Source organism: Lampetra fluviatilis, chromosome 8 (genome assembly GCF_964198595.1).
Source record: "Lampetra fluviatilis chromosome 8, kcLamFluv1.1, whole genome shotgun sequence".
NCBI lineage: Eukaryota > Metazoa > Chordata > Hyperoartia > Petromyzontiformes > Petromyzontidae > Lampetra > Lampetra fluviatilis.
The window spans coordinates 9,270,006-9,327,790 of NC_136282.1; the positions used below are offsets into that span (position 1 = coordinate 9,270,006).

The 57,785-nt window shown below is 50.1% G+C and overlaps 1 protein-coding gene across 2 annotated transcripts; it reads left to right on the plus strand.

Moving 5' to 3' along the window:
- The first annotated feature begins 9,164 nt into the window (after positions 1-9,164).
- On the plus strand, positions 9,165-51,324 carry LOC144933840 (dual specificity protein phosphatase 8-like). 2 transcript variants are annotated; one of them, XM_078859039.1, is made up of 5 exons: positions 9,165-9,762; positions 40,923-41,095; positions 44,558-44,717; positions 45,501-45,624; positions 47,870-51,324. In XM_078859039.1, the coding sequence occupies exons 1-5, from the start codon at positions 9,630-9,632 to the stop codon at positions 48,939-48,941; spliced, it is 1,662 nt and encodes a 553-aa protein (XP_078715165.1). In that variant the 5' UTR covers positions 9,165-9,629; the 3' UTR covers positions 48,942-51,324. The 2 variants fall into 2 exon arrangements, with proteins under 2 accessions (XP_078715165.1, XP_078715166.1); XM_078859040.1 differs by lacking the exon at positions 9,165-9,762 and adding an exon at positions 27,582-27,884.
- Positions 51,325-57,785: the final 6,461 nt, after the last annotated feature.

Here is a 57,785-nt window from a genome sequence, read left to right on the forward strand (position 1 = left end):
AAAACTTTCGTGACTGCAGCAATTCATATTCTATGGTTCTTTCGGTAAAGTCACGTAGGTAGAATAAAAAATAATAAAGTGATTACAAATATCACGACGTTTCGATTGCTTGTTTTGCGATCAAAACGTCGTGATATTTGAATCACTTTATTTTTCATTTTTTCTATCTACGTGACTTTACCAAAATAACCATAGAATGTGTTTGAAATTGTTCGAGCACACAGCGTGTTTAGCAATGTCCCCCCCTCGCCCCGGAGGCTCCTGACAACATTAGCAAGGCCCACGCAACCAGTTTGAGTTCACTAAAAACGGGGCCTGTGCATTTAATTAACTGAGGTCAACGCCTATGTTTAACGTGTACGAATTTACGTGGCAAATCAGCTACATGTATTTGTATGTCTCTTCGGCAACACACTCCTGGATTAAGACCTCCACACGCCGTGTCGCGGTTATAGGTTGTTGTTGTTATTGTTGTTGTTTCAATATACTTAAAAGTTTACCCTTGGCGGAATGGGAGGTGCAGGACCTGTTAAGGTATCAAACTCGCCAAAGGTGTTATGAGCACAGCCCGGTCGCGGCCTGTGTCACATTACTGCCACCGACTGCCACCATATCGTGGCGAGGAATGATCAAATAATCGCCACGTAGTTAGGAGTGGTGGTGGGAGGTGGTGCAGATGAACTGAGGCTCTCTCTGTGCCGGAGTGGCCCAGACGCCGAGCTACGAAGAGAGAGGAAATTGGGCCACAAGCCACCCCCCATTTGCATTCTTTGCGACAGGGCCCAATGCCAAACATGCACACAAGACACAGCGATTTCCATAGAGACCCCACACATAGAGACCCAAAGACTTACAAGGAGAGACCCATACATAGAGACCCACGTATCCACGCGGACACCCGTACATAGCGACTCACAGATGTACATGCAGTCCCATACCCTGAGAGACTTAGAGGCTTACACAGAGACCCATACAAAGAGACCCGCAGACTTACACAGTGGTGTATAGCTATCGAGCGTACAGGGGGTGCAAATGCACCAGGTCCGCATGAAAAGGAGGGAGCCAGGCGCCTAACAGCAACCTCGACCCTTCACCGCCACAACCCAAAAGGTTTGGTGAGGCCCTCATCCAGCGAAAAAAAGTGTCTGTACATGTGCAAACATATAAAACAACACAGTGAGATATGTACGTATGGCAAAGATGTTGTTATCCACGAGCTAACACAAACAAGGAGGGGGGAGTCTCCTGTGACAGACGGGCGGCTCAATGCAGCAGTAGCAGCAGCTGCTGCTCTAAGAACCACAACAATGCGAGTCCTCGTGTACAACACGCAACGCGGCCACGTTCTGCACGCGCTAACGACGTCCCATCGCCAACGTGATGAACGCTCTCTTTCCTCCTCTGTGCGTTTTTCCTCCGTGACGCATTCAACGGCGTGTGCGTCCGGGCCTCTCTCCATTTATCACGTTGTCCTTATTCGTACTTTCTATTGCGACTATACAATAAATACAACACAAGCGCCGTTCCATACGAGTGGAAGCGCGTGCGCGCGCGCGTGTGTGCGTGTGCGTGCGCGCGCATTTTGTGCACGGCTGCAGGCTTAATGTGAACTTAAAAGCGACGTGGAAAGCCTTTTATTGTGGGCCTTTTCAGCCGAGCAGAAGCGAGCGCTCTTTTCAACAGCTACACGCGGGCCCTGCAACTCTCCACGCCTCCCCGTGCCGGGACCCCCTTTTTGGTATTCCATCTGTGAGCAGATGCAAGCATCAACGTACAGAAGAACACCATCTCCACGTATAAAGACACTTGCTTTTTTAAAGCATCAGCCAGCTCGTGGCTTTCCAGACCAATACTACAAAAGCAAAATGTGTTTGGGAAACATATGCCATCGAAGTAAAGAGCATCTCCACCAATAAAATAAATATTAGACGAACTCCTGGTGCATTTGTTTATCCGAGCAGCTGGGGCATGTTAAAAAAATGCTGCTGAATTACCTGATGTTTTGCCAAGAGTACTCCGTATAAACTATGGGTCTCCGTTAAACGCAACAGGCAGTTACTTACATTAATGATTGTGTTGATCCGTTCCATGGTGTCGCAAAATCGTAGATGGCAAAATTTGTCCTAAAAAGTTGAACGAGGGTGGGGGGGCTGGTCAAATATGATGTGAGTACTCAGTAAACAGACAAGGGGTTATCTGTCCCACCACGTGAACAAAGAAAGAGCATATTAGTCAATCATCCCCCTTCTCGAGCAGTGCTTTTAAGCAACATTTATTTTAAATGTATAGCCTTTTGTCAGTGCACTGCTGGATGAAGGCCGTCCTCCTCAAGTCGGGTCGGATGTGGGTTTGTCTGTATGTATATACAGTACGTTGACCTTCTTTCGCACCGTACGTAACCGACCGTGCGAATTGATGATGCGGGGGAAGGACAATAAACTAACACACAAAAAGCAATTTTTTTGTATGACCATTCTTGACCACGTTGGTCAGTCTGGGTTGCTGAAGACGAGGAACATCGACATGGCAGCAATGCATTTCAGTGCGAGGGAGTTGGCTGCAACGTCCCTCTGTTGCCCCAAAACGTCGCCCCGCAGTCTATAGCGCCTGTTATGTACAATGGACGCCCACCCAAGAACTATCCAGCCTCAACTCTGATTCGCGAGTGTGTGTGCTTAGTTCGTTGTCCTTTCGCCGCACCTCCGATTAGCACGGTTGGCTACGTACGGTGCGAAAGAAGTTCAACATACATCCAACTCTGTTCAGCTTCTGAAATCATTCCGGGTGATGTGGCTGTAGGCACTGGAGCAGTTTCAGCATGGACACATGGAACACTTGTCGAAGTCTTGAGAACCCGTGGGAACGTTTTCAATCACACGATCTGCACCAACGCCTTGAGACGATGGAAATGTCCACCGGGAGTTCTCGCAGCCACCTTGAGTCAGAACAGTCGAAGACGATGTAGCCACGTAACTCTTTCCTGAATTCTCTTCAATTGGCCTCGATACCTTGACCTATACACCTTCCGAATAGGGGGGTTGCGTTGCACAATCGGCTCGGGCTGGGACCATCAACCCTCTACACTTGAGGACTCAGTTGAACCACGGGCTTCTGAAACCAACATTGCTGGTCGAGGGTCCGCAAAAGGCAAAAAATATCTCGCTCGCGACACTTCTGGCAGAAGGGCTTCCGCACTCAAGTTCAAGTTAATTTATTAGGTGTAGCCCTGTGAGCCATTCGGCCCTTGAATCGGGTGCAACCGCAACAGACAAAAAACAAAAACATGAACAAGAAAACATCTTAAAGTGACTATGTGCAAACAGAAAATCCAAGAAAAGACAGTAAAATATTGCAGAAAAAACACCGTACATCAACGCTGTGTGCAAAAATCCCAGTGGGATGCAAGTCAAACAACAACAACCACAAAACAACTTAGATTAAGGCCATCAGTCTTACTCCGTACTACAACAAACAAACATGGCCAAACCAGTAAACTTTTCGAAATCATGAGTCACTCCACTCGTGGGAGCTCGAGAGAGAGCGCCGCCTAATAGTGCCTCCAGAGGAGACTTTGGCCTACTCTTCCACACTGGCCGAACCGTCTTGGAAGAGGAGAGAGTTGCCCACACTTTACACCCACCATAGGCGACCGGCCGATCGACTGCGATTTTCCCATTTATACTGCTGGGTGGACAGAGGCAGAATGATGTCAACTGCCGCTCCGGGGAATCGAATCGAACCGGCAGCCTCTGCATTGCAAGTTCAGCGCGTGCCATCCATTACTCCATGGCAGCACCGAGAAATGGATAGTTCCTTGAGCGACTGGGATGCTGCCAGTTTCACAGCATTGGTTTAAGAAGGCCTGGCTGCTGGCGATACACCGAATGTAGAAGTCCGTCTTTTTTTGAGCCAATGGTACTGAAATTATGCACTTACAGAAAGTCGAGTGGTTAAAAGAATATGTAAAAATAAAATTGTGTTTTTTTACTAGGAACTTTTTTTTTGGCTCATAGGATGTGTAAAATACTTTCTTAATGTCGATCACCGGTTATTGTGTGATTATTTTGACGTTGTTACTCGTATTCTCCACAATGACGCTCGTCGCGATGATTTTGCGTCTGCGTCCAGTTCGCGTTGGGTTTCCAGGAGGGCGTCAGATCCTCGCCAAGTACCAAAAATAGACCTGAGGCGATCGCAGGAAATGAGACCTGAAAGCGATTTTTCTAAACAGCTCGTAAAATGCACGCGAACGAAAGCCCGTCTTTATGGACACGCCACGGGGAGGGAGATATGTTTAAAACAAAGGAGGCCCCACAATATCGCTCAGCGTGGGTTGGGGTGGCCACCTCACCCCCGACAGTCACACCTCAGTGGTGCCACCACCCACCCCAGGCCGCATCAATGTGGCCTATTCTCTTACCCCCACCCTGCCCACCGGGTGTTTTAGAAGCCACGCGGCCACGTAATTATTTATTTGACGGGGAGATTTAAATGAATGATGTAACGCTTGCCGCTGCAGCGATGAATGACGAAAGGGTGTTTAACATAATGACTCGTGTGTTTCGCGAGCGTCATGCTAACAGCGTGTGGCAGCAGGGGGTAAGGTAAAGGGTGTGTCACGTGCAAGCGAGGTGCCGTGTATCCGCAGGCAACACTATCGATGTTTGTGAAACACTTTACCGTTGATCAAACGCGTGCTTGGAATTACATTGAGAGACAGAAAAAAGGGGAGGGGGGACGCGTGGAGAAGCGTACGCAGATTAATTACGTGTTGCCTACGAATTTAGTTTGTTACTAATTAAGGGGTCCCTTGTTATAACACCCAGCTTTGTTTTAACGAGTCACGGCGCACAACTCAGTAGTTAATTCAAGATTTGAAGTTTTCTTCGTGACTGCAAGGATCCATACTTTTTTGGGTTTTTTTCGGTAAAGTCACGTAGGTAAAAAAATAAAATAAATTAAAACAACTAAATTAAATCACGACGTTTCGGAAGCAACACAAGCTTCCGTCTTCAGGTGGAACCGTAGTTCATATCGGTACCGTATTTCACTGCGTTTTAATTTGGGATTTGTCCGTTAGAATCGAGTCAATCTCATTCCCTGCATTCTCCATACGGACTTCGCTACAACTGTTTCCCATAGCATTTGTTTAATTAAAGCCATTAAGTTACTTTCATGTATTTTTCTAGACAAATTGGCCAATCATCTTCTCGCCGCTACACTTTTGGTGCATATACTCTGCATTTAAGTCACTCATTACGATGTTGCAATGCGCGTTGCTCCAATTTACCAGTTGGGTAATGTCGTCATACATTTAGTCTGCTGCGTATATCATCGTGGTAGTGTATTGATGTCGATGGCTCAATTGTCGGGAGTGTACGACTGGATATGTAAACAGTCAATACTTGGGCCACCATGTCTGTTCCTTGAAAACACCAGGATCTGTCCTGCTAACACACACGTGGGCGCGATGTCTGTTTCGCGTTAATCAGATACAGTATTTGCAATTGGCGAGGTTTCTATGCTCGAAATTAAACCTATGCACTTTTAGTGATATTTACGTTTTAGTTTAGGATTATCTTTTTTTCATTGACCAGATGAGAACTCAAGAGGCCAGGATATTATCGTCTCATTGGCAAGAACTGACCTGGATCATCAAAATGGCAAACGCAATCAAATACAAACAAGTACAAGAATGTCGTCATTATAAAAACGTCGTCAACCGGTGAAGGGATATTTCATTCAAACAAAAATATACATTTCAAATCTGTACTTTCATTATATTTGAAATAATAAAGCAAACACACACGCACAAAAGACTCCCGATATGCAAATAACCCGTACGTGACGCATTGTCTGAATGCATATGAAACGAAGCATGGCCGCATCCCGGCTTATTTTGCATGCCCTTGGGCTCTTGTTCGGTAGGAGCAAGGGGGAGGGATGAGTGGAGACGCGGGGAGGAGGAGGAGGGGGGGTGCTGAATGGAGGGGTGGCCGAGGATGCATAGCCTACTGTGACTCCCTCCCGTGGCGGATAAAGCGATGATGTCATGGATGTGAGCGCATCTGTGCACAGTTAATCACGCCGCCGGTCAAGCGACCCCTAAACGGTAGCGGGGAAGCGTCGCACATTCTAATGCATCGAATTGCAAATTCTCCACTTTCTACGGCGCCCAACACGCGCGGCGTATAGACTGCGGTCCGTAGCTGTGTGTTTGTTGTGCACGCGCTGCATATACGGTACACACACTACGAATTGCACCGTTCATAATCTGTCTACAGTGCGGAAACGATGTCAAATCTAAGGTACGTCCGATGTGGGTTATGCATGCATGTGAATGGGCGTTAATAGCCGCGGTCGTCTAGAGTGTATAGTTTTTCACAACGTAAACAAATTCAATTGTTTCTCTAGATTCAGCAAGAATTATTCAAATCAGTGCAGCGTTGTGCTGTGCACGCACAATGATGTAATGCTTACTACGTCATCCATCCCTCCCACCAAATTTCCCCCACCACCACCAACGATTCTATTGTAATGACGATGCGTCTTGTTTCAAATATCGATTCCTTTTTTATCTAGTCGTATGCACGCGACGCATACATCAAATAATGTGTCAGAATCTAGGTTTTTTTTTCCAATCGTATACGTCGTAAGTAAATGAGTTAACAATCACCCCTGCAGCCACGGGCGGCGCACACGAATAGAGACATTAACACACCAATTCTGATGCACCTACCCTGAGTCAGCAGGGTTTGAAGTCAAAGCTACGCGTCCCTAATATGAATGGCACGCTCAGGCTTAGTTATAATAATGATGAGTAAATGTTGTTATTTAGCACTTGCCGCCGATGTTAGCCGTGTGTCCGGTAATCGAATGAATCAGGTCGCTTGGAACTAAACGCGCTTAATTGGATGCGCGTCGTTCCCAGCGGGTCTGCGCCCCGGTCTGCATTACGCAGTCCCGTGTCCTGATTTACAACAACAAAAAAGCCCTGGCATGCACAACTTAAAACAGCGCTTTCTTAAACTTTTTATCAAAGCTGCTGCAACAACAACAACAAAACACCGCATCGTGCAACGTCTTGGTATTAACGGACGCTTCATTTTAATGGATAACCAAGGTGAGCAAATTAAATTAGATCGTGTGGAGGCGTTCGGTGGATTTGTACATCGCAGGATCGCGAGAGGTGATGGCGGTTTGGGGAGGCTATTCATCCTACAGTGTATTGAACGTGGCTGCTGAAAATGATGATGATGACGACGACGCGATGTGGAGAGCCCATCCCAAGGTAGACAATCAGACAAAATGTTACATCAACAAAGGTTGAAAAGGAGGCAATCGCACAGCGATGGTAAGTAAATGTAAAAACGAGAACATCACGTCAAGCCGGCATCAATCGTCCTCGGCCATGCTACGGATCCATTGCTGGGTGAAGGCCTCCCTGCCCATCTCGTGATCCTGCGGTGCTACAATCCACCCGGCAACGACAAGACACGCTGACGTCATCCCAATAAAAAGTCCAAATTGTCAGCAAAATTAAGAGAACAAAACGGTAAACGGGAGGGAGCGCATCTCAATGCGAGCTCGTGTACACGCCAAACCATCTGCCAGGGGAAGGGAGAGGGGGGGGGCGGTGTCCCGACACACACACAGCACATCTCAACGGCAGACCCTACATCAACATGTACCTCCCATTAGCACCGTGGGCTACGCACGGTGCGAAAGAAGTTCAACATGCGAGCGTGTGGCCAGTGAACGTGTGAACACAATGAATGTATAGAGAGCGAGAGAACGAGCGAGAGCTTCGTCAAGTCACTGCTGCGTGACAAGCACTCTTCCACGCCGCCGCGCATGTAATTGGGGGCTGTTGGACCATACTTCAAGCGCGCTGGTCGGTGCGGGATCGTGAATGGGCGGGTCTGGATCAGGGTGCACCTGGGCCCCGAGTTTCGCGTTTGCATTCGTGCGTCGCCTAACCGTGACCGGGAATACAACTTTGGCTTCGTAGCGACGCGGTAGTGCCCTTATTCGCTGCGCCACCGCTTCCCGTCCCTGTGTGTGTGCGTGTGTGTGCGCGTGTGTGTGTGTGCGCGTGTGTGTGTCTGTATGTGCGTGTGTGTGTGTGCGTGCGCGTGTGTGTGTGTGCGTGTGTGTGTGTCTGTATGTGCGTGTGTGTGTGTGCGTGCGCGTGTGTGTGTGTGCGCGTGTGTGTGTCTGTATGTGCGTGTGTGTGTGTGCGTGCGCGTGTGTGTGTGTGCGTGTGTGTGTGTCTGTATGTGCGTGTGTGTGTGTGTGTGCGCGTGTGTGTGTGCGCGTGTGTGTGTCTGTATGTGCGTGTGTGTGTGTGCGTGCGCGTGTGTGTGTGTGCGTGTGTGTGCGCGTGTGTGTGTCTGTATGTGCGTGTGTGTGTGTCTGTATGTGCGTGTGTGTGTGTGTGCGTGCGCGTGTGTGTGTGTGCGTGTGTGTGCGTGTGTGTGTGTGCGTGTGTGTGCGTTTGTGTGTGTGTGCGGTAGTGTAGCGGTTAGTGCGCTGCACTACGAACCTAGCAAACCGGGTTCGATTCCCGCCCACGACCAACACCGGTGACGATTATCTGAACCGGTCCTGGACCTCCCCTAGGTCGACTCAGCCTAAAATGAGTACCTGGTGCGGTGTGTAAACATCGCCACTAGGGAGACAAAGGCGGCCGGGCGTGGTGTTGGCCACCCACCCCCTCGTGTGCCGTGCCGGCCTTTATAGGTGCTCGCTAACAGCACTTGCCCCTACAGTCTGTTAAGGCTATACGGGGAGTCTTTGTCTTGTGGGGAGCGGTGGTGTAGCGGTTAGCGCGCCGCGCTACGGCTCACGGCCAACACCACGGTGACGTATTATCCGAACCGGTCCTGCTCCTGTCCCTAAGTCGACTCAGCCTCGAACGAGTACCTGGCGCGGTGGGCTTAACATCATCACTGGGGGAGACAAAGGCGGCCGGGTGTGGTTGCTCTCCAACCCCAACCCCGCCGTGCGCCTTCAAAGGCGCGCATCTAAACACCCCCCCCCCTGCCCGCCGCTAACCGTCTGCCGAGGGCTACACGGGGGACCTTTGCCTTTGTCACAGGCCACCAATGACCTTATTAGCGGCCAGAGGTGACATCATCGCCTGCCTGCCCGGGTCGCTCCACGCCCCCCTCCTCCCCGCCCGTGGCTGATCCTCGCTAAGTCGACCCCTGCTGCCCAATGGGCTCCGCCGCAGCCCGCCCCGAATGACATCATGGATGAAGCGGCGGTGATGTAATGGCTCCGCCAGCTGGGATGGTTTCACCCCCCCCACCACCACGACCACCACTGAACCCACTCGGCTCACCACGACTCCGCACAGCCCGTCCCCTGCGTCGAGACGTCGGCTCCGTCCGCACACGCGCGCGGCTCCACTGCGCGCGCAACGAGAAGGAGCAGGCCATTGTTGTTGTTGTTGGGGCTGTTTCTAGATAGGCGTTGGTAGCCCACAGCTAAGATAGACGGGCAGTCTGAGAGAGAGAGTGTGCGCGTGTTGTATTATCCATAGACAAGTCGGTCGTAGACTCGCCCAGCATCACACCTGCAAGAGACAGAGAGAGTGAGTGAGTGAGAGATTAGTGAGGATCTGGATGCAGTCAGATGCGGGTAGCGTGCTTGGCTCGCCCAGGAGAATGGTCAACTGCGGTGAGGGTCAGAGCAGCGTTCCGGTGAGGAGCATGTCTTGTTCGGCCAAGAGGAAGAAAGGTCTCAAGCTGTGTGCAGGTACGACCGTGATGATGATGATGGAGTCGGTGTGTGATGGTCGTGGTTGGTTGCAGCGTGCCGACCGAGGACGCTGGCCACACGTGTACTCTCGACACTTCGCGGACGGTCACACGCATTCGCACATTCGCACGCGCACTCCAGGACGGCCACATTCACGAACGCAGCCGCACAAACCCACGGCGTTCACGCCGCACGCACGCACACGCGGGCTGCACACAGGCGCGTGCCTCTTCACATCCACACGGCGAGGAAACTCGCGTTGACACACGAACAGCATTCGCACGCACACACGGAGTCACACGCAACGCTCTTTTCTCACTCTCTTTTCCCAAGTTGGTGTGTTAATGTCGCTGTGTTGAACGAACCGTGTTTAACTCTTGTCGAGGACACCGTCGGTCGTGCTGTTTGTTGCTCGCCGCTCGGGGATTTCTCGACCTCTGTGCTTGCGCTCAACGACGATGATTTCAATACAAAGATCCCCCGTGTTGTAGGGAAGTGCTGCTAGCGAGTAGCAGCACCTTTGAAGGCCGGCACGGCACACGGAGGGGGTGAAGGTGGACAGCACCACGCCCGGCCGCCTTTGTCTCCCCAGTGGCGATGTTTACACATCGCACAGGTTGCACTCAGATGAGGCTGAGTCGTCCTAAAAAAAACACGATTTAAGACACACACAGCCACACACAAACGCACATAGCCACGGACAAACACCCACGCACGTACTTGCACCCCCATCAGCTGAAGTCACCAGTGTCACCGCTGTTTTACAACAACAACAACCACTTTGTAAACACCCTCTTACCCGCGTCTCAGAGTGCTCCACAAGTGTAAGGAGTCGCGGCTAATCGCCACGCTCGCGTGCATAATTTCACTCGCACCCCGATGAAATCCGCCGGGATTCTGACATACGGAGTGCAATGAATGTGGCCCTTTCTCCGCAGCCACTCTCAATGGGTGCGTAACTCCACGCACGGATTCGTCCTGTGGGCAGGACCGCCATGCGGTGTTGCTAATTCCCAATCCTAAAACGTCTGGCCGGCGTGTGAGCGTGGGTCACACACACAATCACTCACTCACTCTCAGAGACCCCATTGAGCTTTCTCCCGAGTGGAGGCGCTTCCGTCAGCAGTGGCGGGAGCAGGCAATTGCACGACTGCGCCTTCACCCACGCGGGCAGACTTAATGTACGACGTGAGCTTAATGGGCCCAATGTAGGCCGTTTTACGTTGTATATTCGTACAATTATCAGCTGTAGCCGTTGTCACTCTACTGCTGGATGGAGTGGATCTCGCTCATGCACAGTAATGTAGTAGTAGTAGTATTATAATTGCCCGGTGTGCTTTAAATATCTGCGAAATCCTACACGGTTGTACTTTAGACCGTGGCCACGTGCTTGTGCATCTAACGCATTACCCATTACCGTCGCAATATTCCACGACTCGAATACCGCACTATGCTGCCGAACTTACACACAAACCGACTGACGATGTTGCGGTCAATTAACCCCGGCGAACGGCGCGTCGCGGCAGATTGACACGGGAAGACCATACACGTGCGTGTACACATGCAACATGAATTTCGATTTAAAGCTTTCGTGACTGCAGGGATTCATCTTCTTGGTTCTTTCGGTAAAGTCACATAGAAGGGAAATAATAAAATAATAAAAATAAAACATTGTATTTTATTATGTTTAATTTTATTATTTCCCTTCTACGTGACTTTACCGAAAGAACCAAGAAGATGAATCCCTGCAGTCACGAAAGCTTTAAATCGGGATTTGTTCTCCTTCGGTAAACCGCTGCGGACGTCCGCTTCTTTGTGTTGTTTATTGCAGCTGAGTGATGGGCCCTCGTCACCTCTGCCCATTGACGTCACTCATGTTTCAGCTCTGCAGGTTAATTGATCGCGAACTCGCGGACTGGGTCTCAACGTTGCCACTGGCATCTGGCAGAGAGCACTGCTGATGAGACTCAGAAGGAGTCGAAACCCGATACGGAGTGTTTTGTGGTTGCCATGCCTTGGACAGACGCTGCTTTGAAAAGCGTCGGTGCCAACTCCGATGTGGCCAATAGGCTGATGGGCTACTGTGTAGTCAATCCACCGCTGGGTGAAGGCCTTGCCATGCCCCCCCCCCATCTGACGATCCCACACGATGCAAACATCCACCTTAGCTCGCTCCATCTCCTTTCGCTGTGTGTACTTTTGTGTTTGTGGCGGTGATGTTTATTCTTTTTAGGGCCCCTTTGTTGAGGTCCCCGCGCACAAGTCTGCGCTGGGTGAAAGTCCAGCGGTGACGTAATCGAGCTGCACTTTGAACCCCGCCGCCCGAGTTCGCATCCCGATCAGAGCGAACGCTGCGGTGTTACCTTGAAGCAGTCCGTGCCATCGACTTATAACACCCCCCCCCCCTACGAACCACGATAGTGACGTCTCAAACAGCCCACGTGATTGGGATGGCGTGGAGAGGCTTTCACCCACCAGTGGATTGGCAAAGGGCCGTGGTTATTTATAAATACGTAAAAAAGTCAGCACACTCGTAAACAACCCAGCCTTAAAAGATATAATCAGTGACGTTTTCCAAAAATTGAGCCTTTTATCATAGCACACAAACAAGAGGCAAGAGATGTTGAGTTATGAGGGTTGGAGACTGCGCTTAACATCGCGAGGCCTGTTGCGAATGAAACTTTACAATTTATATTTTGATGTAAATCAGTTTGTTTCGTCATTATTTTTATCGTTGAATGATTCGTCTGGTGCGGGTAACTTCATATGCCCATCTCACAACTGGTTATCATCAGCCCCCCCCCCCCCCCATGGTGTTTGGTGCATTCTCTGACCCCTCGTTAACCACCTCTTTGGCTCTGTTTATGGTCTATGAAGAATGCCCATTGCCTGAAACGGCACTGATTTGAGTAATTTTTAAGGCATTATCATTGACGAGATGTGTTGATGTTTTTGTTGGCCGTGCTTTTTTGCACCACTGCCAGTGTATGAAGGTAGTACTATACGAATGTACTATGTGCGAGCATTGGCCAAGGGTGTGTGCAACTTGTTCCCTCCGCAGGGCTTCATAATGAAACCGCCATCACATGGCAGTAAAATAATCACGTGTGTCCAGTGGTGGATGAAGGCCTTGTTCTTCTTCTCACTCTGAGTCAGTCACGCGTGTTTGACCATACTTCACCACCGCCTTTCAGTGCGGCTTTGCTGAAGTGAGGGGCTTGGGGGGGGGGCAGTATCAGTTAATATATCAGATGTTAGCCATAGCCGGGAATCCAACTCAGGATTTGCAGGGTTCAAGGCCTACAGGGTTCACGTGCCGTGCACGAGCCACTGTGCTGTGGTGGCAGTAAAAAAAGGCCCCTCTGTGTTGACTGGCGATCGATGTGGGTCTCTCAACACGTAACTTTGTTTGAATTGGTTTATCGTTCTTTTGGGGGTATTTAAAAAAAAACCTGTAACCTATGGCATTTGTAGAAAATGAAAGTGTGCAGAGGTGTGGAATATCCCCTGAGGTGCGCGTGTTTTGAACGTGTACGCGCGTCAATATGCCAGGCGGAGAGTGTGGGGAAGAGAGTCTCTGTGCAATGCCGCTGTACGCAAAGCCTTCTGCTAGTTTTTTTGTGATCTAAAAGTTTTGTGTTTAAACTTTCGGCGGGACAACAGCACGCAGCAGCCTGAACCGAGGCACCTCGTTATCGGCAAACTTTAAACTCAGGGGCCCGATGATGTAAATGATTGTCTTTGTGAGCCGACTACAATGATGCCGATTATGTAAAGTGTGGATCTCCAGAGGTGTGGACTCGAGTCATGTGACTTGGACTCGAGTCAGACTCGAGTCATGAATTTGATGACTTGCGACTCGACTTGGACTTGCATAACAATGACTTTGTCCCACCTATGAGATGTGGACTCGAGTCATGTGACTTGGACTCGAGTCAGACTCGAGTCATGAATTTGATGACTTGCGACTCGACTTGGACTTGCATAACAATGACTTTGTCCCACCTATGAGATGTGGACTCGAGTCATGTGACTTGGACTCGAGTCAGACTCGAGTCATGAATTTGATGACTTGCGACTCGACTTGGACTTGCATAACAATGACTTTGTCCCACCTATGAGATGTGGACTCGAGTCATGTGACTTGGACTCGAGTCAGACTCGAGTCATGAATTTGATGACTTGCGACTCGACTTGGACTTGCATAACAATGACTTTGTCCCACCTATGAGATGTGGACTCGAGTCATGTGACTTGGACTCGAGTCAGACTCGAGTCATGAATTTGATGACTTGCGACTCGACTTGGACTTGCATAACAATGACTTTGTCCCACCTATGAGATGTGGACTCGAGTCATGTGACTTGGACTCGAGTCAGACTCGAGTCATGAATTTGATGACTTGCGACTCGACTTGGACTTGCATAACAATGACTTTGTCCCACCTATGTGGATCTCCATTATGCTTCCATCAAGTTCTTATGAAAGCAGCGTATGTTGCATTGTAGCCGCGATCATTATAATAGTGGGGGTGCGGGGAGAGGGGAAAGGTACTAACTTTGGATTGTGAACACTCTTACACTTTAAACCCCCTTCATTGTAAAACCCACCAATTACGTCATGTTGCGTGTGTGCTTTCTAAAAGCCGGCCTACTCTTAGCAATTATCACCTGTATAGTTTATTAAAAGTCATGTCTTGTTTAAGTTCACGCCATTTACCGTCATCTTTGGCCTAAAGCCTTGAAAAGAAACTAATATTTAGACATTCAAAACCACAGACAGATCCATATGCGCACAGCAATGAAAACAATATTTTTTGAAAGATTTGCAAACCCCGTTTTATGATGATATTCCACGGCAGGAGGGCATTGCTGGGCCACGCTAAATCCATGGGGCAGCGCTAAGCTCGTAAAAGATGCAAACAAGTTCCTTTGACACAATTGTCAATGTTCTTTGGTTCTTTCGGCAAAGTCACATAGATAGAAGAAAAAATAATAAAGTGAATACAAATAAAATAAACAATAAAAACAATAATTAAAAACTAATGTGGGCTGTAGCCTGGTTTTTAATCGGAGTAGGTGTACTGGCAATCTCTAATGTGGACTGTAGCCTGGTAATCAAGTTTGGTGAGTGTACTGGCAGTCTATAATGCAGACTATAGCCTGGTTTTTAAGCTGGTGAGCGTATTGGCAGTCTATAATGTAGACTCTAGCATTGGTTATTAAACTGAGTGAGCGTACTGGCAGTCTATGATGCAGACTGTAGCCTGGTTCTTAACCTGAGTGAGCGCACTGGCAATCTATAATGTAGACTTATTCTGGTTCTTTCAGTAATAAAAATTTAATAAAAAATTAAAAAACAAAAACCACGACGTTTCGATCACAACACAAAGCGGTCGTCGTCAGGAAAAGGGGGGTTAGCCTCTCAAGGCAAGCTGTTTATAAAGGTTTAGAGATGGGCATAGCCCAAGTGTGTCAGCAGCATGGGCGGGGCAGCTAATGTTAAAGTCGGAGAAAACCCCGACACCTGCAGTGGGTGTACACTAATCAGAGGGCCGCCAGGCAATCATTGCACCTCGCTCCACACACCCACACTGCTGACGGTGGAGATTGACAAGAAAACACAAATCAAGTCATGACCCAAATAGGTTGATGACATCTTTCCAATGATTGCTGAGCTTATAACCATCCTCTCGGTTGAAATTGTGTCTGTATATATGGACCGCTTCATGAACGAATCTTTGTTGATAGCCAGTAGGCTTGAAAAGTACCATCGTCTTAGAGAAATCAATTTCGTGTGAGCCAGCCGCATTAAAATAATGATCAGCCACGGCAGAAGTATTGGTCCTACCGTGTTTAGATCAGCCTTGTGCTCACGGACACGGTCCGAGACATGTCAATGTTTATGGGTCTAAACAGCTTTGCGTTGCGTGTACAAAAAGCGATCTCAATGAGCATACAGTGCGCGACTTGGATTAAACCGGGGAACTTGAACAGTGGCCTACATTCAGGCAGTTTGTGTATGTTTGTGAGATTGTGTGTGTGTGCAAGAGGAGCGGTAGCGTAGTGGTTAGTGCGCTGTGCTACGAACACCATGACCCGATTCCCGCCAACAAGTGACGATTATCTGAACCGGTCCTGGGCCTCCCCTAGGTCGAACCAGCCCAAAATGAGTACCTGCTGCAGTGTGTAAACATCGCCACTGGGGCTTGCTAGCCACCCCCTAGAGTGCCGTGTCGGCCTTCATAGGTGCTCGCTAACAGCACTTGCCCCAACAGTTGTTACAGCTATACGGGGGATCTTTGCCTTTGTGTGTGTGCTTTCGTGCGTGTGCTTGGGCAGCGCGTTGAACAACACTGCTGGGATTGTGGCAGAGTAGCGTTGTGTTCATAATAAAGGTTTTTTTTTGGGTTAGATCGCGTCAATATAAATGTGTCGTTGACCCACCACCACCCGACACAGCCAATTCGTAAGGTTTGTCGCGTAAACAAAAAGTGCCGATTCGTTACTACTCCAGCACACCGGTGGAGTTGTAAACCCACAGCATTTATAACAACAACAACAAAACCCGTATTATGAAATAATATTGGTCGCGAAAGCCTACGCGTTAAACGAGTCGTTGTGGTGTTGTCTGATGCGTGTTTACAGCGGTGAGGGGGGAGGGGCGGTGAGGGGGGAGGGGCGGTGAGGGGGGAGGGGCGGTGAGGGGGGGTGAGGGGGGGGGCGGTGAGGGGGGAGGGGCGGTGAGGGGGGGCGGTGAGGGGGAGGGGCGGTGAGGGGGGGTGAGAGGGGAGGGGCGGTGGGGGGGAGGGGCGGTGAGGGGGGAGGGGCGGTGAGGGGGGGGGTAAGGGGGGAGGGGGGGGGCATTGTAGTGCAGGTATTGCGGGAAGGAATGCGTGCGGGCAATGCTGCGGCGCAGTTTTCTCTTGTGAAGGGGCTCGAGACTGAGGAATGTTTGCTGTAAGCGGTCTGCTCACAAGACCTCATATCTGACATTTCGCAAGCGGGTCGGGCGTTAGACTTCCTCCACACTCGTTGGTTCGTTGACGCGTAAACTTTTTTGGTAAAACAAAAACAATCTGACACGTCGGCTAAGATGTCAGTGCCCTGCGCGCCTAACCGGCGCGGGGAGGTTTTCGACTGTCGTGCTGCGCTGAACGTGGGGAACATTTTCCCCAAACTCAGAATGTGTTTTAACACGTAGCCCAGCAGGTGTCGAGTTAGCACAGATCCTGTTAACCTCTGGCGAAGATTGGAATGTGGGTCTGGCAGTTTAGTCTTCCGAGGTGAAGCGGGATATTATTGTATCTGCCGAGCAACAATAGTGTTATAGCCGGCCAAGTTGAGGCAACGCAATCCACCCTCGCTGCCTCCCACCAAAACAATGGCCATTGGGCGACAAACAGCTCCCGTTCGCGAACCTCGCAAGTTCAAGACCCTTTCGGGTTTTTTTTCTCTTTGGACCAAAACAAATTGCCTTCGAGAGGAGGGCGGGGCAGGTGCGTCTCACCAAATGCAGATGGCACCGCGCAGATTTGCATTCTGCTAATAAAAGGGCAGCGCTTAAAATGTGAAAGGGGCATTCTGATCAGAGGCTCGATTCAAGAGTTCCATTTAAATCCTGGGTTTTTTTTTTGGGGGGTGGGGGGTGTGCGTCTCGCCCGGTCTATGTTTGCCAGCTGCCGTGCCCGAGACGTAACAAAAGGGTAGAACTGTGAAGGGCTTGCTTGGGAGGGGGTGAGTGGGGGGCGGGGGTGAGTGGGTGGATCCAGGGAGGGAAGGGGAGGAGGAGGTTGGGAGAGCTGAAGAAATTGGGATTCGTGAAGGATTTAGACGGGATGGCACGAATCCTTAACAATTCGGTCACAGGGGGGATAGAGGGCGGTGGGGTTTCTTAAAGGATGGAATGTCATGTGACAGTGCTCGAGGACAGATGAGCTTGATATTTAAATAAATAAATAAACAGTGCTGGGTGATGACAGCACGGCTGTACTGGGGGTGGTGGTGAGACCACGATTCGGTTGGCAGGGAATTAGGAGGAGGGCCGTGAGCTGTGTGGGCAGCGTCACTGCAAACGTGCAAATTGGGTTTTGTCGGCAGCCAAAAACCTCGCCTCTCCAGTAAAGCGACCACCACACAGTGACCCTATTTGTGGGGAGCGTCAGGGGGATGGGTTCCACGCGTTCACCCTTTGCGTGTGGCTCGGGTGCGGCTCCTGAAAGACGGGGAGGGTGGGAGGTCAGCGTTGAACAGATGGAAATGTAAATGGGGTCGTAATTGAGCATTTTACAAGTGGCATTATTTCACCAACGCTGATGAGGCTCGAGAGAAAGGAAGGGGGTGGGGGTTCGTGCAACGGGAGTTATTAATTGACGCTATGAGATCGCGTATCCTGTTCATGTTAAATTAAACACACCGGTTAAATCACATTGAATAAGCCAGTGGAAGGGATGGAGAGATGGCACGGTAGTTAGTGCATCACACCATGATCCCGGAGACCTGAGTTTGAGTTTTGCTTCAGCGCTTCACCAATCTGTACTGAAGAGCGTGAAGCGTGGGCGTGGAGAGCCATTCATCCAGCAGTGGAATGACAAAGAGATATACATGTCATGTACGAGGGATTCAACTGATAACAGAAAATTAAATTCAAGTTAATTATCATGTTGGGGTTTTCTTAATTGCACCATACCTGCGAAAGAAGTTCGGAGGTCCGATTATAGTAATGAATTAAACTACATTTCTAAAAGTTCCAATAATTTACCGAGGAAAGCCTCATTGAGTCTCAATATTTTTTCAGGAGGGTCCTACGTTGGGATGTTTGGCCAAATTCATTAACGAATGTTTGGGTCTCATTTTGGAGGAAACACAGGGGAAGCTGGGAAAAACCAACCCACACATAGGACGAGGGTGCCACTCAGCGTCACCATCTCCTAACCACCGCGTAGTCCCAGCCTACAACACCTGGCAAGCCCTTGTGGTCACCCACGTACAATGAGGTAGAAAGGTCGGGGGTCCTGCAGAAGCAATTTTTTTCCAAAACACACAACAGGGGGTGGGGTGTGTAACAACGGAACCACATGATCACACACACAAACGGCCAGCCGCATGTAACTGGTTTCACACTGCTTCCTGAAATAAATCACTCGGGTGAACTTTAAAGGGAAATGATGTATGGCAAGATAGTAAATACACAGCGCATAGTCAGGTTCCAACATGCTCACTCCCACCTCAGTCTCATCACTGGCGGTTGCAGTGAATTTTGACTTTCTCCCTCCCCCCACCGCCACTACCGCCCATATTTTTGTTCCAATCCGCTGCTGCACTGAATGCCTCCCGACACGGTGTTGGTCATTGGGGTTGTTTGGCCGTACTTACTTACCCACACTGGCCATTGTGGGTTGGTGAAGGCACGGTGGCGAGATGTTAACTACCTCGCCTGGTATACAGGAAGTCGTGGGTTTGATCCCGACCCTGACGCCTGCTGTATATTTGGAGTTTGCGTGTCTCTCTTCCCGTGGTCGTGTTGATTTTGGCTGCTATGAAATTCCACACGATAAGCCCACTTCGTTGAGCTGTCATTTGTGGCCAGGTCGCTTCTGAAAAGAGCTATAAAGCTCAGTTGGCCTTCCTGGTAGAATAAAAAAAGTGTTCGTTAAATAGTTTGTGAGCTCGATAGTGAGCCACAAAATCGGTTCGGATATCACTCGGCGTTCGAAGTTAGGCGTGGCTGGGAAACGGACTCGTACTCATTTGGTTCGTAACGAGCAGTGAGATAGCCACTGCGCGACCACTCCCTCCACCTCTCATCGTCGTACGTAATTTGCTTGAATACAATTTGAATTATCAGTTGGGCAATACGTAAAGGCATAACGAGCACTCCGTCTATCTGTGTCGGCTCCGGGTTCGGAGGTCGACTGGTCAACGCATATAGCAGCACTTCCTCTGCTGAGCGGGGTCCACTCCTCGATGTCATCCGACCACCATGTCCGCCTTTGTCTTCCTCTTGCCCTTTTGCTTTCACTTTCATACTCCCAGGGAGGAGGAGGAGGAGGGGGGGAGGGGCACGGCGGTAGGGCACCAGAGGGAGCCTCGCACTGCACGCCCGCATTTTGCCACCTTCGTGCGCCTAATGCTCTGACACTGGAATTAACCTTCGTGCTCGATGTATGCAACCCGAATCATCGATGTCACTCCTGCTTAAATCATCCAGAGGTCGCTGTATCGATTTCCCGTCGCCGCAGCAAACAAAAAGGAGCATATCTTCTTGGTTCTTTCGGTAAAGTCATGTAGAAGGGAGATAATAGAATAATAAAAATAAAACATAATAAAATAATACAATTCTCACGACGTTTCGGCCACAACGCAAGCAGCCGTCCTCAGGTGAAGAACAGGTCTGTAGGAAAGACAGCGTCTGAATGACAGACCTGTTCTTCACCTGAGGACGGCTGCTTGCGTTGTGGCCGAAACGTCGTGAGAATTGTATTATTTTATTATGTTTTATTTGTTTTATTTTATTATTTCCCTTCTACGTGACTTTACCAAAAGAACCAAGAAGATGAATCCCTGCAGTCACGAAAGCTTTAAATCGAAAAAAAGGGGCACGTTTACTAAATCCGCACACCCCTGTCTACCCCACGGCATGAATGGGAGCACCACAGTTAGTCGATGGGCAGGTGGTGTGTGGAGGGTGGGGTAAAGTGTGGGTGCTCGCACCTCTCATGGGACGTCTCGCCGGCGTGCAAGAGGAGGCCAAAAGCCCTCGAGAAGGGCGCTCTACAGAGGAGGCCCTCACCACCAGCAGCGGCCTGACGAAGCAATTGCATGGCTGCGCCTTTACCTTTATTTGTTTACAAACTAACTCGGCATAAACCGTGCACAGACGTGCACACGTTTGACTTAGACGAAGAACAGCATGGGCAGGCGGGGGGGGGGCAGTCCATGGGACGGAAGCCGCGGCCGATCGGTGCACATTAGAACCCCCGCGGTTTGGCGCGGGTACAGCGGACGGAAGCCCTGTTGTGCCTGGCGGGCGGGGGGGGGTCGTTCGTCAGCTCCGCCATCGGAGCAACGCTGCGCGCTGCCAAGGGTGACTTAGATACAAAACGCTTCGGCTCATGAGGAGCGACCACAGACACACGTGTCATCCCTTGGCAGACAGCGGCGCTCCGGTGTGACGACGCGGTCCGGATCGCTCGGGAGATTACCGAGTGCAGGCTGAGATGCTGAGCTTGCCCTGATGACGACATCACGGTGAGATTTAAAGCAACCGCCGAGCAAAGACGCTTCGTATGCCGCCGCCACCAGCACACGCCCGTATAACACGGAGAGCCCCTCTCGTGTGTGGAAATTAATCGACGCACTTTCGGCGATTCAGCCCACGGGCGAGCGCTTCGTAGCAATTCACGAACGTCGGCCGTTTTTTTTTTTCCCACCGAGCCCCCGGAAGAAGTAACGTAAAGCTTCATCTTCTAGACACCTTTTCGGAAAGTGAATACAACAGCGAATAAAAGACTCGATCTGACAAGCTCGATGGGCGCGTGTGCCACCTCCGAGCCGCAGTGAGATGAGGAAAATGGTTCTTTCTTCTCTCCGTTAGGGTTACCACCTTGTCCATTGTCGACCAAACCCAGACATCGTTGTCAGTAGGACGAGGTCACTTGTCAAAACTGTTGCCAGCACGCCGGAGCAAAGTTCCAGATCTCGGTACAAGTCAAGTTCTGCCACCCAAAACACAGACGGCAAACTCCCGGACTGTCCGGGTCAAACCCCGACAGCTGGCAACCCGATGCGTTTTCGGCTTGTGCCGTGGGTTGTTCGGTACGATGTCCGACGTCTCGCTCCACGCAGTCGGGAGCTTCTCCAGGAACTGAATTAATCGCGGCGAACAACATGGCCCAAAAACACATCGGAGAACCACGCAGCACACAAGTGACAACTCACGCAGCACAGAAGTGACGAGCCACACAGCGATATTCGGGAGGGAAAGGGCACCGCCGCTTTCAATGCCCCCCCCCCCCCTTTAGCGTCGACACAATGAGGCGCAGGCGGAAGCGCGACAGCTTCCCTGACGTAGTTGCGCGTGCGAAATGAAAACGGAAAGGAAGTCTCCGAAAAATTGGGGGAAGTCTTGGGGCAGCGTCACCCTTTCCAGCGCGCTCGGTGCACGGCGCCACCCGTCCCACGCCGCCAAGGCCCCCCCACCCAGCCCCCCCCCCACCCTTGTAGCCCCCCACCCAGCTCCCCCACCCATGTAGCCCCGCCCTGCTCCCCCACCCCTGTAGCTCCCCCCACCCAGCCCCCCCACCCCTGTAGCTCCCCCCCACCCCTGTAGCTCCCCCCCACCCCTGTAGCCCCCCCCCACCCCTGTCCCCCCCCACCCAGCCCCCCCACCCCTGTAGCCCCCCCTCCCAGCTCCCCCACCCCTGTAGCCCCCCCCCCACCTCCGCCGCGCCCTGCGATCAATAATCATTATTGACGGCCGCGGCTAAATTTGGCTCCGTCCGAGGAGCGGTTCCGTCTGGGAGGTGAGGGGTGGGGGGGACGACGCTCGCCCCCCACCCCCCCACCCCGCGTAGCCGCTAGTGGGAGCGTGGGGAATCATGTGGGCCGGGACCCAGGGAGGGGGGGGGCCGGTGAGGTGGGACGGCGTCTTAAGAAGGCCCCGAAGATGGAGCGGTGCGAGCGAGGTCGACGGATCTCGCCACCGCTCTGCAGCTGACGCTGCCCCGTGCCCGACAACATCGAGAGAGATTGTAGCCCTGTGACGTTATGGGCAAGTTGAGGTCTTTTTTTTTTAGAGGGTGAAAGTTTGACCGGTCTAAAGTTAGCCGTGTCCTACGATTACCCAACACTTGGGTAAAACCCAACACTTGGCAAGCGTCAAACTCACGCCGCGACCGACACGGCGCGGGGAGGAGGCCTTCATCCGACGCAGCTCCCCTTTACGTTGCTATTTGCACATTGTAAGTGGACAGAGTGTGCCGTCTCGTATGACAGAGCAACCTTGAGCTACGCAGTGTGCAGGCGTGTTTCGCGCACGAGGAAGAAGGCGCACGCACAATCGCCGTGTAAACAGAGCACGGCCTCGCTGTATGACGGAATGGGTTTAGTTGTCGAGGCATGCACAGTTGCGACTGGGCGCGCTTTGCTGCGAACGCACGCGGAAAAGAAACCCCGACGAAACTGCTGCAGACGCCTGCTGCGCGGTTTAAAATGACCACCGGAGCATCATCTCGCTTTGCGGCGCCAAGATGCGGCAATTGCAAACGCTGATGAGGCCGCTGACGCCGCTTTAACTCTAAACTGCTGTAATTGCCAAGTGTTTCCACGCGGCATTGCGGAGTTTATCTAAAGCATGTGGTCGAGGGCTATGAAATGGACGGCGAGAGGAAGCTTAATCCCTGCAGGAGGAAATGGGAAAATGTCTCTCCCACTGGCAGTGCACAATATTCAACCAGGACTCTGCGTGTCTGCCTATTGCTCAGCGGCCTACACGCCCGGGCACATTCAAGCCACCGAAAGTAGCAACCTTCCCGTCCATGCAAATGATAATTGCCACTGCAGCACATGAGCTCTTCAGGGTGGGGCCTTTTACACAATGGATGACGCATGGTGTCATTAGAAAAAAAAATCAAGTTACATCCTTTCCCAGGGCATGTGCTCTCAACGCAGCCAACGAAGCATGCTTGCCTTCACTTCGCCAGGCTGGGAGCTTCCGTGTGCTGGAGGGGTTCGTGCGTTCAATCGTGAATAGCCCAACAGCTAAGATAGCAAGCGCACCACCACCGCCGCCACCCACGCAACGTGCCCATGCCCCATTGCAGAAAGTGCTCCATGACGTACTGCGTCGTCAAGTGCAATTGAGAGCCCCCGGCTGGTAGAGCACATTTCGGTACAAAGTTCAACGAGCGCGACCTTTGACGTCGAAACGCAGCAGCAGCAGCATAAGAAGAAGAAAACAAAACGCCATGCGAAAGTTTGAGTAAAGCTTCCCGATGAAAACGAACCATTGCCCCTAAATAGCCTTTGCGTAACTCCAAAATGAATTCACGCGAGCGCGCGTAAACTGCACGCAGCAGCATCAGTATCAGCATCCTCAGCAGCAGTCCGTCGGAGCGTGACGACCGCCAACCGCCGCGGCGTTTACGGCGACTCTGAAACGTCCGATGCGAAGGCGCACGACCGACCGTGACCTGGCCGGAGTCTCCGGGGAATGAGCCTGAGCATATTTTCAGCCGGCGTTCCATTCCACGGCGTCGCGGGACGAGGGCGGGGCTCGTCCGGAACGTTCTTGAGCTTCGCTCGGCGCCGTATCGTGGTGGGTACGCGACGGAGCGGCTTTAGGGATTAGGTGACCCGCTCGTCCCGTGAGTCAATGTAAATTTCCCCCTACCACCACCACCTCCCCTCCCCCGAAAAAAAGGCACAAGGCAGAGAGCGTGTGGCATCTCGTGAGACGTTTATGGTCGCGGTCGGTGTAAAGGCCGGTCATGTAGCCCGTGAGCTCGGACGGGTTAATCAATAGCGAAATGCGCGCACGCACACGCGTGATTGAATGGTCGCTTTTTAATCTTTATTGGGCTTTATTGAGAACAAAACTGTGAATTACGAGCACGTGTACGGGTTCTCTGAGCTTTAAAGTGGAGTATTTAATCACGCACCCCGAGATTATCCAATTACGAAGAAAATATAGCCTTTTTTTTAAATAGCGGATATAATATTGCAAGCTGTCGAGTGAAATGACCCACCTAGTTTGAGACTTTCGGGCAAAATGTTTATTCCAGGTACCTTTGGTAGTTGCCGGCAGAGATTGCATTACACGGCGCGTTGCATCACGTCAATGATGGCAAACAAAATAAGCCACGCTGAGATACTGCTGTAAAACCTGAGTGGTATATTCAGCTCGAATACCAATGTGACGAACGGGTGACGATTGTCAAAGCCCTTTTAACTTCTTCGTTTTTGGCCAAAAAGATGTGTCTGTAAGAGTGCCGTGGAACATGTGAATATTTCTTGTAGTGAGAGCGTTACCAATCACACGTGCCCAGATGGAGGCAGCATTGGTTCTGGGATGTGGCGTCATCCAAGGCACCATCTGCCCTCCCTCTCCCGTGGATTATAAATTCTTATTGGGCGCCGTCTCCCAACCCGACATTAAGGGGTGCATCTGGCACAGTGCCAGTGGTGGTGTCAAGCGTTGATACACTGGACATCTGTGAGAAAAGGCTTCATAGCTCATCGGATTCCTCCAGTATAACCAAATATTCTGATGCCGACTCTGACACAGTATCTATGTACAACCGACCGGTGGGAGAAATTGTTCAGACTTTGGTGCTCGCAGCTCGTATCTAAGTGGAGTTTTACGTCTCCGCTCGTCATTGGCAACATTATCAGCCAAGTTTCTGTTCCACCTTTTAAAGTGTTTGCAGTCCCCATGCAATTATAAACGAAGGGAGGAGACGTAGCGATTTAGGGCTGAGATGAGTCACTCAGACCAACAGTCGAAGACATTCTATCAAGACAGATATCGAAGGAAAAGCAATTTATTGGAAAATTCGTGCCTAAATGTCAGATGAGCTCATAATTATAATATATAAAAATAATCATGTCCTTAAGTTAGATTCATGATTATTAATTAAGTTAACTTTTTTAATCTAACAATTTTGCTGGAAAGGCAGCACTGAGTGAGGACTTTTTCAGCAGGATTCTCCTTTGCTAATGTTTAGCCAATTCCATTAATGAGTGCGTGGCTTCATGTGGGAGACAAAATAAGAGTACCCCAAGTGGGCAACACTTAAAGCTCTGCACAGATAACTTCCAGGATCCATTGCTGTGCTGCATCCTCCTGTCCACTTCACAGCCCGGGCAGACAACACCCGGCATGCTCCAACCTAGGCACCAAGTCAGGCCCAACTCTGCTTAGCGACTGAGATCTGCTGAAATCGAGGACATTTAGGTGACTTGGTCATAGGCTTCGAATGTTAAGGGTCGTGACGAAAGGGCAGAGGTAGCAACCATCCTTCTGCTTGGGCATGGCTTTGTACAGCAACTCAAAATTTCCACATCTACTGAATGTAACCGACCGACGTTCTCAATTGGTTCACAGCGTGGTCCACGGTCTGGCAAGGATTTCCACGTTAAAATTTGCAGGGGCTCCCTTACAGAACACGTCCGTGCGAGTTTGATATAACGCTGCAGAGACATCTCATTGTTTCCTGATCCTTGGCTGGCAGCCGTGCCCAGCAGTCAATCGGGCTGGGAGAGCTTTACTGTCTTCCGTGGACTCATTTACGGATCAAACAAACACAAGCTCTCGAATAAACACGGCGGGTCGCAAAACAAATAAACAAATAGTGCCAATACAAGAATGAGGAAAATAAACAAGCACTGGGAGTTTGTATTGTTATAGCAGACGGTAAAGTATGGGCGTGCTGCGTGTTTGTGGCAGTGGCACTGAACGCGTAAACTTATTTCTTCATCAACGAAAAATGCTCGTAAAATTCCGTGACGGGTGGATGAACCCAAACTGACTTTTCTTTCCGTCCGTGCTGGTACGGCGTGGTGCTGCGTTCGGTTTCGTGTAAATGTGAAACCACCGACTCACTTAACCGTACACAATCGACGTTTTAGTAAAACTATACACATGAATACCATCAAAATTACACCTCAGCTTGTATTTCCCGCACCCCCGATTAGCACGGTTGGCGAGGTACGGTGCGAGAGAAGTTCAGCACACAAACACACGAGGAGGGTTTTTTTAATCTTCACCGTAAGGTCGCCTCATTTGTGGAAATTCCCAGTTGTGAGGCCGTGTTCCCTGCCGTGTGAGGAGCACTGTCTACGGAGCCCGGCCCTTAAACGTTTAACTTCTCAAGCTCTGAGTAATTGTGCCTGGCTCTGGCCTCTGTGCAATCTCCTAGGAATGGCTTTGTAGGAGGGCTGGGCAGGTGACACGGTATTGCAACAGCAGTCGCTTGGCAGGTGCAATAGAGGTTCTCAACGGACGGGTTGTTTTTCATTCTTGTTGTGCACACCGGTTCGCTCGCTCACCCAATTTAAACCTGACTTCATCGTTTGATTGAAAAAAAAATGTGCTGACTCGTTTTCAGCATTAGCCTGGATCATTCGAACAACTATTGCATTGACTCACAAGCAAAACACAGTTGTATCGAGTCCAGCTATGACTCTTCGTTGAATCATTTAGCAATGTGTGCAGTTGCTTTCACATTAAGTAATGAATACCAATTGCAAAAAAAATAATTCGAGCACTTGAGGCCCTTGGAAGAAGTTGGGACACTCGGCGGCAGTGGTTGAACGAACTTAATTTCAAAGGAAATTAGCAATTTAGCGCGCAAGTGCCAGCGTGCGCTAGTTTTGCCCACCAGCGTGAAATCAGCCAACGGGGATGTGTCAAGTCGCCGGTGGGCTGCTGTAGCCAGTGGTGGGGGGGGGGGGTATGGGGGGCACGCGCTCCCCCATCCGCGTCTTGGCAGGGCACGGCTCCCCCTCCTTAGCAGACCGACCCTGGCGTTCTTCAGATTTGTACCAGTTGAAGCAAGCTGGTGTCATGACTAAGGGGCGTGGAATGCGAGGTGGTGGAGGGGATGAATGTGTTTGAGGATGGAGAATGTCGGAGCCTGCGTTTGGTCGGTACTGCTGCTGCTGCCGAGCGGCGCGATCCAGGGTGGAGCGGATGGGGAGGGTGGGAGGCCCGCAAGTTGGAATGGTCGGGTGGGTGGGTGGCGCTTCAGCGCTGTGCGCTCACACTGCACATGACCTCAGAGCGCTGCTGCTCGCACCACTCATTTGGGACCGCGAGAACAGAACGCCGCACTGTCTCTCGGCCGCTCGCAGCGGCCGCTTATGCACCGTTTCATTTCTCGTCGCAAAGTCATCGCAGCCCATTTCCTCCCCGCTCGGGTCGACCTTAGAGGCGTGCGTGCACCCACGCCGTGGTGTTCCATTATTACTTTTTTACATAATCGTTTGCTTTTGTTTTTATTTTGAATTTATTTTTTTTACTTCAACCGTGGTGCCAGAGTTATTCTTTTTTTGCACGCTCAACGATGGTGATGAAGCCAAGGAAGCGGCAGCGAAGGCTCTACCGCGCAGACATCCAAGGTGCGTTGCACGTGCGATCATCGCGCTGTCGTGCGCGCGCCCGGCCACGATCCTGCACCAGTGATGCAACCCAGAGGGAGACGACCCTTTGCAGTGGCTGGTGACGCTCGCAGCCATCGCCGACCCATCATCTTAACCCGACCGATCGGAAAACGTCTCTCTCTCTCCGGCCGTCGTTCTTTCGCACGCTGGTGCCCTCTCATTTTTCACGCTTTGCGGAATGTCTGGGCTCGTAAGCGAGCGAGCCCGCGCGCGGTGTTATTCGGCAAAGTCGAACGCGGCTTGCGTGATTATTTCGTGTTCGTGCCACCGCCTCCCACGCCCAGGCATGGTCAGCGCCGGTCGCCGTTGGCCGAGGCCAAACAGAGAGCTGTTTTCTGTGCGAGCGTCGCCTTAGCGGCCGCGCAGTAAATTACGCCCCGTGTGTTTCCGTTTATGGCTGCGAGCGCCCAACGGGGGCCCAACGTGATGTCATGCGCCACTTTTAACAGCACATTTCCTCGACAAGGCAGTGAGCTCACTCTCCGGAATGCACAGCATTCCCTAATGGATCCCAGTCTCGATCCCACCCCGTTCCACATCCCGCAGGCTTTAGCCCATGCGCGGCAAGCCTCCTCGCCGCTAGATTTTGAGATATTAAAAAAAAATCAATCCGGTGCCTATATATAGTACCGCTTGGCGATACAGGTTGAGGCAATTTCGCATCTACGTAAATAACCGCATGACGCGCCGCGCTAAGTTGGTCTGGAGCAGAGAGGAATTCCTGACCGTCGTCGTCATCATCGTCTTTATTTTGCCGTTGCGATGTGGCCCCATGAACGTGGCCACGGGGCCTTGGCCATCGTCAATCAAGGTTGTTTACGTGGCGTGCATATATACGTCTGTGCAATGAACATGGGCACGGTGACCTGAGGACAATGTTATTTTTCCTCAGCGCAGTTGTCCAGCCCATGGCACTGAGACATTTTGTTTATCCGGACTGTGAGATGCGCGAGTGAGATTTTTTCCCATCGCGATGTCACCCCTTCTCCTGCTGCCTCTGGGTTCATGGCCGAAAACTCCAGCGGCTTAATATGGACATCCTAATTTAGGCATCCTGTCACTGAACTTAGTAATGCTTGCTGCCGCTATTAACAGCCAGTTCCCGAATCTTTTTATGTCACCCTCATTCACACACTCACAAATGCATCATTTCCATTCGGGAATTTGCACGCACATGTCACGCAATAGTTCATCATTAAAAGCCCTTTCCCAGTAATCATGGAACGTCCAAAGACGGCGTTCCAACCACGTGCCAGCGTTGACCCAATGTTGTATTGTTTACTGGGCTGTCATTCTACTGTCAACAGAGGCCTCCCCTTGCTATGTCACTCGTGGAGGTTGCTTTGCACATACTTCACCACGCTGGTCAGTGCGGATTGGTGAGGGGGGTGGGGCAGAAGCCGAATACGGTTCAGACACCACTCACCACCGATGTTAACCACGGGCAGCTAACTACCTCGGGACTCTGGGTTTGTACCGCTGCACGTTAACCACTGCACCACTGCAAAGACAATAACAAAAGTCCCCCCCATATGGCCTTAACAGACTGGAGGGGCAAGTGCTGTTAGCGAGCACCTATGAAGGCCGGCACGGCACACGAGGGGGTGGGTGGCCAGCACCACGCCCGGCCGCCTTTGTCTCCCAAGTGGCGATGTTTACAAACCGCACCAGGTGCTCATTTGAGGCTAGGGGAGGCCCAGGACCGGTTCAGATAATCACCAATGGGATTGGCCATGGGCAGGAGTCGAACTCGGGTCACCGGGTTCGTTGCGCAACGTGCTAACCGTTACGCTACCGTATGTATATGGGTGCCCATATACATGTATATGGGCACCCATGTACATGTATATGGGCACAATGTACATGTACATGGGTGCCCATATACATGTATATGGGTGCCCGTATACATACGTCAGTCCGCACATCTGTATGAATATGGAACAGAGCACGTGTTTGTGTTGTGAGGGCCACTGGCACTCGGCCGGTCCCGTGGGGGACCTTGAGTTATGCAACAGGCAGAGTGGATGGTGAGAAAACGTGGTGTGGATGTCACTCCACGGATGCGGCGGCAACTTCAGGGCGGGAGGCAGTGGTGCCGCTTTGTTTGTTTGTGTTTACGTAAAGCTCGCTTTAGAGAGTTTTGGTTTATCGTTTGGTCTTTTCGCTCTTCAGGCCGGCTGATTTGCTACGTAAACGTTGCTATGACGTCAGTGACTTCAGAGTTCAGTGAATTAACAGCGACACTGTAATAAACGTCTGACACCCAGTGGCACATCGTGCCAGGTGTAGTAGAACATCGATTAATATTGATTCACGTCGATTTCCTAAGCTGACGATGCATGCATCGATTTGTGCTTGCAAGGATTGGTGCTTTGTATACATTACTATCTCATCGCCCATGCACAACAGTGTAAACAACTAATTTAAGCATCGAATTCATAAATAAATTGCCAGGGGGATGAATTGTTCCACCCATAATTTGGCACCTTTATTGATAGGGTCGGTGGATCACACATCATGTGTGATCGTGTGATGCACGTAAGACTCCCAGCCTGCAGGGTCACAAGATGTGAGTAAAGCGAGTACATCGTTTTAAGGGTTATCTATGCATTTTTCTTGTTTTTTTTCCCCAAGCACTTCAATTGTATTCCGTGTACAAAACACTCACTGCAAATCTGATCAAGCAACCCATTGCAAAACAGTCATGAAAACAATCCTTGAGAATCAGCAAGGCATTTCTAGATAATTGTCATGTCGGCCACCATGATTTCGGGTTAGGAACTCTTCCCTCCTTGGGCTTCCACTCCATCGTTCGTCTCAACCGCCACTTTGATTAATTTTACCCGTCCACAAGAGGTGGCAGATTTGAATGTTTTAAGTGAAACACTTGGTGCTAAGTTGATTATTACATCGCAGCATCGTGAAAGGCGGCGGCTTGGGGAGGCTGATGATGATGATTAATCCTGTGCATGAACTCAAAGCCACGAGTGAGGGAGAGGAGAGCGAGGGAGGGAGGGAGGGGAGCGAGGGAGGTGCATGTTGGTCGGGGTGGGACGGGTGGGCGGGAGGGAGGGAGGGAGGTAGGGAAGGAGGAAGGGGGTCAAGCGGTGACTAAATCAGCAAACAGTTGCGGAGAACAGCGAGTTCGCTGCCAGCAGTGATGAGGAGCGAGGAATGTGGCTTGAACTCAGGAGGGCTCAAGATTCTTGCTGGCAGAGCCGGGCGCTCCCTCCCCAGGGGTGACATTCTCACGCAGACTCGCCGGCGTGAGGCTCACTCAGAGGCTGGCTGTGTCGTGGGCCTGCGTGCCTCACGCGACGTGTTTATTATCGCCGCACCGCTTGTTACATGAGCCCGAGTAATTGTTATCGGCAGTAACGTTAATCACATTATTATTGTTGTTGTTAACGTTAACGCATCTCAGTACAGGCGGTTTTTCACGTTAGAAGTTTTGTAAAAAACAAAAGCAACGCTATTTTCTGTTGCTGCTGCTGCTGCAAAGAAGAAGGGCCGTCATCCAAAACTTGAGCTTGTTACTTACAAACCGTGGACTGTTGGTATTGAACGTGGTAATGTGTATTTATCTTGGGGTAGTTTTTGCTATGCGCGATGGGCCATGGTGACATTTTGATTGTGCGGATGAAACTGAATCTATCGCTGCTGCGGAGACTCGGCTCACTGTTGGTGATGGAGACATCGGCACGATTTTGGCAAAATCCAGACAAAAAAAAACAACATTCAGCAAGATGTGAAAAACCTGGCCCTGTATGTGTTTGTGTACAGCACTGAGTTGAAGTTCACTGAAATTCAAATTCGTATGGGGTATGGCACACGTGCCTTTAAATATTCTGCATTTATATTTTACCTTTGATTTCGCAAAATTCTCACAAAGTTACAGTATTCTTTTATTCATGCACGAACCCTTCATTATTAGCTCAATGCTCATGTAGTTGATTTGCTTGCAGCCTGTATGTGTAATAATGGCTGCCTTTGTGTGATTGAAGGTTTATGGGTAAATAACCCCAGTGAACAATAAAATCAATGAGTACATTTCATCGGGACATTAAGCCATTTTCATTGTATTTTTTGCGACTTCGTGTAAATCTGCGCACACGCACGCAACCACGCACACGTTCGCCCGGAGCCTGCGTTGGATTTACGAGAATGGAAAAACAGCCACGCATTCGGGACCTATCAAATTGCAGTCAGCTAAGGGGTCAACTTACAAGTTTATTTTGTTTAAGCAGGTGAGAGCTCAAGAGACCAGGGTAGTCTCCTTGCGATAGACTCACCAGGGTCACCTACGTAACAAAAAACACAACGACGAATTGAAAATATTGCAAACATAAATCGGGTATATTTTGCCTCCGACTTGACCGTCGCGCAAAGTGCAGAACTAAGTTACAGAGAAACGTGAACAATACACAGATTTCGATTTAAAGACGGCTGCTTGCGTTGTGGCCGAGACGTGAGAATTATTTTATTATGTTTATTTTATTATTTTATTATTTTCCTTCTACGTGACTTTACCGAAAGAACCAAGAAGATGAATACACAGATTGTGGGGGGGGGGGCTATATGACTAACGTAGTAACGTCCCACTTGCAGAATCCCATCGTCGGCGGCGTGTTGCCCTCTAAAGAAGTTCAACACGATTCCGTGCGTGCTGTGATGTAAGTTGACTTGACACGCGAGCTCCGCTCTCCAGGAACAGACGACCAAGCGGCCCCCACGAGTTCCTCACACGTGGCACCGTCGTTAGAATCTCCTCTTCGCTAGCCCCGCCCCCCCTCCCCCCACGTCAATTATGACATCAATGCGCGCAGTCCAATTAACGCGTTCCAACATTGTATTAAGCAGTTGTTGGGTAATTTCAGAAGGATTTTATCTGAGAGGTGTGTGTGTGTGTTGTGTGCCTTTGCGATATTCGTCCGACGCATTTATTAACCGGGAATAAAACGGCTACAATGGAACCTTTATAAACTAGACTTAGTTTACAAGTCTGCAATATCCACTGCTGGATGAAGGCCCCCGTCCGTGTTGTGTTGGTCACGGAGGGTGTTTGACTGGTTCAGTTGCCACCACACCATACCACAGCTGCTCCCAGACTATTATATTGACCTACACGAGGTCTCGAATAAGAACTAAGAGTGGGATCCTCCCGATCTAAATGTGCACCCTCCCACCCTGCCCATACTTGTACAACCTCGTGCCCCCCACTCCCCTACCCCTGGGCCCTGAGAGCATTGAGCCCCCAACCGAAAGCTGCTCTCGGTGAGGTTTAGTTGCATGTGCTACGGTTTAATTTTAAATGCGTTACGCCATCTGTTTTCTCAAGAAGAAGTGAGGTCACGCGTATGACATCATGCGCAGTGACTCTGGGCAGTGTGCTGTTTATTCACCATCAAGACCCCCCATCAGTAAGCGAGTGCTCGGGCGGTAAAATACTGCAGCCCCGTGCCGATTAAAGTGCCCTCTGAAGAGGTGTGATTTAGCAGCTGTTTAATGAGTGTGTGCAAGGAAGTTCCGTGGCTATGTATTCATATATATCTTCGGCTCGAACTCGGCGACCCGAGTTCAATTCCTGGCAACGGCCATCGTCACTGTCGAGTGATATGTTTAACGCTCTGGGGCACTGTTCTTCATACATTTTCAGAGGGGGCCACTTTTGCCGATAAATCATTGGAGTTTTGACAGCACGATGGGGTGTTTTCACATTCGTGTATTGTCGTGGGCCCCACGTAAAGGGGCCTGACTAAAGGGCATCACTGGCCCGCGGGCCTTGCAATGAAGAGCACTGGTCTAAGGCCTCCCCTAAGTTGACTCGGGCTTAAATCAATGCCGAGTGCGGTGCATAAACATCAGCACAAAGACGGCTGGGCGTGGTGCCGGCCAACACCGCCGTTCCGCGTGCGTCGTAATTAGGAGGTGTTCGCCAACAGCACTTTTCCCCAGTGGCCTGTACGGCTATTCAGGGGATCGTTGTCCTTGAATATTTACATAAAGTTGTAACACAACGAAATTCTGAGATTCCTGTTATGTTTTGCAACTCAAGATACCTTTTTTGTTGATTTATTATAATTTGTTCCTGGGCCGCACGTGTTTATTCTGGCTGCTAAACTGCCTCTGCAGTGAGAAAAAAGTGCTTGAGCTTGGTGTTTTGTTGCCCTTCGGCTACGCCAAGTCTTTTTTTCCCCACAGCGCAGAAAGATGGAGGGCTCATTAGCACAAATCCCTCGGCAGCAGGAGGCAATGGTGGCTGCACCGTACTGATGAGTCCAAATATTGATGAAACTGGTCTAAAATTGCCTTGTTGTCCTGCTACAGAACTTTAAAAAATGCCACGATCATGATTATTTTAGGCTGGTGGCCATTCCAAGGCTCTGTGCAGAAGTTATGCATGCCCGAGATTGGTAAAGTCATCTTGACATGCAATGCATGCTGGGATTCCTGTTGTTCTCTTGCTCTTGTGTATAATTCGTGATAGATGTGCGTGTGCTCGCCAGGCCCGTTTCAAGCCTTGAAAGTCCCACAGCGGTGTCAAGATCATTATTATTCACCCGACGATTGTTACGCAAGGGGACTGAACCCCAGCCAGTGGCATATTCAGAGGGCCCCCATGTGAACACTGCAAATGTTGGGTCAGTGTGCCTTAGTTTGGCTCTTTAAACCCATTAGACATGGCCAATAAAGCCCTTATACACTGCAGCAAATGCTCTACTTGGTAACAACAACAAGAAATACCACCCACGACGATGAAATGCCAAAGCAAGGAAAATATAATGCTGCTTCTGAGTTGTACGTACATATGTTGAACTTCTTTCGCACCGTACGTAGCCAACCATGCTAATCGGAGTTGGGGCACTCGTACATCGCACACTGCTATGTCATGTCGTGGAGTGGATGTTGACGCAAATGATTTCAGGGACGTGAACAAAAGGCCCTTGAAAGCCACATTCCATACTCTCAGAGTCTTAAGATATTATTGCAATGACGTTGCACGTAGCAGTAACTCGTTGTATTTAGTTGGCGATACTGCCGCGGTGCCACGGTTAGCACTCTAGGACTTGAGGTTCACGGGTTCAATCTCCAGGCGTGGCAGGTGAAACAATGGGTAAAGTTTCTCAAATCTCACCCTCACGTATAGATACACTGCTTAAGGGAGTCCCTTGCGCCAGCAGTGGCATAAGCAAGCAATTGCAGGGCTGCACCTTTACCCCCTGATGTCAATTACAAGTAATAGATAACCAACTTGTTTCCATGCACACGGAGAATTGGGGAATCGGTGATGCTACGCTGCAAATGAAACTTTTTCTCTCATACGTCATCAGCATGGGTGGCGGTTTTTTTGTTCATTTTCCACAACCCAAGTTTGTCCACCAGCAGAAGCTGCGCACAGAGCGAGCTTGGAGAGGGAGTGTGGAATTCGTTAATGTTTAACCCTCGTCACTCTGGCAGCAGCGACGGAGCTGCTCGGCAGTAAGCTGCCAAACCGTGGTACCAAGGTCACGCCGGAGAGCTGACACGAGAGGCGGAGAGCTTACGTCAGCAGAGTGACGTCCGCTCTACAAGGCCCAAACTGCGGACTTAGTCTTTTTTTCTCTTGTCTGCCCAGAGTGCGAGAGTGCCTGTGGGTATCCACTTTGCTGCCATTCATTCCTCTTGTGCAGTGAAGGACATTTAACAACAACAACAACAACAAAAATCTCGACGCAGCCAGCTATTGCGCGAGTGCTTAGATATGTGCCTGAAATATATGCCGTCAATCGTACGACAGCAACAAAGAAAAATGACAATTCCAGCACGGCCATTCCCTCCCTGGCTTAAAGAAGAAGTGGGACATTGATTGAAAAATACTTTTACTTAACAAAAAAACCTTTCGCTAGTTATTTAAACTGCTGGAATGTTCTCTACGCTGCACTCTGAATGCTTTCTAAGGTGTGGATTCAATTCAAAGAGGAAACTACACAGTGTTATATGTTAGAAACCATACGTACCCCTTCCCACACAACCCTGCAAGGGATGTGTTACGTCTCAACGAGTCCCCAAGACTGGAGTGCCCTGCACTGGCATCGGGACATTTGTCCAATTTCTCAAGTGCTTGGCATGTTTTCTTCTTCGCTTTATTCGATTCTTAAGAGTGACCTTCTCCACCCCATGCTTTTATTCCGAGCGTGTCAGCGGCAATTATAGTGCCGCGGCAAAGTCTGTCATCGACTGCTTCCAGCGAAATACCACAGACACACCGCGCCGCGCATCTCAATGTCACCGCCGCGTGTAAACTTGGTCCTGCAGCTGAGACCGTGCACTTTCAACAGGGACTGATCCATGCGTAGATACCCCACTAAAATAGTTTTACATGATTTTAAAAACTATTTTGCATTTTTACGATCATCTTTACCAATCCACGGCTGCGTATCCCAATGGGGGACGTTTGACCATGCCTCAGGACGCTGGTCAGTGCGGGTCGGTGTAGAGGGGGGTTGGGGCCCCAGAAGGGATTAAAATTTCACTCGCCATGGATGTCAGCTGTGGGCCGGGAATCAAACTCAAGGTGGCTGCATGGGTTGATAGCGCTAACCACTGCGCCACCGCTCCCTCCGCCACTAAAACAATTGGGAGAGATTGCAGCTCAAACAACATTGCACATTTCAAAAGCCCATTGCATGTCTCCCACCCAACATGGACACGATGTTTACTTCATGATACATTTCGTTCAGCGGAAACGATCTAAATTTGCCGACAACGCTCGCGACATCCAATCTCGCCTATCGATAAGAAAGTGGAAACGGATCGAGGCCGCGGCGTTTGTCGTTGCGCTGCTGCTCGCGATCCCCTCCTCCTCCTCCTTACCGGGGGCCATGCGACGGGCGACGGACCGCCCGTGTCCGCGTGCCACCCTGTGCGCGCGACAGTGAAGGGGGTGAGGAGGGTGAGGAGGGGGGCGGGGAGGACCCAGTTGACCAGTTTAACAACATCTCTCCGTGGCGATCGAGAGACGCGACTCGCTGCCCGGCCGCGTGTTGCGAAAACACGACGCAGCGCTGCGTCCGTAAATAACAACTGACGTGATCCACCCACACGCCGTCCCCATGCGCGTGTATTTATAGTCGCCGGCGTGCATCATCATCATCATTAGCGCGCCGGATTTCGGACCGCGGTGGTGCCATGCGATGGGATGGGGTGGTGGTGGGGTTATTAAAAATTAACAATCAAAATCGATATTCTTTGGTTCTTTCGGTGAGGTCACGGAGATAGAAAATAATGAAATAAAAATAATAGAAAATAAATGAAAAGCAAGAAACTCACGACGTTTCGATCGCAACACAAGCGGTCGTAATCAGGCGGAGAGAAAAACAATATTATGACAACCGCTGGTGCAGCGATCGAAACGTCGTGAGTTTTTTGCTTTTTATTTATTTTCTATTATTTTTATTTGATTCTTTTCTATCCCCGTGACTTGACCGAAAGAACCCAGAGAATATGAATTCCTGCAGTCACGACATTCTTAAGTCAAATTTTTATTCAAAATCCATCCAAATGCGCGCTGCTTAACACCCGTGCACGTGAAGACTGCACCGATTCCGGGGGGGGTGGGGGTTTGGGGGAATGAAAGAGCCCAGTGATAACCGACCGTTTTGATTGGCTGGTAACCTTTAGGCAAACAAGCGCTTATCGGGTTTTTATGAGTCATGGTGAAATAATAAACCGTGGTGACTCAGATGCTTTAAGACCTCGTGGGGTAAGTTCTTGCGCAAACGAAATTCTTTTGACAACAACGCACACTAAAAAAAAGCGCATTTGTTGACCGGGAAAGCGTTGTGCTAACAGTGCATGGTTCTTTTTTCTTTCCAGTTTTATTCTCGTTTTCATCTTTCATTGCAATGACAGGTGACTTCATGCTGGGCGCGGAAATTGCATTGGTGTTTGTCAGACGATGGGGGAGCTGTTTGCAGTCAGCGTGCAGAATGACCCCAGGAAAATGACGTCTTCTTCCCTTGCCACTTTGCGATCATCATTCCCTTAGTCGTTGGCATTTTGCAAATCTGTTTTTTTTGTTCAGAGTCACCGAGTTCCTCCGCTGAAAGACACACACACTATTTGAATTACCCTTGTTTATTTACCTAAAAGTCGGTTGGTGGAAATTGATGGGACGGCTCAAACATTTCTATCACCCTTTCGAGAAACAATAAAACGTATTCCCGAGAAGAGAACGAGAATGTTTCGTCGAATAAATGCATTTATAATGCCGTGAGTGACGTTTTAATTGAAGATACATACAGTGAGGGAAAAAAGTATTTGATCCCCTGCTGATTTTGTACGTTTGCCCACTGACACAGAAATGATCAGTCTATAATTTTAATGGTAGGTTTATTTGAACAGTGAGAGACAGAATAACAACAACACAAATCCAGAAAAACGCATGTCAAAAATGTTATAAATTGATTTGCATTTTAATGAGGGAAATAAGTATTTGACCCCTCTGCAAAACATGACTTAGTACTTGGTGGCAAAACCCTTGTTGGCAATCACAGAGGTCAGACGTTTCTTTTAGTTGGCCACCAGGTTTGCACACATCTCAGGAGGGATTTTGTCCCACTCCTCTTTGCTGATCTTTTAATTGAAGATACATATGTAGTGTCCGTTGAATAGAAGCAATTCTGTACCGGAAAATTACTTAATCGGCCGAGGAATGGAACGCTTCCGAAAGTACGACAACAGGGGATATGGAGCCATGAAATCAGTTCACGTGCCGCTGCTCGGTAGATTATTAAATCGCAGGATGGTGTCAGGTGATTGCAGCTTGGGGAAGGCTTTCATCAAGCAGTGGATTGACCATGAATGCTGATGATTAATTAATTCATGCTCACGCATTTCGATTCGAATACACCCACTAAAGGCTGCTTAACTTGTGTTGTTGTAAACTTGCTGCAATGCGTGATAATTCAGCCGCACCTCACTCACACTTGACTCACTTCAGCGCCACTCTCGTGTTTGAACCACGTGACGATCTGATCCTGTGACGATTCACAGCCCCCCCCCCCGCCGCTTTGCCTCGTGCGTGTTTTATTGTCGTTGTTGTTGTTTTACCAAACTCATTTGCGTCGTCGCTTACACGCTCCGCGCCTAAGTTCACACCGTTTCTCGCCCGTCAACCTTTGCCCCCAGATGCAGCGGCGTCAGATCATCGCGCTCGCGAGTAAATCCGCAACGCCGCCGTCCGCATCGTGGGTCTCGGCCCCGTCGGTTCTTGGCTCCCATGAGCGCGGCTGACGATGTGAATCGGAGCGCGTCGTCGTAGAGCCGCGCTTTGGTCGATGGCGGCCCCTACTGCAGTCCGGAGGCCGTCGAGAGCTTCCTCCTAACCCCCCCCCCCACCTTGGCTCGCACGCCATCGCCACCACCCCGCTGTGCGTTTACAAGAGCGCCGATGATGTCACGAGAAAGAAGGGCCCAGTGGAAAACAAACCCGCTTGAACAATCGGCTCTAAATATAGCAGCGAGATCAAGGGTTAAATGTGGTCAAGTTACCGATGTGTTTGCAACCGAGCGAGTGCAGCCTGCCGCAGGCACCGCTGCTGCTGTTGCTGCTGTTGCCATTGCAACCTTGAAGTCGGTCCGAGCGAGAGGTGGGAAAAAATGACAACAGTCTTTTGGCAACCTACGCAACAGCATTTCACTTTCTCAATGTGCGCACCTCTGATTAGCACAGTTGGCTACGTACGGCGCAAAAGACGTTCACCAAATATACATAGACACATTGGCATCTAGACACAGAGGTATGTGACCAAATCACCCGGATTACAGCTGACCTCATCAGATCCCAGAAGCCAAGCAGGTCTGTGCCTGGAGAGTGCTTCATAGGTGGGTGACCACCGTCCATGAACCGGGTTTCTGTCGGGCTCCTGAAAAACGTCGTGGTGGGCAGTGTTGAAAAATAACGCATCGTTGTAGTGTACTTCCACGTTCCCCCCTTCCCCCCCTCGGCATTCGCCAACCTGCACTGACCAGCGTGGTGAAGGATGGTTAAATAACCCCCCCCCCCCACGACTCCGAATAGCGTGGGCAGGCCCTCATCCATCCGTGGATTGACAAAGAGGCCCGTACGTGTAGAAGGAGACTCGCGCCGCGGGTACTGTGTTGCGGCACGTGTGCACCGCACACACACCGCGAGAGACTGAGTGTGTGCGTTTGGACACTGCAGTTAGCTACGTAGACGCAAGGAAGGCACGTGAGCGTTGGTGCTGATGCAACACATAGGTACACCTTGAAAGTATAAAGCCCCTGGAGTCTGTGAACTTACAAATGAGTAACAGGTAATTAAAAAATAATAACAGGGTTTCTTTCAACTAAAATGTCACGAGGAGTGAGGAGATATCTCGATATTTAGGCCAAGTGGCTCTCAGAAAATGTGGCCTCGTTTAAGGCGGAGTTGGCCTTTGCGAGGCTCCGGACAGGTTAATTTGCTTCTGATGTCGCGCAAAGCTCCAGGAATTGGATCAGGGTCACCAGGTTCATAGCTCAACATCGTTAACCCCTGCACCACCACACTGTATGTATGTTAACTTCTTTTGCACCGTACGTAACGAACCATGCTAATCGGAGGTGTACTGTGTCGAACACGTGCGCGCGCGCACACACACACAAGGTAACAAAGGCACAGATCCACCGTGTAACCTTTAAAAACCATTGGGGCAAGTTGCCTCTGATGTCGAGCACCAATTAAGGCGGACGAGCGGGTTGTGTGGTCAGCAACACACCCGGCCGCCTGTCTCCTCGGTGCTCATGTTTCCACTATGCACCAGCTACTTATTAAAGGCTGGGTCAACCTAGGGGAGACCCCTCTGAAATTTCTGTCATCACTCGCCAATGATGATAGCCGTGGATGAGAATCGAACTCTGGTCGCCGTATTTGCAGCGTTGTGCGCTAACGCGTGTATTGAGCGCGCGCACTCACTCCCAGAGCCGTGTGCTGTGCGCGCTGCTCTCTCGCAGGAGGCTTCTCTCTGCTGCCCCCGTGCTGCCCGGGGCTGTGCGAGGGCAGGCCGGGCGGGGGAGGCATGCTGCCTGGCTCCATCTCCCAGCCGTGCCTGCCCGCAGCCGACCCAGGCCCCACGTGCATCCTCCCGCACCTCTACCTGGGATCGCAGGCCGACGTGCTCGACAAGGTGAGGACAGCGGCGGCGGAAGCAGCAGCAACCACATTCGCTGGCACGTGTCGCGAGGGGTTTGGCACGCGTCGTGACGGTTACTGCAAGATCCGACCGTGTCCATCACGTGAACCTCGGTCATCCTCGCAGCAGTGACTTTTGGCTAGCCATCAAACAAAGACAGTGACCGCATCACGCGCTTTCAGATGTGATTCTGCGGCCATCTGGAATGCTCTTTCTTCTGATATTAGGAAGCCACTGGAGCTATGCACTTCTAAATCTCGATTGACAACTAATTTCTTTAGAACAATTTTTTGTGTTTAGTTTGTTGTCCTTCCCCCGCACCTCCATGTTAGTGTGGTTGGCTACGTACGGTGCGAAAGAAGTTCATAGCAGGGTGCCATTATTAGCGAGCACCTGTTAAGGTTGGCGAGGAGACGCACGAGAGGGTGATCACGCCCAGCCGAACCGTCTTCGCAGAGTTCACAGTATCACACCAGGCGGAGGCCCGGGGCAGGTTCATTCCACAGGTTCACGACACATCTACTCCGAAGGACACTTTAAGTGTGCGTAATTCTGCACAGTCATCAATGATCAGTGGTGGGGAATTGAACTCTCAACCGTGTGCAAAGTGGCTCGGTAGCGAGCGTACTGAACGCCAGGCTTCCCAGTGGGCACATAAAGATAACCTCGCGGTGATTGCAGCATCTATTGACTCGGGGCTTTGCGTCATCCACTGAAGCACAACATACAAACACACACTTGATTACTCCTCGATGCACATGTGTCGCAAGCGTAGGATTTGATTTCATCCAACGAAATGCGGCATCGTTAGGAGCCTACTACCCAGCTACTGTAAGCGTCGCACTAAGTGCGCTCTGGCCAAAGAAAACTAATTTGCCAGGCGCCTGCGCCCACAATGTACATCCCTGAACAAAGCCGGGAGCTGGAAACACAATGGGCGGCCAGCAATACGGGAAACAAACGCGCAGGCACACGGCGCATGGCACCGCCGCACACGTACTGCGAGTGCGTGCTTACAGGCGCAGGCTCACGCGCGCACGAGCACGCACGCACGCATCCACAATCGTGAGTGCCACTCGGTAAGCCAGATGGGAAGACATTCAACGGCTAGCATAATGAATGTGAGCAGGAAATAACAGAAACAAATTCTCCGATGAGATCAGCATTACCCTCTTTGGGTGACACAGTGTGACAATTCAGCGCTGCACAATTCCCTTGCAACACAATACGGGGGTCCCGCCAACAATGCCGCAACAAGACAAACAGACGCTAGTCAGCCGCATGATGTAATTTCACGTAATTCCACGTTAGATTAGGCGTAGCGCCACCCACGCAGACCAGCCTATTGCTGCCTGCAAACACTATATGGGCCGGGTAGCACAAAAAACTCACTCGTACGCAGCCTTTAACACGTGAATACAGATATTAATGAAGTTATCCATTTGATTTCAGCCGTCAGACATATACTGGTGACAATTGTGTTCATCAAACATTCAGAGAAATTGCCGGAAAGTTTGGTAGTTAAGTCTCTCTTTTGGTAGTTAAGCAAAATATGAGATAGGGCATGAATTGTGGCAAATGTAACATCTGTCAGTGCAGCTAAACCAGTTTTATTCTGGAGGTTCACAAAACATACACACGAGCATACGTGTGTACAACAACAGCCACCATTCACCACTAAGTGAGAGTAAAATCACCACAGCACTTGTGCCAGGCTAGTTGCACTTAGAGGCCACGTGACGAGTCGAAGATTCGCTGGCAGCAGGTCACGTGGCAATATGAACCACCCACGCTTACAACTCGCTGCGGTTTAGTCGCCCGGCTTGAGCCTTGCTTCTCTGCCCTTCTTTGATGTTGAAGCGCAACTGCCTCCAACTGCCCAGGAGCATCCTTTACCGTGCCTCCTCCACTTGCACGCGTACATATGTATAGACATGCGTGCCCATATAAACACACAGAGCTCGTACAATGGCCATGCAAATTGGTACATTGTTTTGAATGTCGAGAGGGAGGGCCCCCATTTGATTTGGTTGCATAACTCCGTTGGGGTCATACTCGCAGGTCAACAAAACCTGGAACACCATGCGGCCCAGTGGAGCTCGTGGAAGCCAAACTAAATAATCCTTGCGAACAAAGCTCTTGAAAATAATACGTATAAACATAAACGTGCCTGTCAATCGATGCGGCTAATGCACCTCGACGAACTGCATTGCTCAGGGGCTGAGTGTTCACATCCCGTACAAGGGCGCCAATGCGTGCAGCAGGCAGTCAGCCTATCTGTGCACATGACATCACCATGACTGCAGCATTGAGCCATTCGCAACAATACCCATCTGTGGGCGTGGGTGCTCTTGATGTGCAGCGATGTCACTGCAGTTGGCACACTGCGCTGTGAACCTAGCGACCTGAGTTCGATTACCCCCCCCCCCCCACGGTGACTTGCAATATCTGAACCTGATTCTGGAACACCCCTTCACAAGTGCACACCATGGTGGTGAAGTACGGTCGAACAACCTCCTAGACCGACGTGGCGCGGAGAGGCCTCCCTTGTCTCGCGGTGGATTGACAAAGAGCTGAACATTGGATTCTTGAATCTATCTGTGCGAGGCGCTGAGTGTTATCTCCTCGTACACGTGGAGTTTATTCAAAGGGGTTTCCCTCCGTTTGGTTTCTGCCCTCGAGCGACGCACTCTAACGTGGAAACGTAGAATTGGGCAATTATCCCAATGCAGGGACCTCTTGGAAAAGAGTCTTGAAAACTCAGTCAGGCTTTTGTGGATAAAGGGTATTTTTTTGTATTGTTATACAACACAAATGATTATTCGGTGACCAATAAGGGATGTAAATTGACCGCCCCCCAAACTTAACGATTCAACGAATTATCACTATTCACGGTCTCAGTTTAATGACGTAATTTATTATTTTTACATCGTGGTGAAGGCAGTGACGTAAACCCATTACACCCATACATGATTAGATGCACGTGCTCAGAGCCAAATAAACGATATTAATCAATGAATTGTTAGACCCACAGTGAACACGTATACACACACACACACAAGTGGGAATTAATTATCTTGTACAGCACTTACATATTAATTCTTTACTAAATCTACTGTGCACATGTTGACGCACAGCCATCTGTCATTTCACTGCTGGATGAGGACCTCCCCAATGTCGTACAGGGGCATGGAGTTTATTTGACCATACTTCATCCCGCTGGTCAGTGTGAGTTACTGCAGCTCGTATGTGTGCAATATCACAGCAAGAGAAACTGTTTTACTTATTAAACCTCCCATTAAACACACACACACGCACACTATACGGCGCACAATGTACGCATTACATATGCACGCATTACTGGCGGCCGTGCGACGCATAAATAAATGAGCAGGCGGCCGTCCAGCGAGCGAGCGAATGAATGAATGAACAGCGGGTGTGGTGTGCCTGCCACAGGGGCTGATGAGTCACAACGGCATCACGCACGTGCTCAACGCCAGCAACACGTGCCCGCGGCCAGACTTTGTTCCCGAGAGCTGCTTCCTGCGAGTTCCCGTCAACGACAGCTACTGCGAGAAGATCCTGCCCTGGCTCGATCGCTCCGTCGACTTCATCGGTAAGGCCTAAGCTAAGCTACAAAGCTGTTTTTTTTTTTTGCCAGCTATTTTTCAGAAGCGACCCTGGCCACAAACGATAGCTCATCGAAGTGGCTTATGACGTAGAAATGTATAGTGGCCAAATACTCTAAAAGGCATGCTGATTCTAAATGTGGAGGGAGAAAAACAGTGGAGGACCCGGAGAAAAATTCACACGACCACAGGGAAAACACACAAACTCTAAATATACAGGCATGAGGCTCAGGATTGGAATCAAACCCATGAACTCCTGTATACCAGGCAAGGTAGTTAACATCTCGCCACTGTGGCACCCCATGGTGGTGACTGCTCCACCTCCAGCAAATAAACAACCTGGGGGGGGGGATATAATCGTTCCTACGTATAGACTACGCAGCACATGCCAGCACGTGTTTGTCTCGTCTTCAGAGGTGTTAAGTATCCAACGGAAGCCTTCAGGGCAAAAAAACAAGATCGCATATTTGCAAGTCGTTCTTTTTTGCTCTGGGTTTGTGTCTTTAAGTTGTGGACGATGCTTTGATCTATTTGGCCGGTTTCCAACAGGGAAATTCCCGAATATGGACATTGAGGCTATGTGTGCCGGCGTCACCAATCGCCAATTACCTTATTGGTGTAAAACCGACACGGCGACATTGCCCCCATGAAACGACTGCGCACTCTACTCGACTGTGAAACATAGCGCCTTCGTGACTGTGCAATGAGAATGATGCGAGTACCGAGCGTGCTCGTGACTCGGTTTGATCCGCTGGCTCTTGTCCCGGCAGAGCAAGTGAAGGTGTCGGACTCCCGGGTCCTGGTTCACTGCCTCGCCGGGATCTCGCGCTCCGCCACCGTCGCCATCGCCTACGTCATGAAGAGCCTGGGCCTGGGCTCTGACGAGGCCTACAGGTGAGAGTGCCGGTCGCCCCACACATCCAGCCACCCAGCCACCCAGTCACCCACCAAACCACCCACACACACACACACCCACCCACCCATCCAGCTACCTCGTCACCCACACACCCAGCCAGCCAGCCAGCCACCCAGGCACCCACCAAACCACCCACCCACACACAAGCAGCCACCCATCCAGCTACCTCGTCACCCACCCACCCATCCAGCCACCTAGTCACCTAGTCACCCACCAAACCACCCACCCACACACACACCCACGCATCTAGCTACCTAGTCACCCACCCACCCATCCACCCAGCCAACCACTCACCCAGCCACCCAGTCACCCACCAAACCACCCACCCACACACCCAACCATCCAGCCACCTAGTCACTCACCCACCCATCCATCTAGCCACCCACTCACCCATCCACGACCGGTACAGGCCCCACAAAATCTCGTGTCTCAACGTCAGCTGCGGCGGTGGGGGCAACGCACGTTGCATTGAAAGAACAAACAGGTAGCCGTTATCTTGCAGATACGTGCAAAGGGCCTTGTGTTACTGGGTGTCCGTCACGAGTACGAAGCTACGTTAGTGAGACATTGTCACAATCTACTACTTGATGTCACGTCTCACATGAGCATAAAACGAGTGCCAACGTGCCAGGATGTTAATGTGACTGTCAGACGCGAACTGGTTTAGAAATGCGCTTGCAGGGTTGCCGCTAGACTGTAAGAATGTCACTTTCTAAGTCGTCTTTTTCTCTCACTAACAAAGCCCGGAGCTCAAGCCAGACAAACCGTGCAGCATGGCAGTCGTGTGCAGCCACAAGTGTCAATTTAGGTTGTCAGTTCTGTCTCCCTGAAGATAGATTTTCAAAGGGATCGGCTAAAACTACCAAGCAGGGCTTTTCCGTCCAAGAGTCGTGATCACTGTGACGATTACGTTAGCTTAAAAATGTATTAGTAACTGACAAACTGCTACGTCTGGGAATCCACACTCGGGGTGCGAGGTTTATTTTCGGAATCGTTTGCACTTTCCCGTGCGGACCTCCTCCACAAGGAACAACTCGTGCAGCTTTGCTCCTTAAAAAAAAAAAATTCCCCGCGCCTTACAAGCGACAGTCACTGTTCACACCCGGCCCGCCACTCGATGCTCACGGCCGCACACGGCACAGCGGCCGTGAGCAAATCCTCACACTTGTGGCGCATTAAAACGGCCGGGTGTGTGTGTTTTTTTTTCGGTTGTAGCCAGGGTTACCTAGCAGTGGAAACACCCCTCACACTTTCCACACGGCTGAAGCAATTCGGCATTTCTCTCTACGCACTGACGCCCCGATATCTGATCAATGGCCCGCGAACGACGCAAAACTTTTGTCGACGGCACGCCGCGCTGTCATTGGCTCGGTCCAATATCGCGCGCGGTTTTTTTTCCAACCGTCGCAGTAAATTAAAGAGCGGCCGTCTTCACGTATGAACTTGGCCAAACAGCCCAATGCACGACGCACGTCAGAGCGGCTAATGTGCACCGGCTCAAAATGTCTCGCGTTGGTGTGTTGATTTTCTTGACCCAAAAACCTTCATTATGATTTTCATGATCAAGTTCAATCTTTCGAAGACACTTCATAGGTGGTGTTCTTGTTTGCCTCTATACTTCACAATTTCGATCTCGATCCACCTTTTTTTAAGTGCCTTAGGAATACATACCCTGATGTGTTTTCCAGTTTTTCACCTTAAACAGAGATCTCCAAACATTGTACTTGATTAGCATGCCCGTTTGCTGATCTTTATCTTGAGCCTGACTTTGCAGGCTATTTTTAAAGATCTTATACATTTCCCACGGTTTATGCCCATGACATTATAATTAGTTTGTTGCCAGACATAATATGCTGTTGTATTGCCCCATTGTGTCCGTCCAACAATTATTGACTTTCGTTTAGCAAACCGGATAAGTGCAGGACTATGATCGTGTTAAAATGTCAACGCATTCGTCAATAACACTGCCAAATAATGTAAGTAGTCAAGAAATGTGCATCCGGGCTCTGGAGACCACCTCGAGAAGATTCCAGGCAATGCGTTGACAATGATGGCAAACAAGTGGTGACTCTTTGACTTTTTGAAGCTATCAACATACATTTGTCATCATGTTACAGTGCATTACCCGTTCTTTCTCCATTAAAAAACGATAGTCCCATATAAGCGTTGACATTTATTTGAAGCGCCCTGTATTGATTCCCGACGCTGCGTGACTCTTCGCAGGTTCGTGAAGGAGAAGAGGCCGTCCATTTCTCCAAACTTCAACTTCCTGGGGCAGCTGCTGGAGTACGAGAAGCTGCTCAGGGCGCAGAAGGGGATCCCTCCCGCCCCCAAGAAACCGAACTCGGAGGCCCCCATCCCGGAACCGATGACGGAACCGGCGTCTGAGCGGACGCGGCCGTCCACCTCTCCCGCGGCGGCCGAGGGGTCGCTCGCCACGCAGTCGCTGCAGCAGTGCATCAGCCGCCTGCGCCTCTCCCCCGAGCGACACGGCCACCACGACTGCAACCGCCTCAAGCGCTCGCTCTCGCTCAACCTGCGGCCGTCGGACGGCGCGCGGGCGGCCGCGCGCTCGCGTGGCGCCGCCTGCTCCGTGCGGAGCCCCACGCACACCGAGGAGTCCTCCAAGGTGTGCCGCCTGGAGGCCCCCGCCGCCGCGCCGGCCCGACCGAGCGCCGCCGCCGCCGCCTCTTCCGCGACGGCGGCAAAAACGACGCTCGCGACGACGGGCCCGAAGGCCGATGGCGGCGGCGGCGAGGACGGCGGGGCAGATCCGCTCGGGTCGCCCGGGGAGAAACTCAAAGCGCAGCTCTGGCTCAACCTGTCGGGCTCGACGCAGACCATGGTGGGAGAGAAGTTCTGGAGCCGGCGCTCCGACTTTGCACAGCCGCAGCCGCCGGCGAGCACCCCCGTTCCGGCGTTCGGCGCCACGTGGTACTTCCCAGACGCGGCCCCTCTCAACGGGGGCGAGGGCGGCGGGGGCGGCGGCGCCGGGAGCGGAGGAGGCGGAGGGATTTGCGGGACTCACGCGGACGTTCGGCTGCGCGTGGGCGCACGCCCACGGGCCGGCGACAGCGGCGGCGGCGGGGAGAGCCTGGCGGCGGTGGAGGGGCCGCGCAGGAGCTGGCACGAGGAGCTGGGCTCCGCTGCGGAGAAGGCGGCGTTCAAACGGCGCAGCTGCCAGCTGGAGTTTGAGGAGGGCCTGGCGGCCGAGAGTCGCAGCCGTGAGAACATCGCCGCCATCGCCAAGCGATCGAGCTTCTCGGGCAGCATGGAGATCATCGAGGTGTCGTGACGCCGTGGACACCCGTCTTGGAGATCGTGGAAGTGTCGCGACGAAGCCGACAATGAACGCAGGCGATGCGATCGTTAGGAGAGACATAAATACGACGGCAACCCGGACACGCGCTCTGTCAGATACGACCCAAGCGCCACGAGTCCTGGAAGGAAAATTAATTTTGAATGTTCAATTTAAAGATGAGACGCTAATCGCATTATTTGGTTTTGTTGGCGGGAGGCGGCGGGGGGGGGGGTTCGTTAAGTATAAATTAAATGCCTGTGTATTTACCAAAAACTACATTTACTAGCAGTACATGGCAGCCTCCGGAAAGCTGTTTCTTTCTGAAAAGGCAAATGTTGAATTTCTGGTAGTAGGAAGATAAAAAAATCCATTTTTGTTTTGTAAATATAAAAGGTTTTTGTCTCAACCCCCCTGTTAAAAATTACGAGGATTTACCAGCATCGCCGAGTGATTGGTTCATCGTTTCTACCCAACAAACAACATGGCTGACCGCCTTGAGTCACAATTCAAACTAAGAAAATACCCCCTTTCCCCTTCCAAACCACGCCATAAATTATTTGATGGTTCTGCTTAATTTATGACACGCAAATGCCCAAAATTGTACATATTGTTGTGTATATCTTGAATTGAAAGAGCAAGGGATGATAACTGCTCTCTCCAGGAGTTCTTGTGTTGACATACCTCAGGGTCCATAAAGGGTTTCGACTTTGTGAGCTATTGGTTCAACACACGGATGATTTCATCAGGCTCAGGTTTTAATCTCGCATGTTGTTGTGAAAAAGATGCTGAATCAAAGCAGGAAAGAATAAAGACTTAAATAAAAAATTAATTGCCTGAAATAGCTAGTGTAGTGGACGAGGGTGTACCCATCTTATTTATTGTGCATTGCTTAACGTACAGCATCGAAATGTAAAGAGGTCGTCGCATGGGTCATGCGTGACAAGGGGGGATGAATACTTGGTCAGCTTGTAGTGTTATTCTCCCTATCTATAGTCGGCTACAAACACGATCGGTCCATTCAGCTCGTGGCTGAAAGGCTGTTCTGATAAAACTCCAGTTATAAAAGATTTCAGTTGCGTACTAATGTCATTTATATCGATATGGAAGAGCACAATGAGTGTAGAGCTACATGGTAGTGATGTGACACAGCAGCTTTGTAATCGGCAACTCATAGGATCAAGAAAGTGCTGAGATGAAGCTGGCTTGTGCTCGGTATATATATATTTTTTGCTGTCGATATTTAAAACTACTAAGCTTGCTTAGTACAGTACAGTATATAAAATTTAATCCTTAATGCTGATTTGCTGTTTATTTATAACAACTATTATTAATGCTTGTTAATTGTGCAATCACACGGTGGGTTTTTTTGAGCGCAGTGCCCCGTGCCTCGGTGCGGGGCCACGGGCAGCTCGCGAACGCCGCCGCGAGTGGAGGGACGGCGACGCAGCAGCAGCGACGAGATGACGCTCGCTTCTATTTAAAGGAAATGTATTCATGCTGGGCTTTTTTCAAGCATGTCGTATTTCCTACCAGAGGCAAAGTGGCCGTATCCGTTCCCTGTAATTTAAACTCCTCGTACCAGAAATGGAATGCCTTCTGGACAAAAAATAAAACAAAAACGTAAGTCAGATGTTATTGCTTTAACAACAACAACAAAAATCTAAAAATGTTAAAAAGCTAAACCGTACTTGTTCTACGCATTAAACATAAACGTCAATAAAAAAAACCTCACGAATCGAAAACAAAAAGTGACCAAATCCTACAAGAAATGCCGCGCACACACAAAGTAACTCACCCTTGCTTTTCTGAGACACGAGTGAGCAAACACGTGCAGGGCTTTGCACTCTTTATGAAAAGTCTTAAATAACGATGAGCACAGGCCTGTGTCTGAGGCAGTGATGCCACGTGGAGGCGATGTACAAAGGTGTAAAAATGGCTACGGAGAAGTCCTGTAGCAAGTGTGGAAAGTGGACAAGACATGCCACGCGTCCCCCATCTTACAGGAAGGTGCACAAGGCTTGAGTGTAGTTGGCTCTTACAATGTTGCATTAACTAGAAAACACAACTGCAGTTGTTCCACGCTGGTTACGTTTTTGTGGAGCCTTTGGGAATGTGTGAAACTGCATGCAGATACACAAGACGCAAATCAAATCGATATCGCGTGCGTCAGATGCATATTAATTAAGCTCCCGCTGGGCAATGGACCGTCTTGACTTACTTTTAAGCCATCTGGGCTGTGTAATTATGAATGGCAATGGACTTGTTTGACTGTGGTTTGACTGATATTTATTTAAGAGTGGAATTGTCTTTTTTTCTCCTTTTTACGAGATCCGCTACACGTTGAAAATGAACTAAGAATAAACAAAGTTCTCTACAAACCGAACCACCGCGATCGATTCTCTCTCCTCTTTCCAGTGACGCACAAACGGCATGGCTCGATCGACACCGTGAACCCCAGCCCGAGTCGCACCCGCCTGCCCATTCTAGCCCTGCGTGCCCAATCGGAAGGCCTCATAGGTACATCACTTTATTTATTACTGGGTACGGGCCTTATGGAAGGAATGCATCCACTGCAGGTATGTAACGATGAAATCTGCTCGTGTGCGGGAGCTTTGGCGATGCAAGATCGTGAGAGGTGTAGACCGCTTGGTGAGTACTTCATTCGGCAGTGACGGATTACATCCGTTGTGATTGATAGCTAAACTAGTTTTGGATCTCCCCTACACCACCCTGCACTGGCCAGAATGGTGAAGTGTTCTCAAACAACCCCCACAAAAACGTGGAATGGGGAGGGCTTCATCCAGGAGTAGATTAACAAATAGATTTACATGTTTATCAATTATTATTAAGAGTCCATTGAGACCCCTTTTTTCAAGGGAGACTTTGGCCTAAATACAGAATTCACCAGTTGCTAATTTATATCTGACACGATCTAGTGGAGACTTCTCGCTGGGGTACAATAAAGTGTTTGTTGAAATCCACTGGGCTGTCCATCAGTAAGGCCTACTACACATGAGCCATTGACACCCATTCCTCTCCACACAAGACTCACAAAGTCCTGCCTGAAGCTGTCAGATGTCTGTGAAGCTCAAATAAGTCCGTACGCATGGTCAGCCGGCAGCCACTCCCCTCTATCAGCTTCGCTCACTTTGCCATCGTCAAGCCCACTCAATCACCAACACCAACCGCACAGCGAGTGGCCTTCTCTCCTTCTGACGTACGCCCCCACCTACTACTCTGCCAACCTATTCAAGGCGGCCCCCAACCGTTTGCCTGTATCATGAGTCTGGCATGAGGCCAGGAACATTTTTTTTTTAATGGGGCTAAATACTGAATCCCTAATTTTGACAAAGGCTTTCGGACAGGATAGTTCCGGTCAGACGAGGATGTTTGGTCGCTTTAGGTCCTGGACACGCACTGTTTGAGGCCACAGGCGAGTGGCTGGGCATTGGTGCATACATATTCAACAAAGCTGTATGTTGACCAAACAAATGGAGTGCACGGGGGGGGGGGTGGACGATGTGAACGAGCAATGCGTTTTAACCCATTCTAGTTCAGTAAAACGTCTGCAAGCTTCAGGGTGGATCCCGTTCACCGCTGAATCTCGGAACGCGCAAACGGATCGGCGCAGAGAACTGTAGCGACACGACCGCACTCTATGATAGCTGGCAGCAAACTGTGCCACACGCCCTCCCGCATGGCCTTTTACTTCCGATTCCGTTCCGAATCGATTCCGTTCCGATGACGTAAACCGTACGTAATCGGAACGGAATCGGAAGAAAAATTTACGACGTCTGCGCACGTCATCAGAACGGGAAATTAAGTGCCAAAGAGGATACGCAAACACGGGCGTGACGAGCCTAGCCCTCCGATGGTGTTTTCAGGGCTCATGGGTGGTAGAGCAAAACGTCGAACATCGTGCCGAAAGCCGCACGGTAGCACAAACCGCGGGGAGCTACGGAGCAGTCGAAGTGCCTGTCCCTTGGCGGTGACAACCCAAACACGACCCACGTTGGGCGTGTCCGACACTTGACGATGCGTGTCGGCGCGTACGGTACGCGTGCATCTCTCTCTCGTCAATCCACCGCTGGAGTCGAGCTACTGCGCGACGTATGCGCGTCGCGGAAGTTATATTGACCATTCTAGATTTGAAGCTTTCGTGACTGCAAGGATTCATATTCTTAGGTTTTTTCGGTAAAGTCACGTTGGTAAAAAAATTTATATTAATAAAAGTAAAATAAAAATAAAATAAGTATTTGCTTTTATTATATTATTTTATTTTTATTTTACTTTTATTAATTTACATTTTTTACCAACGTGACTTTACCGAATAAACCTAAGAATATTATGTGACCATACTTCACCACGCTCGTGGGTACGGATTGCTGAAGGTGGGGAGCGTGAAATTCGATGGACTACCCAATGCTGTCCGCTGTCCACAACGTAGCCCGATTTCCATAAAGCCTGGAACACCTGTTATGCATGGCGGTCGTCCATCCAAGCACCATCCAGTTTGAAAAGCTGTTTGGTTTCCGAGATCTGACAAGATCCGGAGCATTCCGAGTGGTTTGATCATAGAGGCAGTAAATACGCCCGCAACTGTGCACGCGTGTATATGATGGGGGGGAGGGGAATCCTATTGCACGAATGTTTAACTAAAGCCAACGACTGGGAGGACCTGTGCCAACGTCAAACAGCTGCCACAATACACCTGGTGGAGTCGAGCGCATTCAATGTGCGTGACACCGCATTTACGCGGCCCATAGGCGGCGGCTTTAAATAGCCCTCCTCTCAATAAAACGGAGAAGGCGCCCAACCCCAGCCGAGGCCAAAAAAGCGTGGCTGCTCGAATTCAACAAGGCGGAAGCCCCCACGTGTCAGCCCTCGGCCACAGCGACTAACCTTACAGCTGTTTGGAAGATATGCTGCGGATGTTGGTTCCAATGCGCTTATTGTCCATAATGCTCTTATATATACTAGCCTATACCCCGTCCAAGGACGGGCGTATTGCAGTAAATCTGAAACTTGCAAGCGAAAAGCAGAGCGCGACGTCATATCCATTGCATCTATTCGTGTGCAATTTGTAAGGGCGCGGTGACACAGACTTATTTCATTTTAAGGTTGTAATCCCTTCTGCATCATGGCGTCCTTTTTACTTCGATGTCTCAACAGCGTTATGGAGATTGCGTGATGACGTGTGGGTTCTGCCTTTCTGTAGTGAGGGGTGTGAGTTGACGCCGAGGAGGGGGGAAGAGGCGCCTCGCCCCCCCCCCCCCCCATGTGGAGTGACGTCACCCGCTAATTATTATTAATGTAGGGGGGGTCCATTTGGAGGACGTCAATGTTCATGAATATTAATGAGGGGGGCTGGTCGACGTGGAGTGACGTCACTCGCGTTACACACAAACAGACATTGGCTCATTATAGTCGTAATTCGTACGGAGACACTCCTCTTATCCGGGACCCGAATATCCACGCTTCTAATGATCCATGCACTCAAAGTGGCCTGCGGAAAATCTTCGCACTCAAATTGATTTGCGGAAGAATCCTGCTATCACCGCATTGACTCCTTTTTGTTATCTGCACTCATCGGTGGAAGAGAGGAGGCAACTTACAAGTGGTAGCACAATACTGGAGCAATCCGATGAGCTATAAAGCTCTTTTTTAAAATCCTTTATATAAAGTTCACTTGCTTGCTTGCGCGCTTACGACCGTGCAAATCTTTCGGTCGTTTTTTAACCCACTTCCCGTGATCCAATCGAGCTGACATTTTGCACACAGACTCGTTGTGCGTGACAATTGATTTTCACTTTTTAGGAAAAAAATGTTTCATATTTAATTTAAAATACCAATGTGATAAAAATGAAACTCTTACTCAAGAAAAACTGAAATGAATAATAAAATAAAACCGATGCCACGCATATAAAGGATTTATAGTGAAAAACTAAATTTTTACGGGTTAATTTTTTTACAGATGTCCAGTCGGGGCGGGTAAGAACGTTACAACAGACGTGCCACGGTAAAGGGGTCACCCAGCAGCGCTACATTCATCTCATTATCCGCACTTTATCCCCGGATAAAAGGAGTTACTAGAAAATGTTCAAAGTTTAAATTATCCGTGCTTAGCCATTGACGAGAGGAAAAGGGGGCACACCGAATTCATGGCCATTATCTGCAGCTTTCTACAAACAACAAGAGTGACCTGGAAATGACAGCAAAAACCATCCTGGTATCCGAGTTGATCCACGGATTTGGTCAACTCTTTCTTGCACGCCGGCCGGCCCATAAGAGGTGGGCACACCAACACTATAAAAACAAAGATCCCCTGTATAGCCTTAACAGGCTGTTGGGACAAGTGCTGTTAGCGAGCACCTATGAAGGCCGGCACGGCACACGAGGGGGTGGGTGGCCAACACCACGCCCGGCCGCCTTTGTCTCCGAAGTGGTGACGTGTATGCACCACATCAGTTACTCATTTGAGGCTGAGTTGACCTAGGGGAGGCCCAGGACCGGTTTAGATATTTGTCACTGGTGTTGTCCGTGAGCATGAATCAAACTCGGGTCTTCGGGTTCGTAGCGCAGCGCGCTAACCGCTACACGATCGCACCAACACGATGCCCTACCTACCACACACACTTCACCCCAAGGCTAATTTCCACTCTACCTCACTGGCCGAAAATCTTGGAAGATGTGGCAGTACAGTCCTCACATTGCCCCCATCACACGGGGGACATGCCGATTGGCGAACTGTGGTTGGGAGTGGTGCCTCTCTCTTTAAAGAGGAGGCTATTCACACACAAAGTGCCTGCCACACAAATGAACCCCAATACTTTGCTGATATCGTCAAGGAGCATAAACCATCACGTGACCTCCGGTCATCATCGCAGCGACTTTTGGCGAATACATCGAATAAAGACGGTCACCGCATCGTACGCTTTCAAATGCGCTTTTGCGGCCGTCTGGAAAGCTCTTCCTTCCGATATTAAAACTAATTTCTTTAGAACTCTAATTCTTGTGCTTAGTTTGTTGTCCTCCCCCCATGGTTGGCTACGTACGGTGCGAAAGAAGTTCAACATACATACGCACCCATTTATAGTGCGGGGTGGACAGAGGCAGGCAGAGGGGACGCAACTTGCACCATTGTTTAAACTCAACGTAAAATGTGTGGCAGCAGATGCATGTGAAGGGCGGGCAGATGTTCAGGCCGAACATGCCGTGCCAGTAAGCATGGCAATAGCTGAGCTCACCCAGAGAGAGCGGCTGTTACAATCAAACTCTCAAGAATGTGCGACGGATTAAAACCAACAAGTCACAGGGTTGGATTAACTGAAACAACTAAAACGCCATTAGGGTGGGAATTCCAGAGGATGTGTCTGTTCAGACAATTGACTGAATCACCATCCCCCCCCAACCCCACCAAGGAGTTTGTGAAACTGCCACGAGTTTGGAAATGTGACGTTCTCAGGATGACAAAACTTTCATTATGTTATTGTAACATGTATTAACCCAGGAAAGCCTTACAGAGTCTCAAGACCCTTTTTTTAGAACGGGTTAGGCTCGATTTTTGCAGTGGGAGTGACGATTGCTCCGTGTTTTCTCCACTGAGTTATTTAGTTATTCAATTTGAACAATGACGCGGGTGGAAGACAATTGCCTACTCTTCTTAGGATGGCATCAAGGGATATTTTTTGAGAAAAACATGTTTTTTTTTTAAAAACCCGCAATGACGCACACAACACGGAGGAGGGTGAACAAACTCGCGCGCGGGGAACGTGTGAACGGGCATCATGGGATATTTAACATCCAATGTGAAGCACAGGGTGCAATATTTACGTTTGGTACACCCGCATTATTCACCAGGACGGCTACGGAGCTCGAAATGCAAACAAACCGCAAATGCGCTGACCACGAGGCCACGGCTGCCCCTTTACGATCCTAAAGCCTGCAAAAAAATAGTCCAAATGTATCCTTGAATGCAGTCATTCATTTTTTAAGTGGGAAAATGTACAAATTAACAACCTTCCTCGCACAATGTCCCGTTAATGAATTAAACATTTGCCCAAAAACATTATATTGGATTTCATTCTGAAAGAAAAAAAACGTAATTTTTTTAAAGTGCCAAATATTATACGTTGAAAGCTGTAGGGGGAAAGACATCTGCTCAGGTTTGTCACCACTCGTAAATGGATATTTCCGAGAAATAAAAAAACACACAATTGCACGCACCTGTGAAGCCACGCTAACCTAACTACAAAAAAATTGTAGCGTGAACGGGCCCCCACATTCCAACACCACGGTGGGGGTTGTGGACTTCCTGCAAGGGGTGGGGGGTGGCGAGTGGGGATGGGGGTTTGGGTCAGGATTTGAGCCGGACACTTTTTTTGTGATGCACCAGCGAACCCCCATCGTTCATATTGGGACAGCTTTTGCCAACAGCATCTTGACAACCCAGCAGAATTTGTGTAACAATTCTGTCGGTCGCCTAATGATGTTGGTTGTAATTACCGGTCAGACGTCGGACTTGAATTGTATTGTTATTGTATTTTTGTAAATGTTGTGGGTTTACTTTCCAACACACCGGTGTGCTGTACTGGTAACAAATTGGAATGTTTTGTTCACGTGACAAACCTTGCGAATTTGCCGTGTAGGGTGGTGGCGGGTTTAACGACATTCATATTTACGCGATCTCACCCAAAAGCCTCTATTATGGATTGTGTAGCAAGCCTGCTGATGAGGACCAGGTTATAACCGGTTTAGTAGTTTCTTGTTTAACCCAAGGCTGCTGGATAATGCTGGTTTGGAACGCCGATAAGCCGATGTAGTAAAACTAAATATTTA

What these genes read in the sequence shown, in the direction of transcription:
- LOC144933840 (XM_078859039.1), top strand. Translation starts at nt 9,630, where the DNA reads ATGCAGTCAGATGCGGGTAGCGTGCTTGGCTCGCCCAGGAGAATGGTC. An exon ending in AGGCCGACGTGCTCGACAAG is followed by an intron (nt 41,096 to 44,557) that starts GTGAGGACAGCG and finishes TGCCTGCCACAG; the next exon opens with GGGCTGATGAGTCACAACGG. An exon ending in TCGCTCCGTCGACTTCATCG is followed by an intron (nt 44,718 to 45,500) that starts GTAAGGCCTAAG and finishes TTGTCCCGGCAG; the next exon opens with AGCAAGTGAAGGTGTCGGAC.